Raw genomic sequence first — 72,089 nt, 5'->3', positions numbered from 1 at the left:
ATAGAGCCACCTCTTTCATTACCTAAAACCAAGACATTAATGCATTGAACATATGAAATCAATGGTCATAATGATTAAATTTCAGTGCCCATAATCAAGCCCACATAGTAGATACAAATATTGGAAAATAAGCTTCTTCTAAATAGTATGACAATGAGTTTTTTTGAAGGAAAATCTCAAAAAGTAGGTTTTTCCTCATCTTGCACTATATTAATATATAGAATGTTTTATCGATTCCTAGAGATTATGTGTTACAAGACCCTATAGTCAATAACCATCCTACATAACCATCTTTCTTAGCTTCTCCTTATTTATCTTTAATGTCCATTGTAGATGCTATAAAAAGGAAATATAGAAAAAATAGGTACTATAAATTGATATTCTCACATTCTAATACATGAAAAAGTATGAGTCATCTTATTGATAGTTTCACACTCTCAAATGCCAAAATACATTATCCATAATTGAATACAAAGGCATTAAAGTAGTGATTTGAAATGTAATTATTAAACCAACTCAAGTAGATAAAGTTTTATTTATTTAATTATATACAAATTTACTTGACCACAATTTTGAAATATTTTAGAAGTTACAAAAGGAAATAAATTACCTAAGATATTTTATTAAGAGTATGTCATTGAATGGTTCTACTAGAGAAGTTATATTTTCATGAAGCATGAACAAAAAAATCATCATATTCATAAATAATCTATAATTCTAGATCTGATAGTGGAGCTTCACAAACTTAAACAAATTGGACCATCAATTAATTCATTTCCAACAAGGAGTAGTAGCATATGATCTGCAAGTTCAAAGAATATCCTCTTTTATTATCAAGAAGCTAAGGTCAATAATAAAATTTAGATATAGAATAATAAGAAAAATTAAAGTACATTATAGATTTATTAACATTTTCATTATAGAAAAGGAGTTCCATGTTAATGACATTCTAGTTATACTAAAAAAGTGTTTCTATTATGATTATGAAGAGGGCGAGTGGATGCTTCCATGAGACATAGTAGTAAATGGATTTTTATCTTGAATCTCATTTTGGACATGTGGAATCTTCCAAGGGGTATCAATGTGTAAATATTTTTGTGAGGAGAACCTATATCAACATATGGATGATATAGAGACATATCATAAGTCATGAGTACATAGATCACTTGTTTATCTTATTGTATTTTGATGCAAAGGATAATGGTTAATATGCAATAAATTTAAACATTTCAATGCCGAATCATGATCATGCTACAAAATTTAACCTTTTTTTAACAAAACTCACATATTTCTTCCTACAACTCCCTTCCACAAGAATACCTAGTTTCATAGGTTCCAAACAAAAAAATGACCTTTTATTATTCACAAGACTCAAATAAATTTATTGGTACACCAAACTAATGTAATAGATTATTGGACCCTTGACAACCTTCAAGAACAATATATCCATCAACTATTATATGCTTCTAAAATCAGGCCTAAATTTATTACATCATTTGTTAGTAACAAATTAGGTGACAAATCCTCAAAAAAAAAATCCAAAAATAAATAAATTTCAAACACACTTAATGGTCTCTCAAAACACATGTTACAATTGTTCTCTATTTTTTTGTATTGAATGCTCCAATAGAAACTATCAATCAACAAATAAGCCTATTAGCCTTCCTTAAAAGGTTCATGTTTGTAAATTTGGCATTAATAATAATTATAAAGTAAATTGTCTATGTCAACATGGCTTTATTGACATGAGTGAACATCAATAAATGACCCTTGGTAGCATCTTATCTCATCAATTATGTAACACAACTAAATCAACACAAATTCTTTGTCTTGCTAATTCTGTCATAATTGGACAATGGCCAAGTTATACTTAGCTTTTTATCATCTCTTGATATTTTAAATATCCAAAAAATCCTCACATCCCTTTTAAATAATTCTACCCTTTATGAAACAATAGATTGAATCACAAAGAAAAAATAAACTTGACTATCCTATTACTACAAGTCTGATCACAAGGAGCATCATCCTTTCATAATACAAAAAGAGTACATCTTATTTTTGAGGAAAAATTTAGTTTAGAAAAGGATCTTCTTGAGTGTGATAGACCAATTCAAACCCCCATAATATTAGATGATCTTGTATTCAATTAAAAAATATGAAAATCCCATTGTACATGCTCTTCTACTAGTTAGAGACAAGAAATCAGGCCATAGGGCATCAAAATACCATAGGAAAACTTAATTTTTGGACATGCAACATTAAGAAAATCAAACAAGATCAAAGGAAAATGTTTAACTGATTTATAGTATTATCTAATGACTAAAATTAGAGACATTTAGATATTAATTAAGTGTGACTATTATATTTGTTATGGGAGCTAAAAAAAAACTTAATTACATAGTGGTTGTTATGAAAAATATATTAGGTAGTAAAGAAAACAATAAGAAAAATTGGAGAACATTTTGAAATGTAATTATCCACATAAACCACATGAAATCTTCTTTTAAATGTGGTTAACTACATGTATTTATACAAAGTTCTTAGGTTAAACAAGGCAATTCCCTAGACCTTCCCATGTTGATTATGTTGGTTGTGTTTTAAATAAACATTTGGTTTCATCAAAAGGTGATCAATAGCTTTATTTGTAGAGTATACTGACAAAAAATTAAAAGTATTATATTTGAGTCTAATTCATTATATGATGTTAGACTTGAAATAAGAACTTTGAGTGATAGTTAAAAAAGAGACAATAATATAATTGATATAACACTCTAATATAAAACATAAAGTCCAACACTTTGATATTGGAAATCTAATTGAAAAGATCATTGTTGAAGAAGGAAGATTGTTTGCAAAGAGGGAGATTTTTGATAAAGAATGTTTTCAATCATTGTTTTGTCACTAATGTCAAACTTGCTATTTTCTAGAATGACAATTGCTTATAAGATCCAAGTACTATCACTTAGTTGATTGATGAAGAAGATTTAATCAACAAGATGTAACAAAAGTACCTAAGGGAAAGGTTGAGTTATGGTTTTGTAATGAAGTGCAAGGATCAATTAAGACAATGGTAAAATGATGTATTAATAATACACTTGAAGATATAGAGGTTGGCCACAATTAGAAACCTTGGATGAATAAGTTGTAATAAGGCTATCTACAAAGCTTGACTAAGTTTATTAGTGAGTGTCAAGCAAGCTGCCAAGTAGATTTTCAGTTAGTGCCAAGCAAAAGAAAAATCTAGTGTGTGCCAAGTGATACAGAAGAAGCTGAGCAAGTAATAGGTTTTGAGTATCAGAAAAAATTAATGGATGTCGAGTGAATCCATAGTAGGTGTCGAGCATTAGTAAAACGTAATTGGTGCCGAGTAACATAGTATGTGTTGAGCACTAGAATTTCAATAGTGCCAAGCTGCTACATTATGTGGAAACTCAAAGATTCACCAAATTTGAGTTGAAAAGTTTTTTACCTTGAATTTTGTAAACTAGATGGAGGATAAAGATGATGAGCTAGTGGCACAGAATTTTAAGTAAACCATTTTTGGGAAAATTCAAGAGGATTATACATGATGTTTCTATAAGGAATAAGATATGGGGTAGATTCATTGAATCCTACCTAATCTATTCAATCTAAAACTAAAAGTAGGAAGATTTGAGAGGGAAAAGTATTCTAGACTTCTATTTAAGGAGTCATAGTCCAAGAAGCAAGAGTGGTTGAGGTGCCAAGTTGCAAAGTTGTTGAAAGATATCAAGGAGAAGGCTTTGAGAAGGAAGAATAGAGAATAGAGGCCTTGCTTCAATAAGTGGCCATATAAGAGATTGCACTAGTACATTGAGCATGGAGACTCAAGGAGACAAAGCATAAAAGGAGGACAAGCTGTCAAAGCTGAAAAGATTGAAAGCTAGGTAATGTTGTGAGCTAAATAGAGATTTGAAATCTACAAGTTAAGTTGTGAGTTGTATCAGGTCAAAAGCCCTTGTTGTTACTCTCTAACAATTGTATCAATTAGGGTAAAATCATATGGACTTAGGTTATTTTAACAACCATTTGTAAATCCTTTAACAAGGTGACATTCCAAGTGAATGTTCTAAAGTCCTCTAACCAAGATCACTTCTAATAGGGTGGTTAAATCCTTTAACCAAGTCACATTTAACAGTGTGTTGTAGCCTTTAACAGGGCATGCCTTTCATAGGGCATCACTTTAGAAGAGTGAGAATTGGGTAGCATGTTACACCTATGATTTTTTCCAAATTGGGTTTCCACATAAATCACTATGTTATGTGTTGATCTTTCATGTCTTATTCGTGCATGTTGATTTTTAGTAACTTGCTAAGTAGGAAAGCGTAAGCTTGGATGCATGGTTAGTTTAAATGGGTTCACTTTACTTGGTAAAAAAAAAAAAGTTTCATTAGGACATTTGGACCTTGAATAACTGATTTAGCTCCCCTCTTAGTTATTCTAAAGAATTTCTAACAATTGGTATTAGATCCATCTACTGATTTAGTTTAAAGGTATTAGAAGTAGGAAGGTCAAAGATGTCCAAGAGAGAAGTGCCTAAGCTGAATAGAGATAACTTCACTGCATGGAAAAAGTTGATGAAGTTGCACCTTGGATCAATAAGTGACCATGCAAAAACCTTAATTGAAGTATGTTGATCTGGTTGTACCTACTGTAGAAGATATGAAGAAAAAGGAGCACAATCAAGAAATGTTAGAGATTGCCTCTCCCCTCAACTATGCTGAATTTGATGACATCAAGGGAGGTGACCCTACATTTCAGATGTGGAAAGCTTTGACTAATATCTATGAAGGAGATTAGAATGTTCAAAGAGCAAAAAGAGAAAGCCTCAGAGGAAAGTTTGATGACATGAAAATGGAGGAAGGTGATAATGTTGCTCAATATGCCTCTAGAATGAAAGAAGTAGTAAGTGCAATAAGAAGTTTGGGTGGTCATTTAGAAGATGACATTGTTAATAGAAAATTATTAAGAACATTTCTCCCCATCTATTCTATTAGAGTTTCAGCCATATAAGAATTAAGGTGTGTACTAGGAAACCATCTAACTTTTGAAGGAATAGTAGGAAGACTCACTACATTTGAGTTGTCCAACTTTGATAACTACAGACCTGAGAACCTTGAATCTACTTTCAAGGCCAAGTTATCATTGAAATATATTGAGGAGGTGAAAGAAAATAAGAAGAAGAAAAAGGTAAAATATGCATCCAGTGACAATAGCATAGATGAAGAAGATGTGGAACAATTGGAAGCACTACTAGCTAGAAGATTAAATTCAAAGGTAAGCTTCCTATCATTTATTTTAACTATAATAAAGTTGTACATATTGTAGCAAGATGCACATAGAAGAAGAATTACGGAGAAGGAAACAAGAACAAGAACAAAAGAGAAGATGATAGCAGAGATTACAAAGACAAAGGAAAAAAGTGCTACATTGTTGAGGAAGAGGACTCTGATGAAAATGATGATGAGGTAGTCTATGTAGCCATGAAGGATGAGTTAGATGAAGATGAGGTAACATCATTGGTAACCTGTGTGAACAAGAATGACAAATGGATTATAGATAGTGGATGCTTACATCACATAATAGGAGACAAAAGTAACTTTGTCACCTTTACTCAATATGATGGAAATAGTCTTAGATTTAGAAATGATGCTCCATATCAAATCAAAGGAAAAGGTTCTATTAAAATTATAGAGAAAATTTCATGTGATAATGCATATTATGTTGAAGGATTGAACTACAATCTACTGAGTGTGTCACAATTAGGAAATACAGGTTGCAAAGTAGAACTTGGAAACAAATCTTCCAAAATCTATGACATTGATGGAAATTTGATAGGAAAAGGTGAAAAAAATAGGAGTAAATCATTTTACCTAGATTTGGAAGATGCAACCTATCTTATTGTAAAATTTGATGATGTTTGGTTATGTCATAAAAGGCTATGTCATATCAACTTTGATAATTTTATTAGCATCAGCAAAATGAAGAAAGTCAAAGGTTTGCCTAAGCTAAAGAAGCCTAAAAATAACATGTGCAAACAATGTCAACTAGGAAAGAAGACTAAGTCAAGTTTCAAAAGAAAAACCTACACTTCCAAAGAAGTACTAGATTTAGTGCATACTAATTTATGTAGCCCAATAAAAGTGCAAAGCTACCAAGGAGATAGATAAATAATGTTGTTTGTGGATGACTAATCTAGGATGATGACTGCCATGTTCTTAAAACAAAAATCTGATGCATTTCAAATGTTTAAGTGGTATTTGGCCAAGGTTGAAGAAGAAATAGGAAAGAGTCTAAAGTACCTAAGATTAGATAGAGGAGGAGAGTTCACATCAAAAGTGTTAGAGACATTTTGTAATGATAAAGGAATTAAAAGACAAACATCTGCACCAAGAACTCCACCTCAAAATGGCATTGCAGAAAGAAGGAATAGATTAATGGTAGACTATGCCAAAACATTAATGATGGAGAAAAATGTTGCTCTAAAGTACTGGAGAGAAGCTATAAGTACAACTATCTACACCCTGAATCAAGTACAAGTCAAGAAAGGTACAAATGCAATGCCTTTTGAATTATGGTATGGTCACTCACCCAATGTAAAATGTTTCAAAGTATTTGGTTGTAAATTCTATATTCTTCAAGATTCTAGAAATGGAAAGTTTGGTGCAAGAGTGATGAAGGCATATTCCTTGGATATTCCACTAGAAGTAAAGCATATAAGTGTTTGAATAGTAACACTAACAAAATTGTGGAGAGTGCAAATGTAAATTTTGATGATCATACAGAAGCTTAGGTTGATAAAATCAAGAAACCATAAGAGTACATATCCTTTGTATATTTCTATGAAGGAATGCCTACTAAAGAAGAAGTTGCCAATCAAGTTGGGAATCAGCAACAAGTTTCAATATCAGCTTGAGTCACAGCTAGTGAATGTTGAGCTACATTCATAAGCCAAGTTGTAGAATGAAGATAATGCACATTCTAATTATAAAATTAGTAGATATAAAAGAGATGACAAAAATTTTGAAAAAAATATGCATAGTAACTATGAAACTAAAAGATCAAACATGGAAAGAAGGACAAAACCAAGACTATCCAAGTATGTGAGAAGACATTGCCCTACTGAAAAAATCATTGGAGACAAGGAAGCTAGACCAATGATAAGGAATAGACTAAGAAATGAAACATGTTTGTTGAGCAAGATTGAGCCCAAAATAGTGAAAGATGCACTACACGATGATAATTGGCATAAAGCTATGGAAGAAGAGATAGATTAGATAGAGAAGAAGAAAACATAGACCTTAGTTCCAAGACTAGTTGATAAAAATGTGATTGGTAAAGAGTTTCTTGACCTCTAGTGGAATCAAAGGTAGCTTTCCATATTGTTTTCTTTCTTGGCTAAGGATTAGACTCCTTGGAAAACATGGGAGGTATGAAAAGCAATCTTGAACACTTAATTTTTTTTAGTGGGTTATAAAACTTAAGAAATGGTGATTATAAAGTCAAATTTATATTTAGTTTACAAAATCATGTCATAATTCAAGAGTGCTAAGCTCATTTTGAGGATGAGTTGTATTAAGACTAGTGATGTCTTGCTATTGAATTTCTATTTTTCTCTTCAATCCACCTTTTGAAACCCCCCAAACAAGATTTTTTTTGATAAATAACATTGAGATAAATTCAATTCTCATTTTTTCCCCCAGAAGTTCTTCCTAATGCAACAAATTGTAAGCATCTTATAATCAATGTCAGTAAAGGATTTACAATAACATTATAAGGAGAAATGATATTATGAAAATGTGATTCCATAGGAGGTTGTGAGTAAGCATTTGGTTGAGGAGGAGTGAAGAAAAAAACCTTGAACACATTTTGATTAATTTCATGTAAGTGGTACACCAATAGGAAAGGGTTGAAGGGGCTATCAAACCAGATTGCTAGTAACTATTATTAATTACCAAATTGTCTTCGTAAATGTTAGGAGAGATAAGGGTTGGGATATGGTCAACAAGTCTAGTATTTTATCAAGTAAGGAGACATGGAAGGGTGAAGTACTTGGTCTTGGAATACTTAGTATGATAAAAAAAAGTGTAGAGTACATTTTTGTGTGTGAGGATTTATTGTTAAGTAAATGGTGTTAGATTTATTCAAGACTAGAGTCAATATAAGGGTTTTTTGTAGAGGCATAATAAAGATAATCACCATTAATGGTTTGAGGGGGGGTCTTTGAGTTAATGATAATATATTATTAGAGACTTAAATGACATGGGAGATGTTAGTATCTATAGATAGAGTGAATTCTTTTTTGTGGTAAGGATGATTGTTGATTTAGTGGGTGTTATCATAGGGAATAAGTGACTAACAAGAAGGATATACAATTAGTCAAGTTGAAGAATGTGATCAAACTTGAAGATGCAATCAGAGTTGATATGATCCATGATGAGGAGAAATATTGGAAGAGAAGTTAGCAAGAGATATTGAAAGACAAGATTATGCTGACATGATTTTCACATAGGATATGTATAATGTAAAGGTATATTAAGATGGATTTGTGATGTGGAATTATCCTTTTATAGATCTTATGAATTTTGGAGAGTCTATTGGAGCTTTTTCCCAAATACGTATAAAAATCAATGAGCATTGATAAGAGATTTTGATCTAGATTAGATCAAAATTTGACAAGGTGATTGACTTTCAGAGAATAGTGGATCTTATGAGTACTTGAACATTAATAGGTCTAAGAGGTGAATGGTTGGATATAGCATTATCTTCTTAAGAGGGCCAACCACATGAAGCTAGAAGCTCAACTGGTCCCCCTTCCCCTAATATAACTTTAAATTCCCCATTAACATCTAATATCCATTCATACTTTAATCCATTAATAAAATATAATATTGATTCATTATTACATGAAGTAAAACAAACTATGAGCAACCAAAAAGTAATCTCATAATATACAAAGCTAACATATAAGATTGATTCATGATTTCATCATTAATAAAATATAATATTAAATTATTAACACATCACACTCATTAATACATAAGATTCATTAACATTATCATATAAAAGATTCAGTCATTGTCAAATATAATATATTAAAATTAAAATTATTTTATTTTCCTCCTATTCTTAATGAAAGAAATAAGTGGATTGTCTCTTTTTTAATTATGTTTCTCTTCTATTGTTCTCATTGCATGCTTATTTTGAGGTCAAGCCTGCTCTTGCAAAGGGGGGTTTTCTACAATAAGAAAGAAATAATTTATATTCATAAGAATTTTTATTATTGTTAGAAATGTTTGATTAAATTAAGGAACATAGATTTATTTCTCTTTATCTGAGGGGGAAACATCATCTTCCACATCATTTTATCTTTCCTTAATCTCATCTCACCAAACACCCCTTGGATTGAAATACAAAAGGTTACATTAATAAAAAATAAATTGTAATTAGTTTTTAAAAAATGAATAAAAATGGTCCTCTTTACTTGATGGAGGAACTTCACTTGTAGGTGGGTCATGGTCCACTTGTCAAGATATCAATATTAAATAGATTAAGGATTGATCATATACCTATTATTGTCATCATCATCATCATCATCATCATCATTTTTATCATCATTTTCATCATTATTTTCATCATCATCATCATCTTCTTCTTCATGAACATCTCTATCAAGAATATCATTGATAAACTACCAATTATGATTATCATCTACATTGGCTCGGAAGAACATAAGACTCATCCCTAACTGGCTCAAACAACCTTGTATTAACCATTGTAAATCTATTATCACATTCAATAATAGTTCTATTAGGATCATTTTGATTGATTCATAATGTTGGAATACTTTTAGAATAACTTTTTTTTGGGGGGGGTGAATTGGTTATCTAAAGTCCAAATGTATAAATAAAACTTTTCACAGCTTAGTGAACCCATAAAACATTTATCATCATGCATGCATCCATAAGATTATGTAATCACTTAAAACTTGTAGGTCATTATTAAATCGACTTGTAGAAATGTAAACATGAAACATAATAAATTCAATTACACATATGACATAATTATTTATATGAAAACCCAATTTGGGAAAAATCACTAGTAACATGCTAATCTTTTTCACTCTTATGAAGTGATGCCCTATGAAAGGCCAACCCTATTAAAGGTTACAATACACACTATTAAATGTTACCCTATTAAAGGATTTCAATTACTCTATTAGGAGTAAGCCTTGTTAGAGCACTTTAGACCATTCACTTGGAATGGATGGATTCACAATCTTTCAAATAATGTAGCCACTCACCATTATTTGGCTTCTAATGCTTGGCACATACTGCATTACTCAACATCTTCTGTAAAATTACTCGTCACAAACTAAATTTTTTGGTTCTTGGCATCAACTAAACTTAGCATCCATTATTTTTCTCAGCATACATTAGAATAAAATTTTACTTGGCTCCAACTAATTTTCTCCTTGACTTGCACTAACTTTGCTCGGCTCCAACTATCCACTTTGGTCAAGCTTGGTAGACAAACTTTGTGTAACTTGTTCTTCTAAACTTTATTAGTGTAACCAACCTTTGTAACCTTAAGTAGATTATCAATGCATCATGTTATCACTATCTTAATAGATTCTTATACTTCTTTACATAATAATAACTCAACCTTTCCTCAAGGTGTTATTGTTACATCTTTTGATCAAATTCTCTTCATCAATCAAATAAGTGATAGTACTTAAATCATATAAGTAGTTGTCTTACCAGAAAATATAAAGTTTGACACTAATGACAAAATAATAATTGAAGCATGTTGATCATACTTGTATCAATCTATTCTCGATAATCTCCCTCTTTAGCATTGATGGAAAACCAAATTGATGAATCAAATTGAGTAGGTTAAAATAGTAAGACCAACAAAATACCAAAAAGAAAATAATTTCTTGTATTGAAATCTCTCCCTCTATTAGCGACTTCCATCTTTTGAATAGGTTACAAAACTTTTCCTTATAACTCCCTCTAAATTACTTCCTTATAACTCCTTCTTACTAGGTAGATGTATAGGATTTCTCTCTCTTTATTAAGTTTCCAATTTCTTATATAAATTATGATCAGTAACTATCCCCCTTTTTCTTGAATTTTCCTTGATTAGTAACTATCTCCCTATTTGAAAACAATGCCAAAGACTTGTCATCTTAAATTGTAGATATAGGCTTCTTTAGTTTCTTCCTTTATCACCTTTCTTGTGACTAATTTGAAGTGTCAGTTCTTTGATTACTTTAGGCAGCTCCTAAAGTAAGATCCTCTGCATTAATTTTTAGTATTTGAAAAGTAGCTTTTTTGATGCAAGACACTCCTTTTGTTACTTAGATAGCCTTTAATAAGGGTATCACCCCTAGTTCACCTCTTAGATACTGATCATGAGCATCCTTACGTAATGCTTTGTGAAGATATCAGCAATTTTCTCTTTTGTGTTAACATATTCCATCTTCACCTCTTTATCTTGAACTAATTCTCTCAAGTAATGATACTTGATTGCAATGTGCTTAGTCTTTGTGTGCATCATAGGATTCTTTGATATATTGATAGCACTTGTATTGTCACAATAAAGTGTTATAGGTTCTGTGATCTATTCCTTCATACCTTTGAGCATTTGTTTGATCCATAAAATATTTGTACAATTTATAACAACAAAAACATATTCAACTTTAGTAGTAGATTGAGAGGTGCAATTTTGTTTCTTGCTTCTTTCTTGCTCTTAATTTTAGATAAAAAAATACCTTTGTCTTTTTCTATGTTTATGTATAGATTGTTGTTATCATTAGTCCTTTCAAATCTAATCTTCATAAGATACTTATGCAGTCTCTCATACCATGCTCTCGGTGCTTATTTCAAACCATATAGAGCTTTGTGTAATCTACATACCATGTTCTTATTGTTAACATTAACACATCCTTTTGGTTGTTCTATGTAAACCTTTTCCTCTAATATGCCATTTAGAAATTCAAATTTAACATCCATTTGATAAACTTTGAAACCTTTGTATTTAGAATAAGCAAGTAAAGTTCTTACTCCTTCTAATCAAGCAACAGGGGAAAATGTTTCTCCATGGTCAATTCCTTCTTCTTGTGCATATCCTTTGCAAAATAATCTTGCCTTTTTTCTTGTGACTTCACCATTCTCATCTATCTTTTTTTTGAATACCCACTTGGTGCCAATAACATTTTTGTCTTTTGGTCTAGGATCTAGAGTCTATGTTTTATTTTTCTCAATTTGTTCAATATCTTCTTCCATGGCTTTACTATAGCCCACATCTTCTAATGCATCTCTTACTGATTTAGGTTCCTTTATACTCAGTAAAAATATATCATTTCTCAATTTGTTTCTTTTCATTGGTCTAGCATCTTTATCTCCAATAATTTTTGTAGCAGGATGATGTCTCTTGACATATTTGGACAATCTTGGTTCAACTCTAGTTTCTTCAGTTTGTCTCTTAGCTTTAGAATCACTATGTACATCTTTGTTAGGTAGCTCAACATTTCCACTAATCTCTAAATTTTAATGTGCTTCAACTTCATTTTGTAACTCAACATCTAAATGTAGCTTGGTTCTTGAATGCAACTCAACATTCATAGTATGTGACTCAACAGTCACTAATACTTTCTATTGGTTTGTAGCTTGATTTGCAACATCTTCTTCAATAGGCATACCTTCATAAGAATATACTATGATTTGTGTTCTTTTGGTTCTTTCATTAGTTTAGCCTCATGTACTTCTATATATTCATGAAAGTTTACATTTGTACTTTCCAAAACTTTGTTGGTGTTAGTATTTAAACACTTATAAGCTTTACTTCTTGTGGAATATCCTAGGAATTTACCTTCTTCACTTTTTGCATCTAGTTTACCATTCCTGAAGTCCTTAAGAATGTAACATTTTCTTCCAAATATCTTAAAATATTTTACATTGGGTGAGCATCCATACCATAGCTCAAAAGGTGTTAAAATAGTACCTTTCTTGAATTGTACATGGTTGAAGGTATAGACAACTATACTTACAACTTCACTCTAGTATTTCAAAGCAACATTTTTCTCCATCATGAGTGTTCTAGCATAGTCCATTATAGATTTGTTCCTTATTTTAGAAATTCAATTTTTTGGAGGTGTTCTAGAGGTAGATGTTTGTCTTTTAATCCCTTTCTTATTACAAAACATCTCAAACTCATTTGATGTAAATTCTCCTCCTTTGTTAGATTGCAAACACTTTAGATGTTTACTTCTTTCCTTCTCAACTCTTGCTAAGTACCACTTAAACATTTAAAAAGCATCAAATTTTTTCTTTAGAAATAAAACTTTCATCATTCTAGAATAATCATCAACAAATAGCATATTGTATTTATCTCCTTTGTAGCTTTTTTCTTCAATTGGTCCATACAAGTCAGTATGAATGATCTCTAGTAATCCATTAGAGGTATAAGTTTTACTCTAAAAACTTGACTTTGTCATTTTTCCTAACTGACATTGTTTGCACATTATATTATTAGGCTTCTTCAACTTAGGAAAACCTCTAACTTTTCTCATTTTACTAATACTAAATAGGTTATCAAAATTAACATGACATAACCTTTTGTGTCATAGCCACACATCATCAAATTTTACAACTAAACAAATAACATCCTCTGTATTAAGATATAATAGATTACTCCTAGTTTGATCACCCTTTCCAATCGGTTTTCCATTTGTAACATATATCTTAGCAATCTTTTTTTCAATATAAACCTTACATCCTAAATTATTTGGTTGTGACACACTCAAGAGATTATAGTTAAGTCCTTCAACATAGTAAGCATTGTCACATAAAATCTTATCTATGAGTTTGATAGAACCTTTTCCTTTTATCAAACATGGTGCAACATTACCAAATCTTACACTATTTCCATCATAAAAATTGAGGGTAATGAACTTACTTTTGTCTTCATTCATGTGATATGAACACCCACTATCAATGATCCATCTATCATTCTTGTTCACACAAGTCACAAGTGTAGTTGTCTCATCTTCATTATGTTTGTCCTTCATTGCAACATACACCACTTCATCATCATGTTCATCAAATTCATCTTTTTTTTCCTCTTCAAAAATATAGAAAGACTTCTTGCCTTTGTCTTTGTAGTCCTTGATGTCTTCATCTCTTCTACTTTTATGTTTGTCACCACCTTTGTAGTTCTTCTTCTTTGGACATCTAGAAATAATATGACCAACCTCATTACAATTGAAACAAATGATAGGTAATTTACCTTTAAACTTTCCTTTACCTTTGTGGAATCTTCTTGCCACTAGTGCTTCAAGTTGTTCTACATCCTCCACATTTATATTACTATCATTGGACACATACTTCATCTTTTTCTTTTTCTTCTTCTCATCAAAATTTCTTCAATGACATGTTAGCTTTGAAAGTAGATTCAATATTCTCAAGTCCGTAATTATCAAAGTTATATAGCTCAAAAGCATCGATTCTACCTATTAGACCTTTAAGTGATAGATTATTTCCTAGTATGCATCTTAGTTCTTGAATTGTAGAAACTCTAATAGCATATATAGATAGTAATGTCCTTAAAACTTTGTTTAGTACAATATCATCATCTATTTTCCTAGCATCTCTTCTTATTGCATTAATAACTTCTTTTATCCTTGCAACATATTGAGTAATATTTTCACCTTCTTTCATTCTCATATCATCAAACCTACCTTTGAGGCTTTTAGCTTTGGCTCTTATAACATTAGTGTCTCCTCCATAAATGGTGGCTAAGGAACCCCACATTTTCTTTACACTATCAAGACCTTTGATGTCATCAAATTCGGCATAGCTTAGGGCAAAGGCAACTCAAGAATTGCTTGGTTGTGTTCTTTCTTCTTTTTCATATACTCAATAGTTGAGGCTCTAGAAGGATCAACATGCTCAATTGTAATGGTAGATTGTGCATTATCTCCAAGTCCTCCAAGGAGTAGCTTCATCAAACTTTTCCATGCAAGAAAGTTATCTCTATTAAGATATACTTCTCTTTTTGATATCTTGATCTTTATGCTTCTAGTACCTTCAAACTAGTCCTCTTAGGTAGATGGCTTTGATACCAATTTTTGGAATACTTCTAGAATAACTAAGAGGGGGGGAGGGTAGTGAGTTAGTTATCCAAGGTCTAGATATATAAATAAAACTTTTCACAACTTAGTGAACCCATAAAACATTTATCATCATGCATGCATCCATAAGATTATGAAATTACTTAAAAATTGTAGGTTACTGTCAAATCAACTTCCAAAAATGTAAATAGAAACATAAAAAATTCAACAACACATTTGACACGATAATTTACATGGAAACCCAATTTGGGAAAAACCACCAATAACATGCTACTCTTTTTCACTCTTCTAAAGTGATGTCCTATGAAAGGCCAACCTTATTAAAGGTTACAACACACACTTTTAAATGTGACCCTATTAAATGATTTCAATCACCCTATTAGGAGTGAGCCTTTTTAGAGGACTTTAGACCATTCATTTGGAATATCACCTAGTTAAAGGATTTAAAAATGACTATTAGGTCAACCTTAATCCAATGGATTTACCCTAGACTGATACAATTATTAGAGAGTTAAAGCTTAGTTTGATAACAACTTACAACTTCATTTGTAGATTATAGATCTTTGTTTCAGTCATCCATTCTACTTGGCCTTCATACATTTCAGCTTTGATAGCTTGTTCACCCTTCAAGTATTCATACCCTTAAGCCTTCTTTCTTAACATGCCAATGCAGACTCTTCTCCTAGGTTACTTGATGAAGTAAAACCCTTGACTCCTTGTCTTCCTTAGGTTCTTGCACATGAGAACCTATGTTTCTAACCAACCATTCCTATAAATAGGAAATTAAGATCTTTTACCACTCATTCTCTATAATCCAATTTAGGGTTAGGATAGATTAGTAGGGTACAATGAATCTACCCCATATTTTATATCTCTTCTGGAAACTTCTTCTTGAATTCTCTTTGAATTTGCCTAAAAATGGTTTACCTTGAATTTTGTGTCATTAGCTCATCAATCTTATCTTCCACCTAGATCACACAATCAAAGAAAATAAACTTTTTGGGTCAGATCCATCGAATTCATGATCTTTCAAATAATGTAGCCACTCAGCATTATCTAGCTTCTAATGCTTGGCACATACTATGTTACTTGACATCCTTTGTAAAATCGCTTGGCATGAACCAAAGTTTACTATTGCTTGACATCAACTAAACTTTACTTGGCATCCATTATTTTTCTTGGCATACACTAGAATATACTTTTACTTGACTCCAACTAATTTTCTCCTTGGCTTGCATTGACTTTTCTCAGCTCCAACTATCCACTTGATCAAGCTTGGAAAAAAAATTTTGTGTAACTTTTTCTTCTAAACTTTCCTAGTGTAACTAGCCTTTGTAACCTTAAGTAGATTATCAATGCATCATGTTATCACTATCTTAACTGATTCTTGTACTTCTTTACATAATCATAACTCAACCTTTCCTCTAGGTTTTATTGTTACATCTTTTGATCAAATCCTCTTCATCAATCACATAAGTGATAGTACTTAAATCATATAAGTATTTGTCTTACTAAAAAATAGTAGATTTGACATCAGTGACAAAAAAATGATTGAAGCATATTGATCATACTTGTATCAATATGTTCTCAACAATCTCCCTCTTTAATAATCTTCTTCAATCTATTCTCAACACATAAATTATACCATTTGATAAGAAAGATAACTATTTTGAAGGAACTCATGTCACACTCAAATATATCATTCAAAATGCCATAATTTTGATTTTCAGACACTTAAGGATGTATGTCATTTCTAGATGAAATATTAGTCACCTCAAAGAGTACAATGATCCTAGAATCATACATTTTTTTTGTGTCATCCAAATTTTTGATGTAAAAATATAAACATTTCAACACAACCTTGTGGTGCTTGACCTATAACAATATGTCAAACATGTAAACAAATTAGAAGATACAAATTCAATGCATCCCACTCTCAACCAATTGTATAAAAAATAAATAGACAACTTAGAAATGATTTATTTTGAAGATTAAGAATTAATTAACTCAAATAAAATATTATATTTAACTTTTACTTTCCTTAGTCTACCTTTTCCCATCAAGTGCTCCCCTCCCAATTGGTTAATGGGGTTGGGATCCCAAATGTAATCTATATGGATCTTTGCTACAAGATTAAGAAAATATTTAGTAACATACACCATAGTTGGGTATACTATATATTCCCCCACCATAAAACATCCAAGACATTCTCTTTGCGGAGCCAAAGCCTTAAAAATCTCATGTTTTTCTCAACCATTCATATTGACCTAGGGTGTGTAGGTCCACACATTTCAATCTCCTCAACTTGGTGTATGAGGTAGTGTTATTATGCATTGGAAAAAGTTGAATGTAGACACTTTTGCATTGCATGTATTAGATGAGGTTTTTTTCCCCTTCCAATATTTTATATCTTCTTTATGTATTTCTTTAGATGACATCCATATACAAGAGATTCAAGAAAAAAATCTATAGGGATGAGACTTTGGAAAATCATATAAACCTATTACATAAAAAGAAAAATAAATTGTGAATATAATACACCTATACAAAAAATTGAACAAATAGCACTACTTACCTCATGTATTTTACAACATCATATATGAATTTCTTGATATTATTATCAAAGTGGTCTAGGAGAGATTGAGCTAGAACATACTACAACAATTAAAAATTGATCATTTCATTATTTTCTAAAATAATACAATGAAAAATACATCTAGTTTACAAATATATAGTAAATACATAACAATTTGAATTACCTTGATGAAGGTATGTTAGTCGTGCATTTTTAGCCATGGGCAAAATTCACTTTCTTTGATATGAGATTTCTTATGTTGGTAGAAAATCCTATCAGAAATCATATTTTTCGTATGACTTCTTTTATAGAATTTCTTTTCTTCTCCATTAATAACCAAGGAATGACACTTACATTGATATGGTCTCCATGGATATTTTATTGAATGAGATTTTTCATTTCTTGAGCGGGTTCATTAATGTTAGTGACAATAGAAAATATGAATTCCAAACATAAACCATTAGGTTTAATGACATTACCTTGATGATTAATTCTATTATATTCAAACTTCCATAGGTGAGATGTCATCCTTTGCTTCTTTGACGTAGTCTCTTCTTTCTTATTATAAAGATTTATTTTGGCACTTTCATAATTATGATACTTATGGAGGAAGTGCCTATTTTCATCAAACACCTACTTTCCTAATTTTTTTGAATGACAAGACTTCATCTTTGGACCAAAAGTGATACATAAATTTGTTCCCTTTGTTTGAATTCCTATAAGGTATTGAAATAATTGGATTAAATATGATAATTTTTATATTGTTTATTATCATGCATGACTTGAACACTTTAACATACCACTAAAATGTGTTATCCCTAGGGCATCATGTATCATCCATACAAGCATAATATGAAATTAAAATTGTCTTAGTCCTATTGGTCTATAGATGTCATACATAGTGACACCCTTCCATAACTCTAAAAACTCTTCGATAAGAGGCTCAATATATGCATTCATATCTTTAACTTTGTCCTTACCTAGTTAAATGAACAATAATATTACATAATTATTGTAAGCATTTTGTTGAAAATTTTATAATTACATGTACATAAAAACTAAATGAAAAAAAAATACTTGAAATAATAATTGCTAACATGATGTGCTCCCTCAATATTGACATCCATGGAGGAATTTTATTGTTGATAACAAAAATATGCCACACCAAGTAAACAAATCTCATCTCTCCAAATAGATTCACACCATCTTGTAGAAATGTTTACAATAACTAAGAGGGTGGGGGGGTGAATCAGTTACTCAAGGTCCATAGGTACCATTTCAACAATTAAACATAAAACATTCACTATTCTACTTATCCTACTATTGTTCGAACTCTACTATACTGATAAAAAAAAAAAAATGTCTCAGACATAACATGCTTTGATCAATTTAAACTTAATCAAATGTGAAATATATAATGCATTCAACACACATTTGACTCTAGGATTTTAAATAGAAACCCAATTTGGGAAAAACCACCAACAACAAGTCACCACTTTTTCACTCTTTCAAAGTGAGCTCTATTAGGAGCCAGCCATGTTAAAGGTTTACAATACACACTATTAAATGTGACCTAGTTAGAGAATTTAATCACCCTATTAGGATAGGCCCTATTAGAAGATTTTGATCATTCCATTTAGAATGTCACGTTGTTAAAGGATTTACACAGACTATTAAGTCTTTCAAATGACTATTAGGTCAACCTTTGGCGCTAAAAGGATTTCAATAAAAACTATTTACAATGATTAGAAAGAAAGCAATAGATTTTGATCTATATGATCACAACTTGCTTTGCAAGTTTAGATCACTATTTAGTACATGTGTTGATTCAATGATTATCTTCCCATTGTCATCTCTATTCTTGATTTTCTTGGAAACCCTTCAAGAAATAAATCTTCTCCTCTCAACAAAACTTAAGCCATTTTCTTAGATTCACTTATCAATATAAGAAATATCTATGCAAGAAATATCCTTTAGCTTTGTATTCACTCTCATACACTTGTGTTTTCCCTTGCATGACTCTGATCCACCTTTCTCTTTGTTCCTCTTCCTCTCACACAATATAATTTTGGCTCTTCACCTCTTTAAATAGGCAATTCTTGCTTTATCATTCTCCATGATCACCATGGATCTTAGGGTTTACGACCAGGACCAACATGATTCATTGTATCTATCCATATTTCTAATCATCCTCTAAAAACTTCTCTGGAACCCATCTATTAGGTCTTTACCTAATCCTCACCTTAAATTTAATGATCCAACTCATCAATCTTATTTTCAACATGATTTACATTTCCCAAAAAATCAACTGAGTTGGTTGGGAATCATGATTTTCTCAAATTCATTCTCAATAGTGTTACTCAAAAATCACTAAATCCTAACACTTGGTTATCACTAAATTACTTGGTTGCTTTAAAACTTATGGCTGGCATTAACTATCTTTCTCTGTCAAAACTAATGCTTAGGAAACACTAGATTTGCTTGACACTTATTGTGGCTCAGTTGACACTAGCATCAATCAGAATTCCTTAACCGTTTGCTCCATTTCTTAGCTTATCTTAACTTTCTTGATATAAAAAATCACTTTGTTTCATCAAAGTCTATCTAATCAAATGTCCATTGCAACTTCCTTTTCATAACTCAACCTTTCCTCTAGGCGATATTGTTATGAGCAATTTCTTAAATCCTCTTCATCAATCAAATATATATGACATTTATATTAGGTAGCAATATTCCTTAATTAGTAGATTTGACATCAATAACAAAACAACAATTGTTCCAATTGTAAGTTTCCAACAATCGCCCTCTTTGGCATTGATGTTAGCATCTCAATATCACCAATACTTTGTTACCATACAATCCAAAAGATTTCACTCTCATGAGTGATCCATATGCTTAGTTTTATTATTATTCTCTTTACTAATTTTTTCCCTCTAAAATAATGGATCTCCCTCTTAGATATATCTCTTCTTGTTTATATTTTTGCTCTTTGATTTATGTATATCTCCCTCTTTGTATATATATATATATATATATATATATATATATATATATATATATATATATATATATATATATATATATATATATATATATATATATATATATATATATATATATATATCCCTCTTTGATAAAAATTCCAAAGAAACTTATCTTTCTTAGCTTTAATATCTTCATGCATTTGAATTATGTAGATATTTGTATGTCTGGCTAATTTATGTCATCTATCTACCTCAAGAATTTCCAAAAGTAGAGTTGGTTTGCATCAATGTGTAAGATATTCTGATTAGCATATTTGATGCAATGTACCTTGTCTCCTTAAGTATCTTTGGTTAGGGGAATCACCCAAATTTACCTCTAAGATACTCATGAGAATCTTTAGGTAAGACTTTAGTGAATATGTCAGCAATCTATTCTTTGGTGTACACATATTCTAACTTCACTTCTTTGTCCACTAGTTCCCTCAAGTAGTGATACTTGAGAGCAATGTGATTTTTCATAGTGTGCATCACTAGATTTTTTGAAATGTTAATAGAACTTGTATTATCATAATAGATAAGTCCTAGATCTTTAATTTCTTCTTTCATACCTTTCAGTAATTGCTTTATCCACATGATATTTGAACAGTTCACTATAATTGCCACATACTTGGCTTCAGTTGTTGATTAGAAAATACAATTTTATTTCTTTCTTGTCCATGACACTAATCTCTTTCCTAGAAAGAATGCACCTCCACTAGTTTTTTTTTCTATCATCAAAATATCCTGCTTAATCTGAGTCAGTGAGTACCTTTAGTTCACATCTATCAGATCTCTTGTGATATAATCCATAGTCTTGTGTACCTTTTAGATATCTCATTATCCTTTTCACTACCATCATGTGATTCTCCTTGGGATTTTCTAAAAATCTAGCAACTATCCCAACTACTAATGCAATATCAAGTCTGTTGTCAACAACATATTGCAATTTTCTAGTCATAGATCTATATAATGTGTAGTTCACACACTAGTACAAAAACTATAATATATTACTAAATAAACCACTAAAAATTGTAGATATGTGATTAATTTTGATCACATGACCAATGGTAGTTTATTGCCATACATTTATCTTCCAACCAAACTTATGACTAAACTATTTTAATCATTGAGTTAGTCATTCATTATTGTTAGCTGATAGTTTATTTGGTAGTTTATGTGGTAATTTTGGTAGTATATCTGGTAGTTTATTTGGTATTTTATGTGGTAATTTTGGTAGTATATCTCGTAGTTTATTTGGTAGTTGATCTGATAGTTTATTAGCAGTTTATTTGGTAATAAATTTGGTATTATATTTGGTAGTATATTTGGTAATTTATTTTGGAATATATTTGGTAGTTTATTTAATCATTAATTTAATCATATTAGGGTATAGTGGAATCTAACCATCATCCTCCTACTTGTAAAGCAGGTGCTCTTCCTTTGAGCTAGTACCCTTCAAAGAATAGTGATGTTATTAAATACATAATATAATGATCAAGAGAATTTTTTCATTATCAAATTCATTACATGTGACTTGTTCCCCTTATTATAATAAAGTTGTGGGACAAAAAAAGAAAAATCTTAATAGTAGCATTTAAGTGTAAAAAACCAACCAATTCATTTCATAAACTACACCAAAACTGCACAAATTGTGAAATAGTTTATTTAGTAAATTATTAAGTGTTTATGTAGACAATCTTCATGGCATCACCTTCTTTCCTAAATACTAATAACACATTTGTTAGCCTAGCATTATTTCTTGATCATTGTTATGGTGGTCATATTCTTCCAAATGTCATTTTAGAGGTAAAAATACAAATACAATGCTTCTTATTTTAAAGAGCCATGGCTTGAAAAGGAATTACAAAACCAATTTGAAATGCTTCCCCACAATCTTCAACTAGTTCAATTCTTGGTGGAATAATAGACAAAAGCTTAAACACCCAACATAAATTTGATCAATAACAATCATGAGATTATGTAAGGGGAATGATATGAAAAAAGGAATCTTTATTGTTTTACAAACACAAAATGTGGGATAGGGTTCCAAGACCTTTTTAAGACACATCCAAACAATTCCCTTTGACACAAGTCACGTTTCAATCATTCAAAAAAAAAATATTGTCCACTATGATTAATAGGTAGGGGGTGGGTGGGGGCACCCCAACTCCCCCTTATATAAATATATCAAGTTATCGAGTGACACTTTGTTATCTATTGACCAAATACTCAAATAAGACTACAATGCTTATTTGACTATACTAAAACTCTTTATGACACATGAATTGCAGGTGTTCAACTTGGTTATGAACAATTTCAACACTTACTCTTTAAGGAAAAAATAAAGGTTTGATGACTAATCACATTAAGCATATGTTACAATCCAAACATTTAAGCACATAATGCTTTAGTAAATACATCAGCCATGTTGTCATTTTCAAACAAAATTACAACTCTTTCTTTTTGAGGTGAGGCTTCTCTTATAGAACAATGTGATTGAAAGTGCTTTAATATTTCATAATAAACTAGATTGTTTTCTTAGATTGAGCTTTAATTTTGACACTTAAATGAAATTGGTACCCTCGTAACCTAAAGAATGCATCTTAGCTAGGTATCTTTATAGATAGCCCTAAAAAATGTTTCATACCTATCTTTAATAACTGATAATAAATAGTGTGCTTCTTATACCACAAGAAATATTAACCAAACATTAACCATATAAAATATCTAGATGAAGAAGATCTCATAATCATACTACACTACCTCCTTTAAAATAGATCATAATTTCCATTGAGTCTTATAATGTTTTTTATAAAATCCCATTTCTCAAGATTAGGAGAAGGAGATTATGAATCCTCCCTATGCATTTTCACTTGTATTATTATAGTTTAAAGAAAATTATGTTTCATCCTCTTCTTAGTTCCATGTATGGAATTATTCTATAGAGATATTTTCTATCAATATTTTGGATCCATAATTCCAATGATTATAAAATGTTCTATAGATCTTATAATAGCTCTGAATCCAACTAACCTAATCCATGAAGAATTATAATCAATAATCATATCCCTAATGTTTACACAAACTTTTGTTTGTAATTTACAATTATTTTACTTTTTTACCACAACATATAATTCTGTTTCCTTACATCCAGATATACTATTAATTAGAATGCATAATGTGCTCAGTGATCTAAAAGATGAAATTTTTGAAATATAAATTTCAAAACCTTGTTTGATTAAAATTTTAGGAACTTATTATCCATTTAAATTTTAAAACTATATGCTTACTGGGTACTTCAGTAGGTGGTCATTGATATCAGGGATATTATTTGGTTTGGTCAAATAGATAACCAGATAAAGAATTACTGAAACACTTGTTTGAGCATAAAAAAATAATTCCAAATTGTTGGATCAGAAAAACTATTATTATAAGAAGTACAAGAAATAAGAAAAACATTATTGTGATATTGCTTTAGGAAATGTAACACATATATAACTTTAAAAGAATCAAATAACATTGATTAAATAAGTGATATAACTTTAGAAGCATTAGATTTTCACAATCTATAAAACTGATGTATGTCATTTTTTAGGAACGAAAATTGACCACAACTATTTAATATATTAATACAAAAAGTAGAAGAGAAGTTTATTAGATTTTCATAATTTAATGAATTTTCAAAAGCTCATCTATTAAGTACCTTATTAAATTTTTTGATTGTGTTCTATTTAAGGATAACTACCAAGACTATTTTTCCATGTTGATGCAGCTCTTGATTGTACTTTCAATTTACCTACACATAGCCAAAGCCCATTGTTGAGTATGCTTCTCTATCAAGGGTTACCTATAATGAACAAGATAAGGTGGGTCACACAAAACAAAAAGGTAACCTTTGTTTCCAAATTACATGAAGTGGGTATTGGAAGAGGCATTAATAATAAAGTGGATTTTGAATGTAGCTTTATTGAATTATGCTATCTCAAAATTATATCTTCCAACAAGAATCATGTTTTTTGGTATTCTTATGAAGCCAATAGATATTCATCCTATTGAGCATGATGTGCTATGAAGTAAGAGAATATACTACCAAGCACAAGTGCCACAGCAATTTTTTTTAAAATTAAGTCTAAATTGGATAAAATATTGCACATAACAAGAAATTTCTCTAGATCAAGTTATACCTTTTGTGGCCATACCCAACTGCCTAATGCAATGGAAAAATTGAAACTGAAACATAGATCACAAGCACCTAATTGAAAGATGAACAATATAATTCAGAATAAAGGATTCTTGCTAATGAATTCAAAAAATACTTTTCAAATAATCTCAGGTTAATGTTACTAATTGAAAAGATTGCAATGTAGCAGCCTCCATAATCTCCTTAGTCCTTGATTGAAATTCTCTTTAGGATAGAATGTTGCAAGAACAATATTGCCTACATAAATTATGTGTACCTTGTGTGGCCAAACCCAAATGACATAATGCAATAGAAGAATTTACACCTAAAATACAAATTGGAACAACTTATTATAAAATTAACTATATAAGCCTTGCATGATTTAACATATATGAATTTTGTTAATGAATTGAAATACATATAGAAAAACACTTAGCACTCTTCCAGGCTAATGTTACTGATCAACATAATTGGTATCTTTCAACCTACATAATCTCCTTGTTCAAACTTCTCTTCAAGATAGAAGGCAACAAGAACAACATTGCCACCAAATTTGTGCCCATTAAGTGTTGAAATGGATTTTTTTCTTCTTGAGAATCAAAATACTCAAGAAAAACATTATTATAGTTTATGATGTTAGTAGGGATAGCATAATTGAAAATCAAGGTTGAGTGTGCTAGGGAGTACAAATAAGAGAACTTAAAATATGAAAGGTTAGAAGGTTGTCCATAAGTTTAGAATGATAACTCTTGAGACCAAATTGAAAGTTTCATCCTCTAAAATTACTTCATCTTCATTAGAATTCCCTTGAAGAGAAAATAAATAAAAACTATGTGAAAGAGAAAGAGTTAAATTACCACAGGCAGGTACCAGAGTTCAAACATAAATGAACTTTCATACTTCTAACTGTGTTGATAACTATATAAAGAATGCTAAGGTTGAGTGATCGACATTTTTTTCTTGCCACAACTCTCCTACAAGGTCAATTAGGGAACAAAAAACTCTATTCAAAGTTGAAAAAATAAATTATTGGTGGAAGCCATACATTTCTCATCTTAAGCTCATCAAGGCCATCATTTTTCACAACCTAGTTGTCATTCTCTCACCTTCAGATTCCTTAAATAATTTGGGAAAACTTTCAAAGAAGGCATTTAAAACTCCAAAACTAAAGTGCTTTCTGCAAGTGGAAAGGAAAATTTACCACATAATCAAAAAATGGGTACTTCATCTACTTTATGTACTGAAAAAATAAAAGAACGTTATTCTCTTCTCAAAGTAACCATAAAGAAACCTAGCAGGATGATTAAGCAAGCCTTTACAACATCTCATCTTGCTATAAATGCTCCTCTTCATATTAGAAAATAGAAAATTCCATTCAAGTTTTCCAAGTTGTTATCTTACTCAAAAAGAAAGGTTCCCAAGAACTACTCATGCTCAAAGAAACCAATTTGGTTCCATAAAGATGCATTATTCTCTTCTCAAAGTAACCATAAAGACACCTAGCATGATGATTAAAAAAGCCTCTACAACATCTCATCTTGCTAGAAATGCTCCTCTTTCTATTAGAAAATAGAAAATTCCCTTCAAATTTTCCAAGTTGTTATCTTACTCAAAAAGAAAGGTTCCCAAGCACTACTCATGCTCAAAGAAACCAATTTGGTTCCATATAAGTTGTATTACACTACATTTAGCTTAGAATCCTACCACTCACAACATAAGTTTACTTTCAAGATAGAGGATTAACTTGCCAGTAGAACCTTTACCTTCTCATATCTAATTTCCTTCTAGTAGGAAGAGGAAATCTAGTCCTATGCCAAATACTCATGTTGATCTAAATAGAAAATTTAAATCATGTTCCATGGAAGACAATGCTCCTAGTGAAATTGGTAAAATATCCAAGGAATCAATTGAAACAAGACTTCTTCCCTTACATCCTACCCAGGTGAAAATATTGCCAATCAATTTTATCAAAGATAATTGCATAAAACCCTTGAATCCAAAATCAACTAATTTGTGTACGGATACAATGCCACATGGAAATTAATTTGTTGATATGGTTTCTCAATTAGCTACCCCAAACAACAACCTTTTAAACTCATTGCAAATACATACTAATTTTAGTAGTAAAAGAATTAGGACATTAGTGCATCAGACACATAATTTTCCACAAGGAGAAATGATCAAAAATTAGAAGGAAAGGAGAATATAATTTATAGAAAAGCAAAGGAGCATGATGTAGTTCAAAAAAGGAAAAATCAAGTTCTTAGGAGAAGCTGGTCATCTAGACATGAAAACTCTACAAGTGGTGGTTTCCCTTTTTAAAGTAAGTTAGAGAAATTATGAACATGAAATACAAACATGAGAAAAAATAACATATGATAATGTGAAATGTGAGAAACATTAATAGATGATGATGTGGTTGAAGTTTAATTGAGCTCACAACTAGCATCAAGAATATTAATCAATTTATTGAGGCTTCTCAAATAAATGTTTTAGGTTTTGCGAGAATAGAGGCATCTAAAATGCATAATTCATGGAGTCTCTCAGTAGATTGATGAATATATATATAAATTTGATGTAGCATTTAATATATTCCTTAAGTGTTTTGGTAGTGAAGGAGCCGATGCTTATTAAGGACAATGGTGTTGATGCTCATAATTAGTAATGTAGTTCATTATATTTTAAAATTGACTCAATATAGTTCTTTATCACCTTTATTCTAAAGAAAATTTAAAAATATTCCATTTTTATGGAAAATCTTGAGTTTAAGTTGAAATATTAGTGTGGTAAGTTTTTGAAGTAGTCAAACCATGGATATACTGATGTCTCAATATTTTAGCCCAATCAAGTACATAAAATAAAATAATCAATTCCTAACCTACATATAGATGCCTTCCCTCATGTAAATATTTAATTATGTTGCCATAGGAATTGCTTCCTTGGTTGTGGATTAGTCTTCCTATAGAAGATTGGAGGCCTGGGAAACTATATGAGATCACAAGTGAGAATTCAACCTTAAAGACAAGAAACAAAACTAATTTCTAGCACTATCTCATTCTAAAGCATAAAATAAAATAAGTGATTACTTATCTTAGTGTTAAACCTAATGGGCTTGTCTCAGCTAATGTATCAGAGGAAAGTCATAATAAAATTTAAAAAAATCTATGATTAGTTGAAAGTTCTACAATATATATAAATTATGAGTTAAGGGAGAAAAAAACTTGAATCCAAATTTAGTACTCACATGTCTAGGTAAAACCCTTGTATTGACTGTACCTTGAGCTAAGCTAATAAAAAATGTAATATTCACTAATGCATAAAAAATAATTGTGTAGTGAACAAATAATAACATAAAATAGGATGAACTATTTCACATTCATAAATCACAGAAAATACACACATAAAAAATAAAGTGAACATGTATACTTCTTGATTTTAATCTCAAAATAATTGATTATCCAAGCAAAAGTCAATACCCACAATGAATAATCAAAGTCTATATAATTGACCAAATGCTACCGAATAGGAACATTTTCAAAAACTAAACACATGTTAATAGGTAAACAAATCCAATAGGTTAAATATCATATTAACCCACTTATTTCAAGGAAGCCTTGGACTAGGCAAATTTCTCGCAAAAACAAAAACTATAGAAGCAAATCATATCTACCACACTAGTTAAAACTCAAAAATAGATAAGGCAAGATAAGTAAAATCCAAATAATTATCTAGGTCACCAAGAGAAAACAAATCCACTAGATGTCAAATTGATATATAATTCAAGACAACACAAGATTGTAACCAAATCACTCAAATTGTGCTTGAACCACAAGTTTCCTAATCAATACTTGTATCTAAAATTAGCCATGATTGAAGATGTAGCAAATACTTTCCTCAGAATGTAAATAGCTCAATACTCACTTCCTTGAGGGTTTTAAGGGCAAGTCAAGAACTGATACAAATTTTGTTGAGGATTATATTTATCCAAATTAGCTTATATATGTAGGAAACATACCCCAATGGTGCAGTTTTTATAGGTTAACATGGTAAGAAAGGATTCCCTTGGGATAAGATCAACATTGGCAATAAGTTACTTATAATAGTGTCAAGGCTCCATAAACAACAATTCAGTGCTTGAGTTGTTGTGGACTCATTTAAAATTCAAGATTCTTAAATTAATTATGAACTACTATCACAATAGTCCACCTCTTGTATAAAAATAGGTTGATCAATGATGTTGAAAGATGCAAGAAAGAACTTTGTAGTACTATTATCAGATGCATCACCAATACAATGTTGCATTTCTCATATGTTTAAATAGGGAAACTCTACACTCCCCACATTTCCATTTGTCATGGCAAAAGAACATTGAAATTTTTTCCATAAAAAAAAGTTCCAAAAAAAATGTTTCCATTTGTCATGGAAATTGAAAAAAGTAATGAAATTTTGAAACTTGGAGAAAATTTCCTAAAATTTTGAAAAATATGAGAAAAGAAGGGATGAGCATAATATGAATTTTAGATAGGCTTGAATCAAAAGAGTTCTTGTTAGGCTTGAGTTCTATTTAGTTTATCATTTGAGAATTATGATAGTTGAGAACATGCTTGAATTTAGAGAGATTTATACTATGAGGATTTGAAATTTGGGTGGGAGGGAGGTATGGGGGGAATGTGATTTTATGGGAGCTTTTGAGAAGAGGGTTGGGGCTTGTTTATAGTATAAATTTCAAGGAATCCACAATAAATCTCAACCATAAAATAGTATTGACAACCTGGGTGTGGATTTGTGTCCCTTGACCAAGTGCTTCAATACTACTAGTACAGTGACATATGAATTGTAATTTGGGCTTATTCAAGCACACCATGTTTCAATAAAAAATATAGTAGCCTCCTTCCATAGTTATTTATCATGTATTTTACCATCATGGCAATCAAGGAAACCACATTCATGTTAGGCATTCTCAAAATTGAAATGGTTAAAATCAAATTGCACATCTTCATTCTACTCACATTCTTGCATCTTTAAGGATGAGAAACCACCATTTGTAAAAGTTGGTTTAGCTATAACATGTAATATTTCTCATTTAATAGAAGTTCCCATAAAAAGTTCAAAAGATAAAATTCACATTTAATTGAGTTCAAAAAAAGTATATACTTACATCATTCTAGTTTTCTCCTCAAAAGACTTATAACTGTAAGTGTTCATCAAATAGAACATTTTGCGATGCTATCTAGCCATAACTATTAGCATTTTATGAGAAACTATCTATAATCAACCAGATAGTTGGAAAAATTGCACATTTTAGTGTTCCAACTTCTCTACAAGACCTTAATTGGGAATTGTTGGCTGCCATGTTTAGCAAGAATAGAAAATATAGTTGCTTGTCTCAATTATTATTAGAAACAATCCTTACAAGAATAAATTCTACCTTTAACATTATGGAAATAAGTTGTATCCCTCACAATTATCTATCACCCAAAAATTTAGAAATAATTTTAGTAACATTATGAAAATCCCCACAAGCTCAAAGATTCTTTGTTACTAAACTATTCTAGGAGTTTATCAATAAGAAATTTAAGGAAATTGAACAAATAATTAAATCATGCAATTGACTTTCATAAAATAGATATGTTATGAATATATTTAAGAGAAACTCCTATTTGATCATCCAAATCTAAATTGGGTTTCATCACACCACATCATATGCAAACTCCCCACATAAATCCTATATGGGGGGGCATGTTGGACTGCTTCTAGATGCTTCTATATTATCTAGAACAGGGATAACTTTAAGGAACCCCCCCTCCTAAAATTTATAAAATTGTGGCGAATCACATGTCATTTGGGTGAAAAAAAAATTAATAGTGTTGGCGAATTATGCATCAATGGATGGATATTTGGTGGTGATTTTTTTAATAGTTTAGACAATTTTTATAAAATAATGGCTATTATAATTTTTGTTTTTAATAAATTATTAATATTGATGGAAAATTATGTTTTGAAATATGGATATTGGTTGGCGAATATTTTAATAACCGATACCTTTTTTATAAAAAGGTGGCAAAAATATTTTCCAAATAATTGAATTAATTTATTTGTTATGGCGAATGGTTTTCAGAAAGTTATAGTTGGTATGGCTATTTTCAAAAGATGGGAAATAAGTAGTCTAACCTAACATACCAACTTACATAAATTATTGGCCACTACCATTGTAATTATGTTAAATGTATTATTGGAGAACTCATACTGTCTGATGATCCAAGATCAATGGCTAAGGTTTAATTTCGGCCAACATTTCTTGAAGGAAGAAGAATTGTCGAGGTAGTCAACAGAATGTTGACATGTATCAAGGTAAGTTGTACGTAGAGTATAGTGCACTTGGAAAGAATTAAATTCCATGTCAGTGATAGCAACATTCTCTCACTAGTATGCAACCAAACATCTGGAATGAAGCCTCGACCTTGTATAAGTGTCCAGAATGGTGACACATTTCTGTCCAGCATGTATCACTTAAGTTGCACGAGATAGTATATTGATGTCTTTTCACTATTAATTACAATTTACAGTTGGCCTTTTCCATCAGCGAAGCGGCTTCGCATGCATTACAAGACATGCCACAATTAACTAGCAGTAGTACTATTACTATTAGTCTTAAGTACAGTTGGCCTTTTCCACTGGTTAAGTGGCTTCACACGCATTACAGGACAATGGACGGTATTAGTGTTTAATTACAATTGGCCTTTTTGGCACGTACTTGTAATTATGTTCAAGATTTGAGAATATTTGGTAATTTAATGTAATTGAATTGGCAATCAGATGGAAATAAAAAAATAATCCCTAATACCCTGCCCACCAAGCTTATTTATAGGTGATTGAGCTACTTCTTTCATCATTGCTCATCTCATTTTTGGTAGTCAATAGGTCTAGTTTGTTTGGTGTTAGTCTGCTAGAACTTAGAGTTTGAACTTTGCAGTAAAGATGGACAACCCTATTCACCTGAGATGCACTTTGAAAGAGGAGCAGAAGGCCTTTCTAGGTTGCGTTCCTGAGGAAAACCTCTTGTCAATTTGCAATGAGGTTGTTCCATGCTCTGGTGTGAAGTTTGTTATTGTTATTGTCAAAATGGTTCTGGGGCGTGAGTTTTTGAAGAATGAGAATCGGTATCGTGTCAACAGTGACATTGTGTCACAATTTCTAGCCTCCCTGCTTGACCTCGGAGAAGCAAGGGCCAAAATTGTGCTGCTCCTGAGGAAGATTTTTAAAGAAGTATATTTGGGCGATGACATTGAAATTGTTGCTCATGTAGTTTCAAGAGTGGGAATCCCTTGGGCGGGTGAAGTCCACAAGCTTTTGGAACCTAGCCAGAATGTGGTCCTACAACCATTTTTACTAGGCTTGACTGCTAGGAAGTTGCAGCACCATAGGAAATGTGCAAGAATTGGGTTAAATTTTCTTTGAAAATGGTTTTTCCTGGATGAAGTGGAAGATGGCAACAATTGGCTACAAGAATTCGCAACCATGGTCAATTCTGGTGGTTTCTATGATGAATAGTACATTAGTTCTAGAGTCTAGGGTTTTCTCCTGATTTTGTAAATTTGTAAATTTCAAGAAATATCAATGGAATTTCTGGAGTTTCAGTTCCATATAAAATTGTATTTCATTGTTATAACTTCTTATGCTTACTTATGCAACATTGCAATATTTTGCATTTTTTAATTTTCCATTGAATTGTTTATAAAAGCCTATGTGAATATAAAATATTATTGGTTCCTGCCTTTGGCAGGAAACTAATGGAATCACCTAGCTCCATATTAGTTCTATAATCTAAAAATTTCATTGATATACCAATGTTTGCAAAAGGTTTATTAATTTGCATTTTTTTAAATTGAAAAATACAATTTTTTTAAAACTTTATTAGTTCATGATGAAGGCAATGAAAAAATTCAATTTTCTTCATAAAAAATACAACAATTTTTTTGAACACCTCTATTAATGCAAGCATTAATTGCAACCTTATATTTTCTTGTGACAAGTGGATAAATTTTTTTTTTAAATAATAATTTTTCTAACACCTCTATTAATGAATGCATTAATTTCAATTTTATCTTTTCCACATTTGTGACAAGTGGATAAACTTTAAAAAAAAAAGAAGAAGTTTTAATTGATGTTTATCTTTGTAATTTGTAAAATGTTATTCAAATATAGACATTTTACCTCTTTTAAATTGTTAGTTTTCAAAAATTAATTTTTATATAGTTTAATTTCATATTTATTCTAATTTTAATTTGTATATAAGTTTAAATTAGAATTTAATTATTTTTATTTTTACATATCTAAACCAATGCTTTTAATAAATTTTCTTTTATTATTTATTTATATATATATTTTTATTAGATTATACATTTATTTAACATATATAATTTTTACTATATTGATATTTTTAATTTATACTTTAAAATACATAATATTAATTTTGTATCAATTTTAATAAAGTTCAAATTATTTAGCTTGGTATATTATCAATTTAATTTATTATAAGTGTGTTTGGTTTTTTTAAAGCATAAATAATGTTTTAAAATTAAATTTTTTTTTTTAATGCATTATATTTAACCTTAAGAATATTGTCCAGCAATTGGATGCATTTATCACTTGAACGAGATATATCAAACAATTTAATAATTGAAATTAATCAATTTAACTCTTTTTTTAAAAAAATATACAATTTTATCTATATCTCATGTATAATTAGTTGATAAATATCTTTGGTATGATAAATGTTCTTTAGGATGTCATCTAATTTTAATTTAGCATGATACTATAGTGTTATTTATATATTTTTTTACTGTTTTAATTAATATACATCATTGCAGTTATATAATTTAATAATATACTAACTATACTCGTAATTTAATGGGAGTGGGACCCACGACCCACAGGGCCACCACACCATTCACCAGTGCCGTTTGATGTTTATAGATCAACGATCAAAGTTGAGTTTCGGGATAAGGAAAAAGAAACTCTGTCATTTCAAACACGTCCTGGAAACATGACACGTGTCACTAAACTCCTCGATTGACCAACAAATAACAATGTCATTTCAATTTGGTGATGATGTGACACTGACACATCTGACTCGTGATGTGAGTCATCCTGATACCTGACTAGCTTAGTTAATGGGAGTGGGACCCACGACCCACGGGGCCACTACACCATTTACCAGTGTTGTTGGATGTTTATAGATCAACGACCGAAGTTGAGTTTTGGGACAAAAGGAAAAAGAAACCTTCTCATTTCAAATGCGTCCCATAATCATGACACCTTTCATTGCTCAGTTAACACATTGACATAATCACATTCCACTTGCAGTTAATAGTGACATTATGAATGACATTAATACATTATGATGGGTTAGGTAACACTAGTGGTCCACGATTCCACTCACATTTAAACTGAAAGTGTATTGTGTGACAAGTGTGATGACTATAGACTATAGAGTACAGATTGTACAATTTTGGCACGTTAAGTTTCTTTAATTTTGTAGTTATACATTGTCTGTAGATTTAAGAATTAGAAAGGGGTTACAAATTACAATTTACAAAGTTGTAGTGTAACAAAGTTACAGATTCTTAATTTCTAGGTTGAGGATTGTGGTCTAAGGAAAGGAACAAACTACAGTCTCTCAGCTCTTTGCAAAAATTGAAGCTAAGGGCAACGTGAACGTGAATGGGTAAGTGTAACTACTAAAATCCTAAAAATTTACGTCTTGCATTTTAAATTTTTACGACTTTACTATTTATATTATATAAAAAAATTTAGTCTATAAGGTTTTAATTTTGAATCACCCCTATAGGCTTGTAGCTGTGTTTAAATATTTACCACGATGGGCAAAACAAATACCAAGAATAACATGAGAAAAATAATAGAATTCCACAATATGCTTAAAACACCAAGTTTCAGTGATTTATTCCATGATATACATGATCTTGTTATTCATAGAAATAAGGGTATAATGGAGATAAGATTTGCACTTGAAAACAAGTGGAACAATCCAAGTAAGGCTTCAAAATTTTGTTCATTTAACCCTAGTGTAAATGCAACTACAAATAAAATTGCACCGTGGCTAGCTGGGTCGGCACACATGGCATTACCTCAAGGATTCCCTTGCCTAGAAATTGTTATGCTCTGTGCCAAAAATTATGATAAAAATAGAAAAGCAATTGTGAATAAAATTACTCAGGAGGAAATTTTGTCCATAACTGAGAGTGAATTTTCTAGTCTGTTAAACCTAGGGTTTCAACAACAATAGTCAAAACTACATATTGACCTGGGAAAGCTGGCAGATGATTATGAAAAATTAGATGCAGAACAGAGAGATTCTTATATCAGAGGAATAACAAGCAGTTGTAGGCTGAGTCCAAATCACATACCTCCTTATGATTTTGAATTTTTTGTGCCATGGGCATAGGACAATATTTCCTTGCTAGCATTTTGTTTGGGATTGGATAGTAACAAACAAGTGGATGCCAACATTCTTTAAATGCTTTATCATATTCATTTTTTAAAAGAACCAGTAAGATATCATTTTATTGAGCACATTGTCCGTTGCATGCAAGATCAATTACTAATGATTCAAAGAGGTTCAGAGAAGACATTTAGATTCACAACCTACTTGTGCTATCTTCTCCTAGCAAAGCATTGTGCATTATTTGAGGTAAACAAGCTTTACAGTCAGACTCAAGGCCAAAATCCAATATATGAGTGGACACCTCAGATAAGGATGATTGATAACAAAAGGAACTACAACAATTTTGTAGACTTCTTTTTGGCACCAATGTACCATAAAATTATAGGCACTCCAATTCCTAGATTGCCTATTACTTGTAGAAATTCCATTCAACTCAGAAGTGAACTACAATTGGCTAACTGGTACTTAATGGAAGAGTACACTATGCTAAGGTTTTACGGTTCATGGGTAGAACCCTACAAACTTCCAATACATGTAACAGAGAGGGTATTTGCATTGGAATATGTATGACAAATGGAGAGCACAGATATACTCTTTCATGGTCAGCAAAAGAAAATGATATTTCCCTCCTTGCCATTCTCCTTTGGAGGGTTCACATTTGAGAGAAGAGGATTCAAAGTGGCCGAAGCCTTTTTTTCAATTTTTTGATTTGATGTTGACAGTCACTGGCAGTATGACCCACTGAACATAATTGGAGCAAGGCTTAAGGGCATTGGGACTTCTGCAAGAAAATATCAACATGAAAGTATGCCTTTGATTAAAAAATTTAAAAACATGGACTCCTGGGAGGAGGTCAAAAAACAAATGGAGAAATATGCTGCTGAAAATAATATGTCAATACAGGAATTGTCATCACAAATAATGGCATTGCACAAATAGAAAGGAAAAGTGCAGGGCATGACATTGTTCAATTTCTACAAGAAAGCTGATAAACCATCTACAGAACCTATTCCAAAAGAGCTAATGAATGATTGTATAGATGCTGGATGGAGTCAAAGCAAAAATTTTCAATTTTGGGAAATGAGGAAGAATCTCGGTGAGCCAAAGACCTCTTTAGATCGTGATGAGGTTAAAGAGAATACAATATTTGACAAATTTTGGAATAAGGAGCATCCACCTAAAGCACATCACAGTGATACTGATGATGATTATGATGACTAGGATTCTTTGAATCCCTCATCCAGTACACAAATTTAGAGAGGAGTTGATGCATCCACCAAACTTCTATATAGCAAAAGGGCAAAAATTGTAGAAAAAATGGGCTACCAAGGTTCTGGGGGTCTGGGTCCCAGTGGAGAAGGGATTTGGTTACCACCTCAACCACTAGTTGTAGCACCAAAACATGGTCAGAAACCAGGCCTTGGGCATGGAGATCAATCATCAACTCAGTCAATTCCATCCACATTGGATTCATCTCAATTAATTAAATTTGTTCCTACTTCATTTACCGTTCCACTTCCAAGCACTCAAATTCAATCTGAATCAACTGTCACTCCCACAGCTATAGGTATCATGGGTACAACTACAACTAGTGGTCTAAAAAGGACATTGTATATAGATGCAAAAAAATTTGGTCCTAGAGATCAAGAAAGTGTAAAGAAGCAAAAGATATGACAAGTATTAGTAGTACTACTAGTACAACAACGCCAATGGTGACTGTGAGTCCAACAATTGCCCATCCTTCAAGACAAAACCCTTAGAATAGTCCACAAATGCCACTAATGGGTCTAGGTGTTGGTTATCCTCATGGTATTGGTGGAAGCTCGTACATCAAAGCAAGTGCTACTACTATTTCACCATTCAAACATTCAATTGTCTCACAAAATCTTGATTTTTGTTACAATGAATTTGTAACTAGCTATGAAAAATCAAAAAACAAGAATAGACAAAATAGTAAGACAATGAAGATGAAAGCAATTGCTGCAGCTCGTGATGCAAAACCTGCAACCAATAGGTTATTTCCCACATATGACCCAAATAAAGATATGATGGAATTCATGGTTGTTATGCCCCCAACTAGAGATAACAATCCAGGAGAGAGTCAGTTAGATCAATCTAAATTTCAAGTTAGCACCCTCCAAATGGATTTATCCAAAAGTAAAAATTTGGACAAGATAAATGTGTCCAAAATGACCAACCAAGTGGTCTACAATTCAGTGATGAAGTTGGAGAGAGAGAAAGGAAAGTTTCAGGGCACAATAGATAATTTAAAGGCAGACTTGGCAAATGTAAAGGCAAGTGAGAAAGCAATAGTAAAAAGGTGCAAAGAATTAGAGAAAAGGATAAAAAATTCATCCTCTGGCTCTAAAGAAGCAATCGAACAGCAAGAACAAATGGACACAAAACTGAAAACTCTGAGGGAAAATTTGGAAAAAATGGGAAAAAAACTTCTGGATGAAAAAGACTCTTCAACAAAGTTATACAGAAACTTGGAGAATTTTGCAAATCTAAACAATAAGTTAAAAAAGAATTGGAAAATGAGAAGGTAAAAACAAAAGAGTGGGAAGAGAAAGCAAAAGGGTGGGAAAATAAAGCAGAGCAAATAAGAAAACATAGTGAACACCAGTACTCAGAAATGAAAGAAGACCTAAAGAAGGAAAATGATACTATTAAAAAATATGAAAACGGCTTGAATGACCAAGTAAATAATACAGTAAAGAAAATAAAAAATTACTTCTTGGGGAAAATAAGGACTTCTGCTGATAGGTTGTGTGATTGATTCTAACTCTATGAAGCTCTTACAGATGTTTTTGGGAAGCTAAAAGAGCAACTTGAGGAGAAAAAAAGTTTTGGTCAGAGACATAAAATTGCAAAGCAGATTATGGAAGAAATCAACAGCACTGCTGACAGGCATTTGGCAAGCAAGGGAATTCAAGACCGCATTGGTTCAATAATAAAGGTGACCTCTATATTTCATAAATGTCAAAAACTAATAGAAGCAAAAGAAGTTCTTTCTTTATTTGGGCCAAAGCTCGACAAGATGAAAAATAAAATAGCAAAATTGATATCTCTTGGTTTACCGAGTCTTGGACCTGATTTCTCAACAATGGGTTTCATTGGAAGAAAAGTTTACAAACAAAAGTTGGAGGACCAAATAAACTCTGATTTAGGCAACCTTCCTCAGGAGAAAACTCATGAGGGCATTGCAAAGTGCATCAAAACATTCACAAATTTTCATGCACTAGTGGAATGAACATTGCTTGAAACTCGCTCTTCCAAGTATGGAATGCTGACGAGAATGCAGGTCATTTACCATAACATCAAAAATTTTGCCCTTCCAACCAAAGAAGAATGGAGCATACTACAGAAACTTATAGTCTGTATGTGAAAGTACTTTTAGTTTCAATCATCTCTATATCTTTACTATATATGAATATCTTTCATATTATCCTACATACTACAATCTAGACTCTAGAATTGAGTTTAAAGTAACAAGTTTAAAATTTGTTTTTTGAATAGGATCAATGTTGCAATCTTGCAGATGCTATTGCCTATGCTAAAATTGCTAATTTACTAAATTGGCCTGTCAAATGCAGAAATGTAAAACTAAAGTTGTAGAGATGTTGTAGACTTGTAGATGTCTTACTGATTTAGATTTTTTACTTCACATTAGGCAAATCGACCTAAAATTGTTGTTGCTCCCTTGTTTCTATAAAAGGGAATTCATGGTCATTGGCTTACAAGAATTGTACCATATTAGCTGAATATTGTAAAGGAAAACCATTAATAGTTATTAATTATGGAATTGAATCTATGATTCTATCTAATTTTCATGTTTTTCAATTCAATGTATGTTGAATAAATGAATAAAATAGAAAAAAAAATTTCATTCAGGAATTTCAAATTCAAATATGAATGATCATTGATGACATGATATAAACTACACTCTATAGTAATAATACTCTTTGTTCTCAAATTTTAATGATGAAACATAATACATTCTAATTTCTTGCTTTTCTAAAATGAACATTGAATGATAGGATATCATATAGTAGTTAATAAGTTCAAAAAATACCTATTGGTTGCCACTGCTAATTTAGCAAAAATTTCCTAAATTTCTCAATTCATCTCTATGTCATAATCATCATCCAATTCTAGTAGTCTAGTTGCTTCATTGTTCTCTTCATTTTTGTTTATGTCTTCTTCAACTTCAAGTTCACTCTGACCTCTGCTTCTATGACTCCCAATCCCATGGCTAGTGCCACTGCCAACTGTACTTGTCCCACTTGGAATCACTGTAGGAGATTGGTTAATGGTGTTTCCCAATCCCACCCTTCTTCTTTTGCATCTTTTCTTCCAGATTTCTATTGCTTTTTGAAAAGGAAAAGTATTGACATTATACCTAGATGTGTATACCCTCAAGCATGATTCCAAATTCTTGTCTAGTTTGTTTCTTATCTTTGATTTTAGGAAGCCCAAAGCATTAAAAACTCTCTCATCCTCCATTGAACCCAATATCATGGTTTGACATAGATCAACAAGCTTGAAGCACTCTAAAATTTCTTCATGCAACAATGTGCTCTGTTTTAGTTCTATCCAAATCTTTTTTGCTGAGCCCTCTTCATGTGGGTTACACATTAATTGATATTGATGCTTCATGGTCCTTGCAAAGGTGCCTAATTTTTTTCTAAGAAGACCCTCATCTAATATTCCGTTGATAGTCACTCCATCAAATTCTATAGATTTGCAAAATTCCTTTATCAAAATCAACAGCCTTCTACAATAATCTTCCTTATTGTTGAAGGACCAATATTGAGGAAACACAATTGCCATGGCCTCAAGCAGTTGATCATATGGGAATCATGATATTATTTCAAAGGAAACTCTATAGGCTATGTCTCTTGCAGTAGATGCTATAGACTCGACGATCTTGGTAAACTCTTCCCTTGTAACTCTTGTAGCTTGCTTCTTTGGGGCACTATAGTACATTGGTATCTGAAATCCCCTTACACAAACACATAAAACTCCATTTTCAACAATCTTTAAATAATTATCAAGATCGTCCAAATATGTTAGTTTTCACCAGTGATTAAATCTATCATCAAATAAATTTTGGTCAGTACGATAGAGACTATCGAGGGCTTGGCATGACATTTTATGCAACTGAGCATATTCTGCAATATACATGGCTCTTTGCTGTGCTTTTTTCATAATTAACCTTATTTCTTCTAGCATGGGAAGAAGAGATGCCAAAGTCAAAAGTGTCTCTATATTGCTTAACCTCTGAAGCAAGTCGCCACATCTCTAATTTTTTGCATTGTCTCAATTTTTGTACATCAGTCCAATCAAAGATTGATATTCGGAAAATACTCGATGCGCTGGTCCATCCAAAGAGATCTATCTAGTATCAACATCTTTTAGAAGGTTGTTTTCATTAGTAATTCCATCAGTAAAGTGCTAAAATTCCCTAAAATGCTTGGGACTTCGACAAAAATATGCATACAACTCTCTTACTAAATCTTCAACCTTGTTTACTGAAGGAAACTTCTTCACAACTCTAAAAGCAAGATTCATCCTATGGGCCATACAGTGAATGGCAACAACATATGGTGAACAAGAAGCCTGCATCTTTGTGCAAAGATCATTCCTTTGACCTTGCATTACTGAAGCTCCATCCACTCTAACATAGACCAACTTCTTCACTATTGTCAGTTCATCCATAGCTCCATATTCAATTAAATTGCGCTTTACTAATTGAAATAAAGTTTTTGTTGTCACATTATCTCTCAATTTAGCAACAAATAGTAGATGTGGTTGGCGGACATTATTCTATATAGTATAAACATGCATGCATACCCATGATGTATTATCTATTGCCATAACTTTTTCTAAGGACAATGCAATAAAGGTTGACTCTTTTATTTTTCTTTGTACATCCTCTATTTCAACCTGCGCAATACAACTTGCCCATTCCCATCCACTATTTATTGACCAATGATTGACAGGATAGTTAGGAACTTTCAAAAAGTGTAAAAAACCACTCATTTTTGGATAGTCTGTCATTGGACGCCCTTTGCTCAAAATATAGAAAACATTACTTAATTGAACAGCTTTTCCACATTCTTCTACGTCACTTTCTTTTGCAAAAATAACATTAATAGAACCTAGAACTTCACCAGGCTTCGTCTGAAATTTTTGAAACATATAATATTCTTCAACATTCCTTTTATGTTGACATTGCTCCTTTGTTTTCTATCTTATCACTTTTATTTCCTTACCATCTACAGTTGAGGTTTCATAAATCTTACCAACATGTTTCTCTATGGTATCTAGTTTAAGCTACAACTGCTTTTCCTTTTTATACTTCCAACTACAAATTGCACATCTGCATTCTACTGGTGGCTCACATACAATTGGATTGTCCATGGGCTCAATGAATGGATACTTTGCTGCCCAATCAAATTTAAATCTCCTAGCCATCTCCCAGTGATGATCAATTTTTTCTTTTTATTTTCCTCTCCCTCTAGTGTCACTGTTACTATTAATTGCACCATCATCATCACCAAAGTCGATTGATTCATCCTGGTATTGGTTATTTACTGGATATTCTTCTTCAAGTTCATCTTTATTAGAGATATCAAGTTCTTCAATTCCGTCACCAAATTTATTAGGCTCCCCAATTTATTGAATGGACTCCTATGTAGGTTGAGATTGTACAAGCTCCTTTGATGATGTACCTTCCTTACTTTGACCAACACTATTGCATCTACCCCCGCTAAAGTATGAAGATATATTTTTGCATTTTTTTGGCCTCTCTTAGACATCTCCACCTTCATTAGTCCTACTCCTCTTCCTATTTAAATTTGACTCTGACATCTCCATCAAATTAAGGCTACAATAAAATACTATGGACTCATAGTCGTAGTCATTTCGGTTCTCTACTGATCGCAATACTATGAAGAAGGTTCCTTCTTTCGGCATGTTTTAATAATGAAACTCATGGCTTAAATAGAAAAATACAAATAAATTGTTTTCATTTTGGCGAATGGGCCAACCATTACATATGATAGAACTAATATTTGGCAAAGCCCACATAATTTCAAGTAATCGAGTGGGCGAATAGGGCAGGAATTTGGGACCCCATTGTGTGTGATGTATGGTGAATTGGGTCCTAGGACAAATAAAAATTTCACATAGGAAAATGGGAATTTGGCGAATGATGATTGTCGAAAGAGACACTCAATTAATTTCATGGAAAATAAGAGTAAACATTAAAGATAAATATGGGCGAAGAACCCTACTACCAAACTAAAATTACGTAATAATAGTGGTGAACGTTTCGACCACTATATGAGTATTTTATAAAATCTGGGCGAACCGACCAACTAGTATACGGTGTTTTTTTTGGCCAATTTCTATAGCTCGATTGGGACATATTCACCAACTGGCGACTAATTGCCACTAAAAAAATCCCTGATCTAGAAAAGAGTTTTAGTGTGTGAAATAATAGTAAATCATTTTCAATCAAATGTGGTTGGTCTAGGGGTTTTAACTAATAACTGAGGAGAATTACACCAAGTTATCTTCATTCATTAGAACATTTCAGGATAGCTTTAGACTTGTGAGTAAATTGAATTCAAAGACTAGCTAGAAACAAGAAATCTAGTTATAATTAAATAGGAATACCATGAGACCAAATATTAGTAAGGGCTGGCCTTGGTTTGCAGATTAATAGTCTATACACTTCTAGGAAAATAAAATAAAATTGGATTATTCATTGCATATTATTGAAATTGAAGTACCCCAAGAGTTGATTAGATCCCTTAGCGTATTATTATAGTTAGACATGAATGTTCCTTGTACTTTTTCAAGATTACACTATCAACTTTATCTACTAGCAATTTTTTCATAATTTATTTGGTTTCTTTTAGTACATTTACTTTGTTGTTTTCAACAAGAATATGAAGATTGTTCTCTGACCAAGCATCGTGTGCCTCCTATTTCCCCCTCTAGCACTTTAGGTAGTAGTGGACTTTTATCTATCACTTGTATCTCCAGACATGCTAAGGCATGTCAATTCAAAATTTATTTAGACAATGAGTTTTATTTCTACAAGTTCTATGCACCTTGATATTAGTTAAGCATCATAAACATAATTAATACTACATGTAGACCATAAGTTTTTAGATATCATTGGTTTTTTAGATAAGTCAATCCATGCACCAAGCTTAATTTCCTCCTTACAAGTTTTAGATGGATAATCAACATCATTAGGTTGTTGGTGTGGCGTGTTGTCACTACCATTCTCTACAAACATTTTGATAGAAGAATTTGTGCCAACTCAAGCAAAGTATAGAACCCTCTTCCCAAACATTTTGCAACCTAACACTTGTTAGCTCAAATCAATCTATGCATATCACACATTAAAGCCAACATCCAAATAAAAGTGACACTCACATCCACAAGTTGGGAGGTCTATAGCCACTCCCTGGAGGGCTATGACTTCCCTAATAATTCCAAGCACATGCAAGTGAGGGGTACATCAAAAAAATTATCATTTCTAGATAGCTTATGTCTTGTACACATAGGTGTGATCATTGGCCTTGAGTCTTCCATACCAAAATTCTTTAGTATCTCCTTGATGTATTTGGATTGAGTAATGAAAATACCAAACTTCATTTGACATACTTATAATCCAACAAAGAATTTGATTTAACCAAGAATAGACATTTCAAATTCCTTATTCATTTCATCAACAAATAATTTGCATAATGCTTCTCTTCCTCTAAATTTAATATCATCAACAAATATTTCAAATATCAGTAATTCATTGTTCTTACCATTCTTCAAATAGAGATTATTGTTATCATTTGTCCTTTCAAAACCAATCTTTACCAAATAATTATGCAATCTTTCATTCCATGCTCTTAGGGCTTGTTTTAATCCATAAAAATATTTGTATAGTTTACAGTTCTTCTTTTCTAGATCTACAAATCCTTTAGGTTGTTCAATGTATATTTCTCTCAGTTTACCATTCAAAAATTCATATTTGACATCCATTTGATATACCTTGAAATTTTTATAGGCTGAATATGCAAGAAGAGTTTTGACTCCTTCAAGTCTTGTCACAGTAGTAAAAGTTTCTCCATAATCAACTCCTTATTCTTGAGCATATCCTTTGCATACCAATCTTGCCTTATTTCTTGTTACTTCACCATTTTCAGTGAGTTTGTTTCTAAAAACCCATTTTTTTCTAATAATATTTTTTTCTTTAAGTCTTGGCACTAAACTCCAAGTATTGTTCTTCTCAGTTTGGTGAATTTCCTCATTCATTACTTGAATCCAATCTTCATTGTCTAAAGAATCTTTCATTGATTTGGGTTCAAATTCACAAAGTAAGCATGTGTTATATTTGAGTCTTTTCCTTGTCATAACACTTGATTCAACATCACTAATGATTTGGTTAGGTTTGTGATGTCTTCTAAAAAAATTTGCGAGTACAGGTGGTTTCCTTCTTTGTTCTTCTATAGGTTCATCTTGAAAAATATTCTCAAGCTCATTTTCTCTTTCTTGTTCACATTCTAGTCCTATTTTTGCATGCTCAAAATTCACTATTTGATGATCAACATTGTCTATCTATGACTTGACATTTTCATTCTATTGCTCGACACCCACTCTCTATTGGTTGGCAATTTGTTGTTGCACTACATCATTTCTTGTCCATTGGGAAACTGCAACTTGATTTGTTTGTTCATTTGGAGTGTTGGGAGCACCATCATCTATATAGATGAATGTATTATCATCTTTAGGTTCTTCCTTACATGAAATGTCACTTATTTCTGCAAACTTATCAACTTTCACATTTGCACTTTCCACAACTTTATTAGTGTTAGAGTTCAAACATTTGTAAGATTTACTCTTAGTGGAATTGTTGGAAATATAAAAGGAGTAATTGAGAGGGGATGGGTAAATCACTTACCAAAAAAATAAATCCTAGATACCTTAGATTTTGATACAAATCAAAACTCTGATTAAATTGTATTTTGTTAGAACTCGGTAATCATACATGCACTTCATTTACACTACCAAATGTTGTAACTCGATAAATACTAAAATAACTTGGCAACTTATTAATATGAAAATCCTAAGATATTATCTATGATTATCCTTATTTAACTTAGTTGCAAACACATAAAAGAAATAACATGAACGCAAGTGACACCAAGATTTAATGTGGAAACCCAATTTGGGAAAAACCACCAATTGCAACTAGTTAGAAATTTTCACTCTTATGAAGTGAGCTCTGTTAGGAGCCAACCCTATTAAAGGTTAGAAAACATACTATTAGGTGTGACCCTATTAGAGTATTTAATCACCTTATTAGGAGTGGCCTTTATAAAGGTCTTTAGACACTTTAATTTAGAAATATCACCTTGTTAGAGGATTTACAAATAGTTGTTAAGCCAACTCTGTTAAGATATTTAGATCACTACTAGAATGGTTAGAGAGTAACAATGAGATGACTTAATTTTTGATGCAACTAAATTGCTAATTACAGATCTCAATTCTACCTTGAATACTTGATCCTTCTTGATCAAATGTATCTTTGTAGCTCAAAAAACATATCTACTTATCCTTCTAATTTTCTTCCTCTAAGCATCATCAAATATTTTGTTATGTTCCACACATTCAATCCTCAACTTGACCTCATTCATATATATATATATATATATAGCACACACTATCAAGTCAACTTAAATATAACTTATAATACTTAATATTCATCTCCATAGTTAGCTAGAACCAACAATTAAATCAATTAAACTTAATGTTTCAAAATAAGAAAATCCTTCATTAGCCAACCCTGCTCGGTAGACACTAACTCAAAAATAATTTTCTCATGTTAACCAAGTGAACTCGATTAACACTACATATTCAAAAAGTTCCTTCGGTAACCAAGTGAGCTCAGTTAACACTAGTTACATCCAATATTTCCTTCAATAACCAAGTGAGCTTGATTAACACTCAACTTCTATAAGCTTTCCTTTGATGACTGAGTGAACTCAGTAGACACTATCTTCTAAACTTGGAAAACTTTGGAATGCTTAGTAGACACAAGAAACTATCTTCATTTCCTGAGTGATCTCAGAATACATTGACTAGCAATGATATAAAATTTTGTGTAACATCAAAGACAATACACAACTAATCAATTATTTTCAACAATCTCCCTCTTTGGCATTGATGAAAACACAACATGTTATAATACAATAAAAAATTTAGAGAAACAATAAAATAAGGAGCATATCCTTAGTTTCATTCTAATTCTCATCCATAAGAACTCCCTCTATCAGTGGGAACTCCCTCTACCTTCAATTTCTCCTTCTGTTAGCAAGACTCTGACTTCAACATCTTCTAATAGCAAACTTTTCTTCTTTGATATCAAACCAAGTTCTCCTTCTTTGATATTGTTGGAAGTAATAAAATTTCTATGAGAATTTGACAAAAAACTTCTCCCTCTTTGACATCTCATTCCAAAGACAATATTTAGTGAATATTATTGTACCTCATGTACTAATTCATTTGCAATGTGCCTTGTCAATATTGCATCAACTATCTAATCTTCAACATGCTCTAGTTGATGCATCACTAAAATACATTTAGTGAGCTTTAGATAATGTGAGGCCTCACCCTGACCCATCGTGGCATAGTGATACATTACCCTTATTTTGTTATTCACGACTCGAGATGTCGAGACATTATCTGATGCTTGGAACATATTTTATTATTTCATGTTGTGTGATGTTATTTCCAGATATATTTGATGATTGTCATTTAATGTTCACGTATATGTATGTTGACAAAATCAGTAGATGTAGGATTGATATGTGATTTAAGATATTTCAAATGGTTAATAATTATAAAGGATAAAGAAACTTTATTGATGTATGTTTTAAATTATGAAAATTTCTGATACATATACATTTATATACATGTGATTTTACGGGACTACTGATGGGTGCAATGAGTGTGTAGATATTTAGCTGAGGAACCCTACAGAGGAACAAAACTGATCTCCATGTGCTAAAATTTGGAAACCCTATTGTTCGTAATTGTGTTCTTTTAGTGTCGCTTGACACTCGTAAAATGTTTATGTGCTTAATTTGCTAGTTAGAGTTGTTAGATGGACCTATTTTATTTCTAGATTTTATTTTGTCTCTAACCTCTTCCCTAAGGCTTTAAAACATTTTTTTTTCTAACCTATGGGTGTGGGTATGGGTTAGGGGTCTTTTCCAACCCCTAAGCCCCTAGCTTTGACTTTTGAGGGCACTCAAAAAGTCCCTTTTTGCCTTTGTGCGAAAATTGCAAGTAGTTGTCATGAGTTGTCTTACCCCACCTCCTTTTAGGGTTTAACCATGGTGTAGGTTGTGTTAGGAGTTTCTAGAGTGGCTAAGTGGGTGGAGATAGTTATTGCTCTTTTTGGGTGGTTGAGTTGGAGGCTTATTAGAGGCCTTCTTTGGTCTAGTGGTTTGGGGAACCAATCTCTACATTTAGAGAAGATTTCTTGAAGCTTGAAGGAAGGAGGGATACTCTACTCAAATTTGTTCATTGCCATTACCTCTTTGAGAAGGTAGGAAACTCCCATCTCCCTTATTCATTTTTTATGTTTTGTTTCATGTTCTTGTTACCTTGTTGTTTTTTTATTGTTGTATGGTTGTGGGTATGTTGGGAAGATTTGTAAACCTTGTTATTTTGGTTGTTTTCCTTTCTTGTTTATGTTTTCAATTTTGAGTTTCCTTGCATGGGTGTTTTGGTATTACTCACCCTAGGAGAGGGCAGAAGTGACCAATTTTGGGAGAGGTCTGTTTAGTTGGACTCCAACCTGTGTAGAGTCTCTTCTCAGGATGAGAAGAGGGATAAAGGGTAGGGTGTTATGGGCCTCTACCCGTCAGCACAAACCTGGTATGAGTATGGCAAGTTAAAATGGAAGAACAGAAGTTCTTGGTTATTGGCCCCGATTGGGCATCTGAATTGGTGTTGTGCTTGACTTCTCTAGTTGGAAGAATCCACCTCTCCCTAGTCTTGATTCATTGTGAATCTTATTGTGTAAACCATGTATGATTATGCATGCTTGATGTTCTTTTGGTTATGCTTGATTGTCACCCGATCAGTTATTGGTTTCTTCCATGGCTCTTGAAATGAGATTTAAAAAACATTACAAAATTTTGATGATGACCATGAAGAAAATTGGATAAAATTTTTGTAATTGGGATTGAGATCCTATTGCAAATTGTAATTTTAATCCTTATTGTATATGGCAACGAAGCCGGGTTTCCTTCTTGATTCTTTCCCGGCTGAGCCCTTGAATTAGGTTAGCCAATAAAGTAATGGATGAATGTATTTGGTTCTCTTAATATTTGTTCATAACGTTCAGTTGTATGAGTGCTCATCAAAAGAGAATAAATTAATTTGCATATATATATATATATATATAAATGGGAAAATAGAATCATAGATAATGTCTTGATTTATGAATGTCCAAGTTTTAATTACGATAATGAAGAGTTGAATTGATATAGTGAGTTTCAATTTTGATGTATAAGTATTATGATGAGATCAATCAAGAGCAAAACCATATATTACAAAATCAAAGATAGTTCATTTCTTGATAAATTTCATGGTGGTTACAATCAAATTTGAATGAGAATAATCCACCACCTTTTCTTTTATTATGTGCATAGTATCATTCACCTTCTAAGTTATTCAAATATGATCAATTGGACTGAGAGGTTGTATTCTTGAAATCAATAATAATAATAATCAGAACATAGAACTCATACCATGTCCTTGAAGAATTAATATTAAACATACATGTTTAACTAGAGATTGAGAGACTTTACCTAATGTACTCCTTTGCATTGGAATACTTGTATTAAGGAAACATGTTAATAATAGATTTATTCAAATCCTTAGCAACATGAATGAAATGCTTAAAATAGCATGATCATGCCTTGTCAAAATTTTTGCTTTCAAAAAAAAAATATGCACTCCCAGGAGTAAAAACTCTCTGGAAAATACATGGGGAAAAAGAATTCATTGCTTCCAAGCCACAGAGCATATTCTTGCTCAGATTCCTTCCTTAGTGAATAAAGAAACTAGATAAATATTATGTAAATCTCTTTGGTACATAATTCTGAATATATATATATATATATATATATATATATATATATATATATATATATATATATATATATATACTTTTCTTAAATAAAGCCAATATCTAAATATCTCCTCTTCACCTATAAAACTTTATGTTTTTTATTGCCTCCTTGGCCTTGCCCGTCAGTTTAAGCTTGCCTTTAACAAGCTCTTTAATGTCTGCCTCATGTCATAGTGGATGGGATGGGTGGGTGATGTCACCCTGCCACCTTGTCCCACCCCCATCCTTCTCCCATCCTAGCGGCCAAGTTGGATTAGTGGCATTTATGTTGAAAAGGGTATGGTGGTGGTCACTTTTATTTCAAAAAAAATTTCCCTTGCTCATCTATGATCATGTGCCCACCCTTGGGATTGCGTTCCCCTTCCTTGGGCTACGTGGAAACGTTGGGAGGAGAGATCAATGTCAACACATGACATTAATGCTTGGACGCTGGCCTAGCTTGGGAGTAGTATTAATGTCCTAGAGAATGTTTGTTTAAAAACTTCAGACCCCATCCCCTCTGCGTACCTTCTTCCTGATGTGCAGGCTTGGGGTTGCGTGGGGCCTAGGGTGAGGTGTAGGGAGGGGTCAAATCGACCTGTCACATAAGCTAGTGTTATGATTAGTGGTTAGGGTAGGATAGCTGGGAATTAGAATAGACCAGAGTTAGTAGGGTAGAGTTAATTGTGTTTAGGTGTAGGTTAGTTTATTTAAATTCCTTGGTTTTAGTCTCTTTATTAATATCATTTTATACATATTATTTTATTTATGTATTTTATATTTGTATTTAGCATTTTAGAATATGTTTTAGTATAGATAATTTAGTATTTATTAGATGGTTGTGTCTTTAGGTTGTTTTAGTTTAATGTTGTAAAGAGAAATTTTTTTAAATCAAGTCTTAAGTTAGCATTACATATGAAGTTAATTTATAACCACTTAGTTATATAGTTAGTTTAGAATGAAACTTTAATCTGTTAAAGTGTACTTAGTTTAATTTAATAGAGTTTTCAGTTAACGTTGAAATTATTTTAAATCTTTTAATTATTAAGTTAGTTGATAACTATGTTGTGTAATTTTGAGTTGGTTTTAGGTTATCTGTTTTAGTATATTTAGTATAATTTTTTTTAAACATTTAAGGTTTTAGAAAACTCATTATGAAACTATTATCTTGTTCCATTACGTTAGCATATGATAAACAAATAGAGTATGTTGGATTGTTTCCTTTATCATTTAGCCAAAAGTTAAGAGTAACTTGCATTGTTGGTATCTTTTGATATGTTTAATTCTTAAATAGCATAACTCAAGATCGATATCAATCTAATAACAAAAGTTTCAAAATCGTAATGTTGTAATCGCCCTCATGTTTATAACCTTAGGACGTAAAGTAAAGAACCTATACTAAAACTATTATCAATCATTTCAAACCTAGGGCATGTTAAATTATTAATTCAAAAAAAAAAATTTGTGTGTGTGTTTTTGCCTTCAAGTTTTGGGCATGACAGATAAGGGAATGACCCTTAGCTCTTAGATACAAAAATGCATCCTTAGGTAATCACTTAGTGAATATATCTACAATTTTTTCTTTAATATTCACATATTCCAATCTTACCTCTTTATCTTTTACCAATTCTCTCGAAAAATGATATTTTATAGCAATGTGCTTGGTTTTGGTATGCACCATAGGATTCTTGGATATATTAATTGCATTGGTGATATCATAGAAGATAACCACTAGATCCTTGCTCCCTACCTTCATACCTACCAACAATCTTGAACCAAACCACATTGGAACAATTAACTACTTCTACCACATATTCTACTTATGATGTGAACTAAGAAATAATTTTTTTTTTCTTACTTGTCCAAGATACTAGTCTTTTACCGAGGAAGAATGCTCCACCAGTTGTGCTCTTTTTTTCATCAACACTTCCTACCCAGTCAACATCTATGAATGCTTTCAAATTCAAATTGCCTCATTTTTGCATTATAATCCATAGTCTTCAGTAATTTTTAGATATCTCATGATTCTCTTGATTACCATCATATGATTTTTTTTGGGATTTATTGATAATCTTGCCACCATACCAACTGCTAATACAATATCAAGCCTTGTGTGCACTACATACTACAATTTTCCAATCATTGATCTATATGTGGTTTGATCTACCTTTTTGGAATTATCATTTTTGGAAAGCTTATGTCAGTAGACATAAGTATTCCAATAAGTTTTGAATCTTTCATTACAAACTTCTTTAGTATTTCCTTGATATATTTGGATTGAGTAATATATATGCCATCTTTCTTTTGTTGGATTTGTAATCCAACATAAGAATTTATCTCTCCAAACATGGACATCTCAAATTCTTTACTCATCTCTTATAAAAATTCTTTGCATAAGTCATCATTTCCTGTAAATAAATTGTCATCCACAAAGATTTATGCCAACATAATCTTCTTGTCTAGTCCTTCTTTGATATTCAAAATGTTATTATTTATTCTTCAAAAACCAATCTTTATCAAATAGTTATGAAGTCTTTCATACCAAGCTCTAGGATTTTTCTTGATACCATACAATTCTTTGTGTGATTTGTAGACCATATCTCTTTTTATAGGATCTACAAAACCTTTAGGTTGTTCTATGTAGACTTCTTTATCAAGAATTCCATTCAAGAATGCAGATTTTACATCCATTTGATAAAATTTAAATCCTCTGTATGCTACATATTATAGTAAAGTTCTAACACCTTCTAATCTTTCAATAGGAGAAAATGTTTCAACATAATCAATTCCTTCTTGAGAATAACCTTTACAAACTAGCCTTGCTTTGTTTCTTGAAACTTTTCCATCTTCATTTAGCTTATTTCTGAATACCCACTTTATGCCAATTACATTTTTATCCTTGGGTCTAGGAGAAAGAGTCCAACTCTTATTCTTCTCTATCTATTCTATTTCTTCATTCATAGCTTCAATCCAACTTTCATTATCCAAAGCATCTTTAACATTTCTAGGTTCAAATTTAGCAAGCAAGCATGTATCTTTCAATTTGTTTATTGTCATTATTTCATTTGACTTTTCTCTAATGATCTGATCAGGCACATGGTGGATTCTAACACATTTTGCTAACATAGGTACTTTGGATTTAGAATATTTTTCATTAACCTCTTCATGATATTCTATATCAAGCTTGGGTCCCACTATCTATGACTTGGGTCCATCTGACTTGGTTTATTCTAGCACTAGCTTGGTATCTTTTAACTGCAACTTAGGTCCTTCAAATTATGACTTAGGTCACATTGGTTGCAAATCAGTAGGTTTTGGAGACTTTGGGGACTCTAGATGTGAGGCTTCTTGACTTCCAAATAGATTTGGTAATGTATTAGGTTCATATAAACAAACCTTCTATAATCCTCAGGTTCTCTGTTGCTTTCTTCTTCACTCTTTTTTACAAATTCATCAATTCTCACATGTGCACTTTCTATGATTTTATGATTATTTAGATTCAAACACTTGTATGCTTTGCTTCTATAGGAGTATCCTAGGAATATTCCTTCATCACCTTTGACTTCAAATTTACCTTTCCTAGATTCCTTCAAGATATAACATTTGCTACCAAATACTTTCAAGTAACTTACATTAGGTTTGTAGCCATACCATATTTCATAAGGATTTTGATTTGAGTCTTTCTTCAACTATAATATGCTGAAGGTATGCACTACAATACTGATCGGTTCCTTCCAGTATTTGCATTGCAACACTCTTTTCTATCATTAAGGTTATTGCACAATCCATAATGGATATGTTCCTTCTTTCTTCTATACCATTCTGCTGAGGTGTACCAAAGGCTGGTACTTGTCTCTTAATTCCTTTTTTAATGTAGAATTCATTGAACTTATTAGTGTAATACCCCAAAATTGGCTCATTGCCATCTCAACCAATTCTAGTCTATTTCTAATCAATCCTAAAGACCTATTCTAATAGGAAATTCTCATTTTGCTATTTGCTACTTGACTTAATTGTTAGATGTAGAAAACTGTAATCTGCATTCATCATATTTCTTATTTAATTCCTATAGTACGTACTCATATTAGTCGCATTAAATCTACTTGATTTAATTATAATTTAATTATTAAGTATTTATAATTAAATTAAATTAAATTATATCCTAAGGCTAATGTACTATGGAATTAAATTTATTTAATTCAATAAATATGCCTATCTTGATTAATTAAATGTAATTATTTAATTAAATGGGAAAGGTATTTCTAATTAATTAAAGGAAATTATTTAATTAAATGGAGTACTTACTTCTAATTAATTAAAAAAAGTTATTTAATTAAATGGGAAGCCATTCCTAATTAATTAAATGAAGATTATTTAATTAAATAGAAAAAGTAATTATGAGAGCATATCTCATTTTATTAAATTAAATATCTCAACAAAATCCCTCTTCAGTTCAAAAAGGGAAATTTCTAGTTCACTATTGATAAAAAATGAGTTAAATTAGTTAACTCCTTTTTCTACTCAAATTGAATCAGTTAACTCCTTATTTTACTCAAATTAAATCTGTTAACTCCCTTTAATTTGAGAATCTCCCTTTATGACTGAACTTCACCTTTAATCCTGACTGTTGATTGAAACTGATCTCAACCGTTGATGGATTTCAGGAAAGTCTATTTAAGAGACCCTCATCTCTTCATTTTGAGAGGATGAATCTGCAGAATTTGCATCGAATCACTGCTGGAATTCATACTCACATTTGCTCATATTTTTACATACATCTTGCATTCTTAGTTTAGATTCATCTAGCTTAATAATGCATACATTTTTAGTTTAATGTCTTTTATTTCTTAGATTAATTTCTTGTACTTCATATAGATTACTTGCACATTCATATAGCTTAAATTGCATTCAAATCCTTCGTTCTTACAAGGTTTGGTTGCTTAAACACCTCGAATCTGAGGATATATGACAAGCAATTCCCTTTAGATAGAAGGCAATAGGTCGCTTTGCAGGATGATTTTTGGATGAACAATCCAATGTTCATTCCAGGATGAATCCACATACAATGACCATGTTGAAGTGTGTGTGTTAGCAGAGGCCACATATTCACGCATACATTTCTGACCCCCACCGTGGGGCTCAAAAATCAATTTTTCTAGCCTCTTTCTATATTTTTTAAATTTTTTTTTGTTCTTTGTCCATACTGTTCTGTATAAATTCGAGAATCTTCACACAAAACTGTTCATTTTTGCACGAGGATCTAGAATCTTTGCACGAAGATTCTTTCCGCATTGCACGAGAAAGTTCTTGTTCATGCAAAACTTCGTGTGGAAACTGTTTCTTTGTGCGGGCTGTAAAAGGATTTCACGCAAGCTGTAAAACTACTTCACGTGGACTGTCAGAAATTTTGTGCGAAACTTTGGTGACAGAGACAATTTTTTGCATTGTTTTTTGTATTTTTTGTTTTTCTGCTGACTATTTGCAGTTTCTCTTGTCTCTATGTTTTTTGATTTTTTTGGAACAGCATAACAGCGGTTTGCGGGACAATGGGAAAAGCGTGCTAAAGTTGCCAGAAACAGGTAAACATCTACTAAGTGCGTTGCGAGGATTACCAGGTAATTCTTTTTGACTGATAACACTTCATTTGGAGCTAAAATGAACATCTCTTGTGTCAAGCTTGTGTGTGTATTTTCTTTCATGTTCTCATTTTACAACACATGCATAATTTGATACTAAGTTGTGATCTCTATTAGTTTCATCTAGCAGGCTTAGTCTTTAGTGATAGATCTAATTAGCTATCTTGGGTTATTGGACTCTCTAATCTGTCAGCCCCTCATTCCACCTTGTGGTTGCAAGCTCAACACCACGTTAAATAGGGGAGGGGTCTACAGGACATAAGAATTAAAGGCTCCACAGGGAAACCCTTTTGTGCTTTCTGGAACTCACCAATTTTTTAGTTGTGGACTTGTTTTGGCTTGTGTGAGAGGTTAAATGTTCCATATCTTTGGACTCACCTCACATTAGTTAAAGCGTTAAGTGTACCACCTTGTGTTTTTTGATTTCTTTTGGATAGATTTGTTTTTAGGAATTAACATCTGTATACACATAGTAATTAAGCCCCCATGAACACTATTCATGGATCTTGAGGGAGTGGGTTCCTAGTGAAACTCCTAAGACGGATTCCTTGTAGGTAGGGAGGATACTTTGAGCATCTCATAGATAGATGAATCTTTGACTTGTTGATTAAGGCATCCTTTCTCCAGAGAGGTTGATAGATCATAGGAAGATGATATCATAGATCTTTGAGAGATAATCTTAGTTTAGTGTGTCAGATTAATCTGCCTATTTTGATTGGGCTAAAGGTGAAAAGGTGTCAAAACCTTGAATCTAGAAGCTAAGTCCCCTTGTTGTATACTATTGTGAGTCGGTCACCTTTAGAGAGGGTTAACCATAGCAGACAATTCCTCTACAAGGAAAACTGCATTGACGGAACCTCAAGCAGTAATAGCCATTTTTGCCATGGAAGTGACAACCGCTATATAAATGTCCTTGTGGAAGAAATCTCCACGGGTGTAGTTCATTGTGGGTTGTCAGATCTCCCTAGCAGCTCTTGAAGATTAAGTTCTCAGACTGTGTGAAAACCTCAGTGCGTCGAGATTGGAGGTCACCCCTGTGAGTCATAAAAGTTGCAGAGTCAAACCATTACTAAATACCTTAGAGAAGCCAATTTTTATTTTCTAGGAATGTGTGCAATGATTGCAAAACTCTTTGAAAACATACACAAATAGCTCTCTTAGGGATTAGCACAAACTAAGTCACTTGATTGTTCATGCACAAGATTGGTTTTTCCCTTGCTCATTGTTTTTAGATGTTCTTGAAATCACTTGCTTGCTATTCTACATGCCTGTTTATCTGCCTAGTTATTGGAACGATCAAAATTATTGTCAAAATTAGTTGCTGTTGTGAAATTGTTCTGTCCTTTCGCGCAAAATCATTTGGGTCCCATGCGAAATCATCTGGCTCTCATGTGAAGCCATTTTGTCCTCGCGCGAAATTAAATTTCTATTATGCATCTTCGCGCGATCTAGTAAATATTCTCGTGCGAAATTAAAAATTGTTACTAACCTTCGTGCGTGACAGAAACATCTTCGTGCGGCTTGTAAAACTTTTTCGTGCAATTCGTAAAGGTTTTTTGCATGAGACTTTGTATCAGCATTAACAATTTGAGTCTATTCTTGCTATCTACGGCCTGCATGTTGTCCTTTTCTGTGTCTGTTTATCACTCTCTGTTTGCAAACAGCCCTGAAACAGTGACACTTCGCTTAGCCGAAGACTTGTGTCTTATACCTTGACTAGTCTCATCTCATAAGTAATTTTGGTCCTCATCTTAATGCTTGTCATACTTTGTGTCATAGTGGTCATAATCTCTGGCTGTTCTAGCCTTTAAATCAAACCATTTGTGCCTTAGTCAACAACATTCTTGCTATTATCTTGTCCTTTTTGAGACTCAGTCTTAGTGTAGTCCTTGTCCAGGTTCTAGCTTCTTGTTCTTGCCTATGACTGTCACAACTAGAAGCGGCAACATGTTTTATCCCGATAACCTTAGACATGGTCATGCTAGGGGTCGTAATCACGACAAAAGTAGCTTACCTTTCACTATGCAATCTATATCTAGTTTGGCTAGTGAGGCATCTTCACAGTCTTCTTCACCTGCAAGGCCATCTCAAGTTCAACGAACATTTTCCACTTTGCAACAAATTAGGAATCTTTTTTACCAAGAGGATATTGAAATAGGTAGAGGTCCTACATTCCCAAATACAATCTATGATCCTTTCTCCACAGACCCTTTTGAAACACAACGTACAGAAATTGAACACGTTCCTATAATGACTAATCATGAACCTGAACAGGGTAGTCATAGTTGATATCAAGAATAATCTAGGGATGACAAGGAGAAAGAGAAAGAATATGACACTGATGAGGAATAGGAAGAGGTGGAAATCCTTCCTGAACACATAGCAAAATTTCAAAGAGACAAGAACTTTCAAAAGGTCATGGGAATCCTACTCAACGAAGAGAAAGAAAAGTACTTTCTCAAACTTGCCCAAGAGGGAGCTAAACTGCCCACACATTTCAATGTGGAGACCATTATCACACATGAAGAAGAAACTAAGACCGCTAAACTCCAAAAACAACTAAAAATTATGCAAGACCAATTGGATCAGATGATGCATGAGAAAGAGAAACCCAAAAATACATACACATTGGATGCTCTTTGTTCATTTCAATTTGACAAAAGTATAAACATGCTGCCTTTCCCAAGAGGCGTAGAACTACCCAAATATGACAAGTACTTTGTTACTACTGATCCCCAAGATCACTTGCAGGAATTTGGTTCTTTATCTATGGAGTTTATACACAATCAAATGTACCTCATGCATTTATTCCCTAGAAGCCTAGGTGGTCAGGCTTTGGAGTGGTTTTCACATTTACCTCTTGGTATCAAGACATTTGACGAAATTGCTAATTCATTTGTTCAGCAATATTCTCATAACATTCAACATCTTGTAAATATTTGAGATCTATGCAACCTTAAACAGAAGGTTGGTGAGCCTTTTCTCACTTTCCTCCAACGGTGGAGACAACTTTACACAAGTATTCCCATAAAATCCCAGAAATGGAGAAGCTCGACATTTTGACTGATAATCTCTTACCTAATTTCAGGTATAGAGTCCAACTACAAGGTCCACATACCTTTGAAGACATGATTACACAAGCTATTCGTATCAAAGAATTTATGGTCAAGAAAGGTGAGCTCACTCTTCAAAGAGACACAAAACAAGGTTCCACTTCCAACAGGGATAAAACCAAACATGTCAACAAGAATCGAGAAATTGTACATGATGGGGTTGTTGATAATGTCACACCAAAACTTGCTAAAGTAGCATTTAATCTTACAGATTGCCTCAAAGAAACCAAAAATGATGAGAAGCCTCCTCCTAACAATAAGGTGTCTGGGAACAAACCAAGAAACTCATGGGCAGCACGACCCAAGCAAGAGTATTTGCCTTTGGGAGAACCTTTGGATGTGGTTTACAAAACATTGCTACAACACAAGCTTATCTCACCAATGGATAACCCTCGTCCCTATGATCCACAACCACATCCACCATGGTGGAATGAGACCTCATTTTGTGAGTATCACTAAAACAAGGGACACAAAACCAACAATTGTATAAACTTACGTCATAAAGTCCAGGACATGATTGATGCTAGTGAACTTGTGGTAGATGGACATAACAAAAACTCGGACCAAAAAGTGTTCAAAGAGCCTTTCCCAGCTTATGAAAAAGGAGAGACTTCAAAACCAGAACCCTACAATAAGGTCAACTATATGTATTCCACCGATGACAATGTCATTCACATGGTTGAACCTGTAGATTTTGAATACTGTGACATTATTACCATAAAGCGAAAGCAAGATAATGAAAAATCCAAGACACCATTTTTCTTAAAAGGACCTACTTCCAATAACATGGATGATGCATCTTCACAACATTGTGCTAATGATGTTACTCGCTCTCATGCGAAGTTGGTGCTCAAAGGCCCTACACCTCCTATTTCAAATACCCAACAACACAAGGACAAAGCCCTTGCTGGTCCATCTAGTAAAGGTGCAAAACACATGAAAAACTTGACTGCAACCAATTATAGTGTTCTAGATCAGTTGAAACAAACCAATGCTCACATTTCCATATTTGAGCTGCTTAAAATCTCGCCTGCTCACAAGAAAATTTTGGACAAAGCCCTCACTAAGGCAAACATTCCTCAAGATCTTGATCTTGAGCGATTTCAATCCATGGTAGGTCACTTGACCTCACCTCATCTTATGACCTTCTCCAAGGAGGATGACAACTCACTGAATCACCCACATAATCAGCCTCTACACATTGAGGTTATGATCCACCAGACACGTGTTCGTCGGGTACTCATTGATAATGGTGCTAGCCTAAATATTATTTCTGCTACTCTGCTTAGACAATTGGATTATTCTAAGGACTCTTTTGATCCTCGATGAAAGATTACTATTAAAGTGTATGATGAAGTAGAATGAAAGTCACTAGGTCTTGTGACTTTACCAATTCACGTCAGTCTTGTCAAAAGAAATGTCACCTGTCAGGTGCTTGACATTCCCTTAGCCTACAACATTCTGTTGGGATGGCCATGGATACATGAGATGCACGCTGTGCCATCCACATACCACCAATGCATTAAATTCCCATTTCATGGCTCTGAAGTTACTATTCCTGCCACTACTGGCTACACCTGCAATATGCTCAAAGCTGTTGATTCTTTTGTCCCTGCTAACCGTGAGTCTACTGATTGTCACAACAATAAGTTGAAACAAATTGAGCAGTCATTTAAATTGAAAGAAACTAGTATGGGAGAGTACCACATGGAACCAGTGCTGTCATTAACATCTATTCTAGAGTTCCCTCGACATTTTGGGAGACCCTCAGAAGCAAAGAAGTTGTTCATGTTGACACCTCAGACCAAGTTTAATGGCTCTTTTGTCAAAGCTACAGTTCCCTTAGAAGATGAAAGTGAAAACAGAGCCATTGTTGCATGGCTTTACAAAGAAGAGGCTCCAGTAGACCTAATAGAACAAGCTCGAGAAATCACTCCTAAGAAGTATGGGCCTGGTCTTAAGCTTATGAAGCATTTTGGTTACAAGGGAACCGGCCCTATTGGGTGCAATAAAAATGGTTTAATAGATCTTATTAAAGAAACAGCTCAAAGCAACAGTGACACAACTGGCCTAGGATTTAAGAAGGTCCCTTTTCATTTGGGATCCAATAAATTCATACCCGTATCTGAGAGTTCATCTGAAAATGAGTCACAATCTGAGTCAGGTACTTGAGAGGAGGAATCTAATGATGAGGATTCTTACCCTCATCCTATTCCTTATGATCTTGCTAAATTCTTTGTTGAGCCAGATGACTTTGTGCCACGTGTTAGCACTGTGGATGATACTAGTGATTCTTCTGAGGACAATGCTGAGAAACTCAAATATCATTTAGAAAAGGGAGAATCTAGTCAGTCATGCCATATTGAGTATTTGTGTAAGAATCCAGAGGCTGAAGGAGAGTATGTCCCTATCACTGTTGGGGAGTTCTATTGTCTCTCACCATGTAGCACCAATTCTCATGAATATGAATTTGAAAATCTTTCAGAAGCAACTACTGATAAAGACATTGACCAAGTGCATGTCTATGAAAATCAAATCGAAGTGAGTGAAACATCTAGGGATAGGTCATGGGGGTCTGATCCAACTAGTGTCCTAGAGTCATCAGTTACTAACGTTTGTACTCTGAGGCATTTGAATACACCTGTGGGTGAGGTCATCGTAGGTCTCGAATTGCTGGTCCATGCATTTAATGACTATACTGTGAATGTAATTGAACCATCCACTACTCTCTCACTTGCAAATCTCGAGCTTATATACTGGAACTCCAATGCATCTAATGAAATCCCCATGTTCCAGAATGACTATGCTCTTGCCTGTTACCTAAATGCTATTGAACCTATAACGTCTTCCACCAATGAGTAGAGCGTCAACATGACTGAGGTTGACATCAAATATCTCAGTCACATAATTAAAAAGAAAAAATGCAAGAGGTCCGATGGTGCAAACCACATTGTGGCAGTGTCAGATCCCAAAAAAGTAAAAACAAAAGATGTATCCAAAGGTGAAAACCTCTCTAAGGCGCCCGCGGATGAGATATTTGATGTCCTTCCCAGTCACTTTCAGGAGAGGTCATTAGTGTTAATAGAGCCAACACAGCCAATTAACCTGGGCACAGAAGAACATCCTTATGTGATACATCTGGCTCAGTCATTGTCAACTGAAGAAAATGAACAATTCATTTCCTTTTTCAAGAAGAAGAAAATAAATTTTTCCTGGACATATTCTGACATGCCAGGATTGGATCCTGATCTTATCATGCATCACTTGTCCATAGCACCAGGCATCAAACTAGTTAAATAGAAGCTTCAAAAAATGTATCCTCATGTTGCATTGCTAGTCAAAGCTAAATTGAAGAAACTTCTAAAGGCTAGTTTCATTCGTGCAATTGATTATGCTGAATGGATATCCAATATTGTCCCTGTGTCCAAGCATGATAAGTCTATTAGAGTTTGTACAGACTTCCGTGATCTTAACTTGGCATGTCCTAAAGATGACTTTCTGCTCCCTAATATTGATATGATCGTGGACATGATGGTTAGCTATGAGATGTACTCACTTATTGATGGTTTTTCTGGATACAATCAGATAAAAATTGCTCTAGAAGATCAAGAGAAAATAGCTTTCACATGTGCATGGAGAACCTTTTGTTGGAATGTGATGCCATTTGGTTTAAAGAATGTTGGAGCTACATATTAGCGGGTTGTTACTACAATTTTCCATAACTTGATGCATAGAACCATGGAGGACTATGTTGATGATACCTTGGTCAAAAGTGCTAAACGCAATCCTCATTTGCACGATTTGGGTCCCATCCTAGATTGTATGGAAAAATTCAATCTTCGGCTCAATCCTAAGAAATGCACATTTGGTGTTACATCAAGAAAATTGTTAGGATATATTGTTTCTACAAAGGGAATTGAAGAAGATCCAAAAAAAAGTACAAGAAATAATGGACATGCCACCACCTCGAAACATCAGTCAGATGAGAGGACTACAGGGAAGGCTTCAATCTATTCGCAGGTTTATTTCACAATTGGCAGATAAATCACAACCCTTCACAAAGACCTTACATAAGGGTGTGAAATTCAATTGCAGCTAGGATTGTGAGCAAAGCTTAACACAGATTAAACAATATCTTGTCAATCCACCAATCCTGATGCCTCCTATGCATGGGAAGCCTTTGCTTTTATACATTTCAGCCATTGAAACATCTTTGGGAATCCTGTTGGCTCAAGAAGACAATGACAACAAAGAAAGAGCTATTTATTACTTGAGTCGAACATTGGTCTCTTATGAGAAAAACTACAACATTATTGAGAAAGCTTGCTTGGCAGTTGTCTTTGCTTCCCAAAAGTTGAGACACTACATGCTTGCCCACACTACATGGCTTGTGGCTAAAATAGATCCATTAAAGTACTTTCTCAGTAAGGCAGCTCTCATAGGAAGATTGGCTAAATGGGTCATGATACTAAGTGAGTTTGACATCCAATATGTTGAACGCAAAGCTATAAAGGGGCAGGCAATTGCAGAACAGCTGGCCGAGGGACCCATATAGAGTCTTCTACCAATAAATATTGATTTTCTAGATGAGTCAATTCTAACACTCACTCACCATACATGGGTTATGTTCTTCGATGGGTCCTTCATACAACAAGGATCAGGTGCTGGATTACTTTTCATTACACCACAGAGATACTCATTGCCTAAAGCATACAAGATTCTATTTCCTTGTACAAATAACATTGCTGAATATGAAGCTTTGATCAATGGTATAAAAATTGCAGCTTAATGGAGAGTAGATCAATTGGATGTCTTCGGTGACTCTCAGCTTGTCATCAACCAAGTAAATGATGTGTATCAAACAAAGGATGAAAAACTAATTCCTTACAAATGCATGGTTGATGACTTGATGAAATATTTTGCACACATCACCTTCCAACAAGTTCCACACACAGATAATAAAGCGGCTGACGCCATGGCCACTCTGGCCTCCCTTCTACAAATACCAGAAAATGATCTACAACACAAGTTCTTGGTGGAAGAGTTACACTACCCAGCCTATGACACACTTGATTCCAAGATGAATAGTTCTATTATAGGACAAGAATCATCCTGCTACCATCACATCTATTCTTACCTTCATAATCAAACCATTCCATATGGTTTGAACCAAAATGAGAAATGTTACCTAATCCGTAATGCTTCACATTATGTCATTATTGCTGATGATCTGTATAGGAGAGGTCTCAACGGAACACTCCTTAGGTGTTTAGAACTCGACGAGTCCAAATGCGCACTAAATGATATTCACGAAGGCATTTGCGGATCTCATTCCAATGACCTGACACTAGCTCACAAACTCCTTCGTGCTGGTTACTACTGGCCTAAAATGGAGCAAGAAGCTATTAAGTATGTTAGGTCCTGCAAGCAGTATCAGCTACACAGGAGTCTCATTCACGCTCTAGCCAGAGAGTTGATTCCCTCTACTACAACATGGCCATTTCAACAATGGACCTTTGACTTAGTGGGGTAGATTCACCCAACCTCTTCCAATGGACATAAGTTCATTATCACCGCTATAGATTATTTCACGAAATGGGTAGAGTCAGTCCCTCTCACAATTGCTGATGGAAAAATTGTAGCACTTTTTATCACAAACTACATCATTTGTAGATATGGTATACCATCCTCAATCATTACTAACAATGGAGGATAGTTCAAAAATAAAGACCTTAAGGAAATATGTAAGAAATTCAAGATCACACAACATTGGTCTTCCATTTATTACCCCCAAGGTAATGGCCAAGCTGAGGCATCCAATAAGGCGATCCTCAAAATTCTTCATTGCACAGTCAATAAGTCAGGGAGAGACTAGCATCTCCATATCAATCCAGCCCTATGGGCATATAGGACAAGCATTAGAACTCCAACGAGCACAACTCCTTTTGCGTTGGTATATGGGGCAGATGTTGTGCTTCCAATAGAGGTCAAGATTCCTACCTTGAGAATCTCTATGAAAGGTCTTATCATTGATGATGACTACAGGATAGCTCGGCGTCAAGAGCTTGTGTTACTAGATGAATGACGACAAGTGGCCTGTGATCATCTACGAGCATATCAACAAAGAATGGCATGAAGCTGTAATAGGAGAATTAGGCCACGTGACTTCTAGCTGGGTGATCTCGTCCTGAGAGAGAATCCTAAGAATCAACAACAATGAATGCAAAAGAGAAAGTTTGAACCAAATTGGCTAGGTCCTTACATCATTACTGCAGTATATGGATCTGGCACCTATCAGCTTTCCACAATCGAAGAAGAAGTGCTTAAAGAGCCCATCAATACTCTCCACCTGAAGCGATTTTACAGTTGATTTAATCTCAACAAGATCTCTGTACATATCTAAATGTCTTGAAAAAAATCAAAAAATCAAAAAATGTCCTAAAAAAATTAAAAAATTAAAAAAAAATAAAAAATAAAAAATAAAAAAATTCAAAAACAAGAAAAGTGCCATTGGTGAAAACCTAGAAACAGGCATCATGGTAGCAAAAAAAAAAAAGGAGAATCCTGCCAAGAAGGTGAAAACCTAGTAAACAGACACCTCTTGTTCCCAATGCTCTGTCTTGCAGTGCATCTTTTGGCTATTCTGTATAGTCACTTTCATGCTTTCGCTTTCCTACTTTTCCTGCTCATGTATCCATGGATTGAGCCTTGTCATAGCTCGGGGGCATTCCCCCCTTAGTGTCACTTTTTCAAGATTCTCCTCATAGAATCTCCTTCATGATAGTCACCAGTGGTTCTCACTGCATCTACCTATTGTCACAAGTTTCACTCTTTTTAAGATTCTCCTCATAGAATCTCCTTTGTGACAGTCACCAGTGGTTCTCACTACGTCTGCCTACTGTCACAAATGTCACTCTTTTTGAGATTCTCCTCATATAATCTCCTTTGCGATAGTCACTAGTTGTTCTAACTGTGTCTGCCTACTATCACAAGTGTCACTCTTTTCAAAATTCTCCTCATAGAATTTCTTTCATGACAGTCACCAGTGGTCCTCACTGTGTCTACCTACTATCGCTAGTGTCACTCTTTTTAAAGATTCTCCTCGTAAAATCTCTTTCGTGATAGTCACCAGTGGTCCTGATTGTGTCTACCTACTGTTGATAGTGTCACTCTTTTTGAGATTCTCCTCATAGAATCTCCTTCATGACAGTCACCAGTCATTCTGACTGCATCTGCCTACTATTGCTAGTGTCACTCTTTTCAAGATTCTCCTCATAGAATCTCCTTCGCATCGATCACCAGTTGTTTCAGCTGTGTCTGCCTACCGTTTCTCAGGTCATGTCTCAAGATTCCTTTATGGAAAATCTCTTGCGTCAGTCACCAGTGGTCCTCACTGCATCTTCCTACTATCACTAGTGTCACTCTTTTTAAAGATTCTCCTCATAGAATCTCTTTCAAAATAGTCACCGATCGTTCTGACTGCGTCTACCTACTGTTGCTAGTGTCACTCTTTTTAAAGATTCTCCTCATAGAATCTCTTTCACAACAGTCACCAGTTGTTTCAACTACATCTGCCTATTGTTCTAAGGTCATGTCTCCAGATTCCTTTATGGAAGATCTCTTTTGTGTCAATCACTAGTCGTCTTGGTTGTGTCTGTCTATTATCGCTCAGTCCTTCTCAGGTTCTTCATCGTGAAGATTCCTCTTTGACCTCAGTCACCAATCATTTTGACTGCATCTGCCTACTATCATCACCCTATTGAAGAGATTTCTTTCAAACATGTTCTGGACATTGACACTTGACATGAATCCCAAAAACATTGAACTCAAAAAAAAAAATGATATACTTGTTTGGATATGCTGAGCTTTTCTTTTGTTTTCTTTGTTTTTGCTTTATCATATCTCCTCGAGCAACTTGATGATGTCATCTTTGACTAGAGAAGTAATGATTGGGGGCATGATCTTTTCTTTTCTTTCTGTTTGTGGTTTAGTTCCACTAAGTTGATTTATTCCTATAAGAGAAGTGTCCACTATAAGAGCCTCTATCTCGTATTGGATGGTCATGTGTACCTCAACTCCTTTTATACAAATATGTCAATGACATTGGTTCTTCTCCTTGTTTGTTGGAGTAAACTCTTCATGCTACAGTAAATACTGATACTCATCCTGCTAAGTGAATGTACGGGTCACTGCGAGTATATCTAGCACACTTCTATCTCAGGTTACAAATGCAAGGGTCATTGTGGACATAATGAATACTGAATGCTTAGCATAAGAGGGATCTCCCATGTGTTTGGTGTACCTATCATGCAAGAAACATTCAGGTCATCCTAGCATCTATGCTTTGATGCTTATGTTAACTTGCTACATTAAAAGGGACAAATGTTCTGGTCATTTTGGCTTCTTGTATCTTGAATGCTTACATTTAATCCCGACAAACCAATAACATATGTTATATTCATATTTCCATGATTGCAATGTCAGTGGGAATGGTATGACCTATGAGCTTTGTTCTATATCTAGTGATGATTAAATATTGAGGCTTGGTAACTAGACCTAGGGTTGCACTTAACATAGTCTTGCATTACATACTTCACTTGCATAAGCATGCGATTCAATTGCAAATCTACTTTCACCTTCTCTAATGAGGGATTGCTGATCTCTTCAAAGAATCATGTTCTTTCACGAACTGCACAAATGATTGATTAATCACCCTCTTGGCTACTTTGGTTTCTTTGAACCCATTTTTCAGGATCAAATTCAAAATTTGACACACTTAAGTGGCTCAAAATGCATTTTAAAATTTTTTGTGCAGTCCAAATCTTTCTAATACTTTGCAATTCTTGGAATCTTTTCAACTCAAACTTGGTCTTTTGGATCTCGAAATCACTTTGGATCAACCTCCAAATTTCTTTTGATCATTTTGATCTCTTCATATTTCTTCAGAGTGTTCTGATCTCTTCATATTTCTTCAGATTGTTCTAATCTCTTTATATTTCTTTAGATCATTCTAATCTCTTCATATTTCTTTAGATCATTATGATCTCTTCAGATTTCTTCAGATCATTCTGATCTCTTCATATTTCTTCAAGATCATTCTGATCTCTTTATATTTCTTCTGATCATTCTGATCTCTTCTATATTCTGTTGAATCTCAAATTTCTTCTATATCTCATGATATACTACTTCAAATTATATTTTTGGTGTGTCATCTTTCGATTTCACTCCCGAGGGGGCAAGATGATTACATCATTGAATACTTATTGCTCGGGGCATCTAGTTTCCATCTTATGTCCTTGTCACTTGGGGCATCTCATCACTTGGGGCATCTTGTTCCCTTCTATCTGGCATCTTTGCCATCTATCTTATCTTTTCATCAATTGATCAACCTTATAACAACTCTTCTCAGAGTTTGATAGACAGGTATTGGGACATTCTAAACCCCAACTCCTGAGGATCAAGCCTCGTTCTGGGGATGATTCTATGACTCATGATTGGACCTTGTTATCTTTTATCAATCTTAGGTATCTAGGTGTTCTATCTAGATCCTTGAAGGTTAAGCTCCGTTCTGGAGATAGTCTTCTAAATGTTATTATTCTCGGGTATCTAGGTGTTCTATTTGGATCCTTGAAGGTTAAGCTCTATTCTGGAGATAATCTTCTAAATGCTATCAATTTCAGGTATCTAGATGTTCTGTCTGGATCCTTAAAGATTACGCTTCATTTTGGAGATAGTCTTTTAAATGCTATCAATCTTAGGTATCTAGGTGCTCTACTTGGATTCCTTGAGATTAAGCTCTGTTCTAGAGATAATCCTTAAAAGCTTATCAATTGGTCTCCATGTCATCAACTTCGAAACCAATCTCATCTTTGCATCATGCTTTCTAATTTTCTTTGAATTGAATGTGCTGCTTGCACATTCATTCAAAGAGGGGCAAAATGAAATACCCCAAAATTGGCTCATTGCCATCTCAACCAATTCTAGTCTATTTCTGATAAATCCTAAGGACCTATTCTAATAGGCAATTCTCATTTTGCTATTTTCTACTTGACTTAATTGTCAGATGCAGAAAACCCTAATTTGCATTCATCATATTTCTTATTTAATTCCTATAGTACATACTCATATTAGTCACATTAAACCTACTTGATTTAATTATAATTTAATTATTAAGTATTTATACTTTAATTAAATTAAATTATATCCTAAGGCTAATGTACTATGGAATTAAATTTATTTAATTTAATAAATACGCCTATCTTGATTAATTAAATGTAATTATTTAATTAAATGGGAAAGGTATTTCTAATTAATTAAATGAAATTATTTAATTAAATGGAGTACTTACTTCTAATTAATTAAACAAAGTTATTTAATTAAATGGGAAGACATTCCTAATTAATTAAATGAAGTTATTTAATTAAATAAGAAAAGTGTCTCTAATTAATTAAAGATTATTTAATTAAATAGAAAAAGTAATTATGAGAGCATATCTCATTTTATTAAATTAAATATCTCAACAAAATCCCTCTTCAGTTCAAAAAGGGAAATTTCCAGTTCACTATTGATAAAAAATGAGTTAAATTAGTTAACTCCTTTTTCTACTCAAATTGAATCAGTTAACTCCTTATTTTACTCAAATTAAATCTGTTAACTCCCTTTAATTTGGGAATCTCCCTTTATGACTAAACTTCACCTTTAATCCTGACCGTTGATTGAAACCGATCTCAACCGTTGATGGATTTCATGAAAGTCTATTTAAGAGACCCTCATCTCTTCATTTTGAGAGGATGAATTTGGAGAATTTGCATCGAATCACTATTGGAATTCATACTCACATTTGCTCATATTTTTACATACATCTTGCATTCTTAGTTTAGATTCATCTAGCTTAATAATGCATACATTTTTAGTTTAATGTCTTTTATTTCTTAGATTAATTGCTTGTACTTCATATAGATTACTTACACATTCATATAGCTTAAATTGCATTCAAATCCTTCGTTCTTATAGGGTTTGGTTGCTTAAACACCTCGAATCTGAGGATATCTGACAAGCAATTCCCTTTAGATAGAAGGCAACAGGTCACTTTGTAGGCTAATTTTCAAATGAACAATCCAATGTTCATTTCGGGATGAATCCACATACAATGAATGTGTTGAAGTGTGTGTGTTAGCAGAGGCCACATATTCACGCATACAATTAGAAATGAATTCACCTCCTTTTTTTGATCTCAAACATTCAACTTTTTTCTAATTTATTTCTCTACTCTTGCCAGATACCACTTAAACTTTTGAAAAAAAATTAGATTTTTCTTTTAGATACATTATAGTCATCATTCTAGAATAATCATCAAAAAATAGAATAAAATACTTATCTCCACTATAGCTATTTATTCTAATAGGTCCACATAAGTCTATATGTACTAGCTCCAAGACTTCTTTTGAATGATAGTCTTTACTTTTGAAACTTTTCTTTCCCATCTTACTAATTTAAATTTTTTTGCATAGACTTGTATCAGGTTTCCTTAGATTGGGAATACCTCTTACTCTTATATTTTTTCTTATCTTGACTAGATTATCAAAGTTAACATGACATAACCTTTTATGCCACAACCAGCTTTCTTCTACATGAGCAATAAAACATGAACTTTCACTAAGATCTAGATAGAATAGATTACCTTTTATTTGTTTGCCAGACCAAACCAGATTCCAATGGTATTTAACTATGCCACACTCAATAGATTATGTTGTAGTCCTTCAACCAAATAAGCATTGTCACATCTAAGTTCATTAGTTAGCGAGCTACAACCTTTTTCCTTTATGTAACAAGGTTCATTGCTTCCAAATCTCACACTAAAACCATCATAATGTTCCATGTGGTCAAATTTTGTTTTATCACCAATCACATGATGTGAGAAGCCACTATCAATAATCCATGTATCATTTTTTCTAACATGAGAGATAAGTTCCATTTTATCTCCTTCATCATCAAATTTATCTTTTATATCAATATAAACCATTTGATCTTCTTCACTACTATTTGAATCTTTACCTATGAAACAATATTTCTTACCTTTGTCCTTGTAGTCTTTGAAATTCTTGGAATCCTTCTTGCCTTTGTACTTGTACTTCTTTTCATCTTTTTCTTCTTTTTTTGGACATCTTGTAGCAATGTGTCCAACTTATTCACAAGAGAAACAAATTAGAGGAATCTTACCTTAATACTTTCCTTTGCCTTTGGGATACCTTCTTGCAAGAAATGCTTCAATTTTATTCAAGATCACTATTAGAACTATCTTCCTCTTCACTTTTAGATTTTTTTCTTTTAGATCTTTTATCTTTCTTCTTGAGTGATACCTTGACTTCAAATGCAGACTCAAGATTGGTAGAATTAGGAGTATAATTATCATAGTTATCTAGTTCAAATGTTGTTAAACTTCCCACTAGAGTGTCCAAAGTTATATTTTTATTTGGATAAAATTTCATCTCTTGAATAGTAGAAACTTTGATTACATAGATAGGAAGAAGGGTTCTGAGTACCTTTCTTACCACTGTTACATCTCCAATTATTCCTTGAGAGGCTTTGATATCACTAACACTAGCTTTGATTCTTTTAACATATTTTGCAAAGTTTTCATCCTCTCGTATTTTCATCTAATCAAACTGACCTCTGAAGATTTTTTCCTTGACTCTTTTTACATTATCATCACCTCCACAGATATCCTTTAGTTAGATTGACATTTCATGAGCAATATAACATTCTTTGACTTCATCAAATTAAACATAGTTAAGAGATGATGTTATGTCAATCACCATGATATTATAATTTTTCTTTTCAAAAATTCCTTCTACAAACATTGTACCAATAGGAGCATTATAAGAAGTGTTTAGGTATTTCAAACTTGAATCAATGATGGATGTTAGATGCAACTTCATAAGTTCCTTCCATGCTACAAATTTTTCTCTATTCAACTTGGGAATCTCTCTTCTATAAGACATCCTAATCTTTAGCTTAGGTCCTTGAAACCTTCTCTACAAGCACCAAGAAGCTCTGATACCAATTTTTAGAAATATAAAAGGAGTAACTGAGAGGAGAGGGGTGAATTAGCTAATACAAAGCTAAATCTCAAATCCCTTAGATATTAATACAAATCAAAATTCTGATTAAACTATATTTTGTTCTAAATTGGCAATCATACATGCACTCAGTTTACACTAGCAAATGTTGTAACTCAGTAAAAACTTAAATAACTTGGTAACTTCTTAACATGAAAATACTAAAATATTATCTATGATTATCCTTATTTAATTTAATTTCAAACACATAAAATAAATAGCATGAGCACAAGTGACACCAATATTTAATGTGGAAACTTAATTTGGGAAAAACTACCAATTGCAACTAGTTACTAATTTTCACTATTTTGAAATGAGCTCTATTAGGAGCCAACCTTGTTAAAGGTTACAAAACACATTTTTAGGTGTGACCCTATTAGAGGATATAATCACCTTGTTATGAGTGGCATTGCTAGAGGTCTTTAGAAACTTCAATCTAGAAATGCCACCTTGTTAGAGGATTTACAAATAGTTGTTAAGCCAACTCTGTTAAGAGATTTAGATCACTGTTACAATGGTTAGAGATAAAAAATGAGGTGACCTAATTTATGATGTAACTAAATTTTTGATTATAGATCTCAATTCTAGCTTGAATACTTGATACTTCCCAATAGAATGTATC

This window comes from Cupressus sempervirens, chromosome 7, assembly GCF_028749045.1.
Source record: "Cupressus sempervirens isolate cs-2001-9-10 chromosome 7, ASM2874904v1, whole genome shotgun sequence".
In the NCBI taxonomy this organism is placed as follows: Eukaryota; Viridiplantae; Streptophyta; class Pinopsida; order Cupressales; family Cupressaceae; genus Cupressus; species Cupressus sempervirens.
Note: the sequence above shows the minus strand (reverse complement) of the source record.